The sequence below is a fragment of a genome, unplaced genomic scaffold, assembly GCF_019419815.1.
Source record: "Pyrus x bretschneideri cultivar Hongxiangsu unplaced genomic scaffold, Pyrus_bretschneideri_v1 Contig5, whole genome shotgun sequence".
Lineage (NCBI taxonomy): Eukaryota > Viridiplantae > Streptophyta > Magnoliopsida > Rosales > Rosaceae > Pyrus > Pyrus x bretschneideri.
In genome coordinates this window covers 6,654,524-6,707,870 of record NW_025999787.1, presented here as the reverse complement: position 1 = coordinate 6,707,870, position 53,347 = coordinate 6,654,524, and the positions used below count along the sequence as shown (strand labels likewise).

Sequence of the window (53,347 nt, the reverse complement as noted above, 5' to 3'; positions counted from 1 at the left end):
CATGTCCTTGATTCTTCTTAAAAGGGGAAATATTTTGTTTGTACTATAGTTCAAAAATTAATTTGTGCTAGTTGAATTCTATATAACACACGAATCGAATCCAAGATCTAACCAATTGTATTCTTTCTTTACATAACTATAACAGTTATATGTGGGTTAACATACGTTTATAATGTAAGTAGACGTTTATGGAGAACAATCAACATTGATAAGTGTAATTAAACAGTAAATTTTGATGATTATAATGTAATTTTATTAAAACAAATATTATAATACCTTTCTAATAGGGTACCGTAGAATTTTCCTTCATACATAATCTTGTCAAATTCTTAATTATAGAATTTTAATAAACAGTAATTAATTTCGTACGAATTAAGAGTATGTTTTACTGTATATGCTAATTAATGATAAAGTATAAACTTCTTGTCACTTTCTTCGGAAAGCTCTTCCCTTTCTATTGTTTTTTGTTTCCTCATATTACATTAAAATAGATCTTTTTTTCTTCAAAGGTGTACAACTAGTAGCAATCTACGATTATTCACTTATTCAGGACCCTGGAGACGCTATGGCTAATTTCATCCTCTCCAGAACCACAGTTAACTAGACTCACCAACTGGAAGCATTGAACCCGGGAGCTCCTACATTTTTCTTTTCTTTTTGGGAAGCCTGCAGTCCAGCGCCCCTAACGCTGGATCACTGTGGTTCATTAAAATATAACTTTCGTGCATGCATGTATAGTGGGTAGGTTAAGGAAGATAGGACGTACTTACGTATATGGATGTTATAATTGTTTTCTTGGAGGTTGGAATATATAGGAACTTTCCCACGGAGACGAAGCTAGGTAACTGATATTCACACACACACACATGACATAAATATGCAAATCTGTCTTCTTCTATAAGACCAAAATCGACGATAAGCTATTGGAGGTATCTGAGTAATGCATGTACTGGTAGAAATGAAAGGTGTTTAGTTAGCTAGCTACTATTACATGTCAAATTTCATGGCTCGGCTGCATTTTTTTCCTGCACAGGCACAACGATAACTTGCAGTGGCCCAAATTGCAGTATAATGCCATAAACGTCTGATAAAATGTCAGTCAGGTTGGCTAAGAAAGGCCAAACGGTACATGCAGTGAAAATCACACAGTGATTGCAGAGCTCTGAAAGAAAATTGAAAGGTGATGGACACAATTTTTTTCCCTTTAAACGTCACTGTTTATAATTGTGGTTATTTTTATTTATTTATTCAATCTGATGACAAAAAAAAAAAAAAAAGTGTGTGTAAGGAGAAATAGGAAGTGTATCATTTGTCATGAAATTATACATGATAATAATTAATGGATGATACTTGCATCCATCTTATAAGGTGCACCACCGTATCCAGCTCTTGCTATTAATGTATTTTTATACTGTATAAATTCCATAATCGAAATCGATCTTTTTCTTATCATTCCTAAAAGACGACCTCCACAAAAATTCATTTAAATCGGAGATCTTTTAGTCATCTATATATATTTTAAATGAATGTATGCGCAGTTCATCCTGAATATGTATTTTCCTTGTTTATAAGGACGGTAGGAAGGAAATACTAGAACTGAATTGTTATTTATCAACTCGGTGAATCAATGTTTAGCGCTTTGAGATAGTTTGTAGTATAGCATAGAAATAATTACAAGAAGATTCTGATTGCAGAGTGAAGACGACTCCAATATTGTTAATGATGGTTTAAATATATGTGTTGAGACTGAACTAAAATGATTCGAAGACATCAGTTACTACTCTCTCTCTCTCTCTCTCTCTCAAGAAGAAAGCTTCTCCCGCATCGCAATTGGATGGCGGGTGTGTTTCCGCTGGATCTGTGGCCGTTTTTGGGCCAAGCTTCATTATTCTCTGTCTCATAAAGGTAGTACTGGCAATTCTAATGTCTGTGTGAGGTAGATTGGCTTAATGGTTGTCACAGGTTCCAACAAGATATTGTCCGTCTTGGATCAAACTTACATAAAGTTTGTTTTGAATATACGGGATTTCCACCCCAAAATGTGTCTTACTAGCTAAGAAAGATGGAATCTGCATATGTTAAGCGTTCACCTTTGCTCACACAAACGATTTGGGAGAATCACCAAATAATGGTCTCCACAATCATTGATAGGATTTTTAACGTTTATGCAAATAGGGTCAAAATCACATGAAATACTTGCAAGAATACAAAGATGTTGTAGTGTAGATGTTCATGCAAGGTCATTCTCCTCAATGACTATTTGAATAATTTATGTAAAAACAATTCCTAATTAAACACTTAAAATTAAAAGTTGAGGAAAGAGATCTTAGACTTGAGTAATATTATAAACGAATTTTAATTAAAAACAAATATGATAAAAGAAAAAACTTTTAAATACCAATTTATAAAAGCACTAGGGTTCTACCATCGCCTAACAATCCTATGTATTCTTACCAATTACTTATGATCTACACATTCCACTTTGAAGGTTAAGGTTTCCTAATTTATATTCTACTTGAAACCTCCAACATAGAACGTATATCTAAGATGCAACTCATCCGGACGTTCGGATCAAATCTGAACATGAAAACTCATTATGCTTTATGAAAACCCTTTGAAAAACCATGCAACCCTTAAAACGTGGTGTTCACCTTAATGAAATTACAATTATTAATCACAAGAAGCCAGCGTCAATTTTAGGGAACCTTCCGACCAAAACTGCATCAAATTACTTTTCTAATGATCCTATTGGTGATCAGGCATTAAGACAATTAGATAGTTTTAATCACGGTGATCAATAATTCAAAGTATGCATACAATCAATCATAAGCAATTAAATAAAAATAACATATTCATGCTAAGGCTTAAGGCTTCGCCCTAGCAAATGGAATTAGTTACGCATATTCATAATTGAAATCATAAAAAATATTATTAAGAATAAAAGGAATGAAAACACCTTAAAGTAGAAAATCTTCAAGAACCTTAGTAATCACTCTTTGTCTCCAAAGTAGCATAAAAGAAAGCGTAGCCCCCAAACTAGGGCTGATTAAAAACTTAAATATTTCCCTCAAAGCCAGCCGCACAAACCCTAGGAACCAAGTCTCTTATTTCCACGAGGAAGCTAACTAATAATAAAATATAATAAAACATAAGGTCCTAATTAAGTTAGGATAAACTGCACAAAAACTGTCCAGCCACGTTTTAGCCTCAAATCTCCTCCAAATCCGACCTATAGCTTATTTTGTAGATCAGAACGTTCTGAACACATCTCGAGAAGGCCACGAACCCATCCGAGGTAATCTTGGGCTCCAAAAACGCAATTCAAGCCCCAAACGTCATTATTTCAGCACTGCGCATTGCTCCTTTATTTTATTGCCAGAAAATCATCACTTGGTAGAAAAATCTGATATTTTGATACGATCAAGTCAAGTGACTCACGAATATCCTCCAACTGGAATTCCTCCAAAATTCGTCCATTTGACTATGTTTTGCTCTAGAAGAAGACGAAAGTCCTATATTAGAAATACAATTCAAAGTATCAAAATTCTTCCAAAATATTAACCAAAGTATACTAAGAATAGGGTAAAATATATAATATGAAATTGACTCATCAGTTACCCTAGGGGTATAATGTCTTCGAGTGTACACTTCCGACTAGGTTCAAATCTAATACAAAATAGTTGCAGGTCATGCCCAAACATAATTGTCCGCCTTCAACCAAGGCCACACGGTTTCATTGGCTTTCACAAAAAAAAAGAAAAAAGATTCTTGAGAGGCTTATAAATTCGCCTAAATACTAGAATTTTTTCTACTGCACAACTACTAAGTTAATATTAGAACAAATAGATCCGACAGAAAAAAGAGATTAGTAGATTTGACATTGTAAAACTTGTGAAATGGCCCCATTGTGTTGCTAATTCGCTACTAGCCAAGCAAGGTTGACGTTTATTCCAATATATGAATTTCTCGAATGCTTGGAAGTTTAAGTTTTTGGCAGGAAGTGGGTCGTTTCAACGACAATTTCTAACGTGATGTGTCTGCAACTTCTTGTCTTTATTTGGAACCTGTAAAACTATATATATATATATATATATATATATAGTAGGTTTTGGATATGGCTTCATCAACTTGTTCTCCTCCTCCTCGCCCTCAAGAAAAGTGTGATGTGTTTCTTAGTTTTATGGTTGAGGACAACGATCCTTATACCAGCATTCTTCATGCAGCTTTACTTGCCAAAAATATTGACCTACGCAGACGACAGACTTGAGAGAGGAAACACAGTTCCACCTGGCCTAATGCAAGCAATCAAGAATTCGAAGATTTCGGTGGTTATTTTCTCGGATAATTATGCTTAAGAGAAATTAGGTTCTCATCCCTCTTTCTTTCATTGCATTGATTAAATCCTTTTTTTTTTTTTTTTTGATCAAGATCCCTAGCTTTTAATAACATCATTATTTCAATTATAAATTATTTAAATACCAACATAATTAAATTTATTTTTAAATATATTCATTTAGTATTAGAAACGTTACATTTGGTAATATTTGATTAAATGCACACCCCAAATATTACTGTTAAGTTTAACCATGTACATGCAGCTAAAAATAATTATGGTAATAAAACCAGCTAGATAACATACACGTGCAAGCGTAAGTGTGATAAATAACAATGTTCAGAGCACGGAAGACCTAGTACAATCCGGGAGAAATAACACTAAATAAACACACCCAAAGGTGGTCCTACACTGATGATATTCTGTCAGATAACCCGAGAAATCCTCTGGGGAGCCACCAAAAGTGCTAGCTAAACTAGAACCTAGAGGGGCACAAAACAGAAAACGTGAGTGGGCAAAAACCAAGCTTTTCAAAAATCATTTCATAAACAAAGTTCTAACACCTTGCCGTAAAACTTGTATACTTCCCAGAAAATAGAATATACACATATATATAAAACATGCTGAGAAATATGTCATGTCGAATGCCTCTAAATAAAATGCAAGTACTCAGGTAATGTCAATCAATGCCATATAATCTGTCAGCCGGAGTCACCTAACGTGACCTGTACGGTTGAATCTAGAGCTCAAATCTCTAACTCACTAACTACACTTGCACACGAGTCGAAACCACCTAAAGTGGTCTGTACGACAGGACTGGGTGTAAATAGATACGCTCAAGTGCTACGATCATGTGAAGAATGGGCGAATAATTGCGGGTCACCTACAAGTCGAAACCACCTAAAATGGTATGTACGACAGGACTGTGCACCTAACTTGAATCCAAGATGAGCGTGTGGTGCGGGAGGTGAACATCACGTGAAGGACTGTGCCCAACTCTGGGCGGGAGCACTAACACTGAGGGTGCAGGTTATGAGCTCACTATGCATCTCATATCACCACTAAGCATAAACATAAACCATAACTTACCTGACACTTACCTGTGCGTCCGCAACACCAAACATATGTATATATGCAACTAATAATGCATAATTAACCGAGTAAACATAATGCATGGCATATAAAACAAATAAACGTTTAATTTCATTTTCTGGGAAAATCACAAGTATATAGGTATATACGGAAAACCAAAAGCCCACTCACTAGTATGTAGAAGGGTCGTAACCCCCTTGCCTCGAGTGACTGCGCTCATTCTCGGGATAGGTCTCACCTATATGCGAAACAACTATAAAAACGTTAATTTTAAAGCACATAACCAACATTACGAAATAACTTCTCATACAATGCTCAAATGGGGTGTATGAATACACCAACGTGATCTACTCAACCTCACGAACATCCCCATATTTTTAAAATAATTTTCTGACACAGCACGCCCCCCCACGTGCCTGGCACACTGACGGCGTCAGTTAACGCCGTCAGGAATATTCCGTTAAGTCTTACTGATTCCGTTAACACCATTAGGAATATTCCATCCAAACTGATGGAATATTCCGTCATCTTCTCCGGCCAAACTCTAGCGCCGTCGTTGTCGCCGGAAAATCGGGAAAACTTCCAAACTTCGTATCTCACTCGTTTTTCACCCAAATTTCACGAAATTGGTACCAAAATGAAGCTTACAACTAGAGGAACAAATCCTTACCACTTTCAAGCACTAAAACCAACGGAATCTCATCGGGAAAACACCGCCAACTCCGGCCAAACCTGCAACTCACGATCCCGACGTCCAAAACCTTTAAACGAACCATCCCGAGCCTCCTAAGGACCTCACCAAGCTTCCTACAAGCTTGAAATTCCCAAAAACACAAGAATTAATGTGTGCATGAACAGTATCCCGATTTACACCTCTTGGGTTCGACGTGAAAACAAGGGTTTCCTTACCTGAAATGGGTATAGTTGAATTCCTAAGGACCTCACGAGCACAAATATTTAGTTTGTTTCCTCGATCTACCACGTTTTCGAGTGATTGAGTCCTTGTCCGTGCATATGGTGAAGAAAAGAAAGAGAGAGAGAGAGAGAGAGAGAGAGAGAGAGAGAGAGGGACAGAGACGGGACAGGGCAGAAAGAGAGGAATGAGTGTGCTCCAAAATCAACCAACCAAATTCCAAAAACGACCACACAATGAAACAAACATACTAGGGGCAAAACCGTCATTTCAACCTTACGGTACGAAAAGTCCGGGACGGGCTGTCACATAAACTTTGTATTATATATTTCTATTTTTAATTTGTACCATTTTTAATTTGCAACCCTTTTTTAATTTGTACCAATTTTCTTTTTAGTTTTAATTTGTACCCATATATTAATTTCATTTTGTGCTCATATTTTTAAATTTTTTATTTATACTCATAATTTATTTATAATGTACCCATTTTTCTTTATAAATGTACTTTTGTTTTTGTGAAAGTACCATTTTTTAATGTAAAATCTATTTAATTTTTTATTAATAATGTATACATATTTTATAATAAAATGTACCTATTTTTCTTTATAAATGTACCACTTTGTTATATGTAAAATGTTCTCTTTTTTAATGTAAAATGTACCCATTTTTAATGTAAAATCTATTTATATTTTTATTTATAATGTATACATATTTTATAGTAAAATGCACCCCCTTTTCAATTTTTTTTCAAACACTATGGGTACATTTGTTTGACATTTATTATTTCAAAGTTATATTGTTACCTGTTTTTATCTATTTATTCAATCAAAATTTTTGAGTAGTTTCTTTTTTATTGTATCGTTTTTAATTTATATGCCATATAATATGGGATTTTAAATCCCATAACATGTCAAGTAAGTAATATCAAACATATAAAAATACATATTAATAGTAATAATGAGGTGTACAAAGTCAAGGGACTTTGATAAAAAATTGAATACCATTAAGGTTTTAGTAAAAAAATATTAGTAGCTAGAGATTGAATACAAAGTCTCTCTTGTGCTTCTGGCATTGAATGTTGTGTGAAGTACGTATATAACATATAAATATTTAAAAGAAGATTTTTATTGCAGAGCGAAGACGACTCCAATATCGTGAATGAATCCAACTATTCAAGACATGTATTCTTATTTCTTACACTGTCAAAATAATATGTTGGTTGGAGTACAATGCCTTCGTAGGTATGCTTCCGATTAAGTCCAAATCATACACAATATGGTTGTAGCTCACGCCCTAACAAACTATTTTCGTCTTTCAACCACGCCCACACAGTTTTGTTCATTGGATTTTAGAAAAATGACTCTTGAGGTGCTGCTCTGCATCTCTTCCACCATGCATCCACGTTCCATTAAAAACTAGACAACAAGGGCAAAGCAAACAAACATGGCAAAACAGCTCCCCGGCCCAAACAAACTTCGGCAACAAGAGAAGAAACAAAACAAACATAACACTAAGACACTCACCTCCTGATCGTCAACATTCACCACCTTAAGATTGCCACCATACTGATCACATCCATATATTAGCACTCCAAAAATCTCATTCAGCACTCCTCACAAGTGTATTTTTCTTTTTAAATATAAAAAATTTGGAGTGTAAAATGAGAATTTTGGAGAGCCAATAACAATTCCCTATGTGTGTGTGTATATATATATATATATATTCAAAATTCAATTAAAAAAAAAACCTAGATATTTCAAAAATTAGACCTCATATGTATCATGAACATTTGCATCAACATTCAACATGCATCAGCTGAAGATTAAGGGACACAACTTCAATAAATTTAAGCAAGAACCATACGATCACTCAAAATCAAAGATGTTTCAAAAGTTGACTATAAGGTATGAGAAGTCTTTAAATATATACTAGTAGGAATTAGTAGGCTAATATTATATTAAAACCAAATATACGTGTTATAATTTCAGGAAAAAAAAAAAAAAAAACGTCACACTAACATTTTGAATACATAAAAGATTGCTCTACAAAAAGAGGAGCCATGGGGCAAACAAGTTGCTTCCTCCAGGTCATATTGTTGTGGGCCCGCTTAGAAAACTTTTGGGCTTAGTCTCACAACAAAAGATGTTTGTGGGCCGAAAGAAGATGAACACTCAATGGCATTGGTAGTGTGACTAGTTCGTACACTTATTTATTTTATTGCCATCCATTGATCCAACAAAATAAATGTGTCTTCTTTTCTCCAAATTAATACGCTTCATTGATCTCTCTACAATTCTTACAATAAAGAGATATTGTAAGCATTCATAGTTGTTTTCACGATAGTCGCCTATTTGCGAGTGGGAAACTCCCGGTCGTTGATGTATTCTTGTGAAGGGGTGAAGGACAAAGTCCTCACATATGTGAGGAGCCAAACCTTGCACAAACTAATAAGGAGTTGATTAACCCCTCATACTTTCTATTAGTTTTGTGATTAAACTATTTTTGAAATTATGCTCTTGTTTTTCATTTTACTTGGTACAAAATTATTCTATTTTCTCTTTCTAGTGAAACACCCGTGAAAACCCAAGAAAAGCAAACAAATAGTAGTTGAAAAGAATAGTCACAATAGGTTTTTCAAATCAAAAGATATTTTTTTTCTTAATATTTCTAACGTTTAATTTTCTTGTTCTTAATTCCCATTCAGATAATAAGTTCCATAAACAAGTCTTTTTTTTTTCCACCGTGTTTCTTTAGAATGGAATTGGTCATTTGCTTTTTCTTTCCTTTGACACTCTCTCTCTCTCTCTCTCTCTCTCTCTCTCTCTTCGTTTTGTTCTTAGTCCCATGTACAGACAAAATGACCGCTATATAGGTATACAACCACACCAAGAATTCACCTCAGAAAAAAGGCAAAGCTGCAATGCAAATCTAAGGAAATGACACTTCTTCCATTTACCTGAGGAAGTGACAGTTTCTGTGGCCCTTAAAGGCAAATGGCTCAGCAACAACTGCAGGTGCAGGTATTCCTTTCTCTCTCCTTTCTCTTCCTCCTTGGATTTTCCCCTCTGGGCTCAAAACCCACCTCCTATTTTATGAATCTGGATCCTCTTTGTGAGGATCTCGAAGATCTATAAATTATGTCCATTTATCGTATATTGTACGGACAGTTTTCATAAGATACTGTTTGTGTTCAATTTTAAATAATAAATCTCCAAGATCATGTCTATTCATCGTATATTATGCAATTAGTTTTCATCAGATACTGTTTGTATTCAATTTTAAATAATAAAATTTGAAATGATTTCCGACTGCACGATATATGATGAACGGACTAAATAGACGGATCCCCATAATACTTATTCCTATTCCTTGATATAAGTTCAAATTTTCCGTCAACATGAGGAATTTTAGTCAATAATAGGAATAGTCTAATTTATTAAATAAGTTCATGACTTTAGGATTATTTTATTCAATATTATCTCATGAATCTTACGATTAACTATGAAAATTAAATTTCCTCCTAATTTTCTCTTTGATTATTTCTTTTTATTTCCTTTTTTTTTTATAGTTATTTCTTGCTCTTGTTCTTCTTCCTGTTCCAAACTGTAACATCCCACATCGCCCAGGGGAGTGATCCTTATATGTATATTTTCATCCTTACCTAGCATAAGGCCTTTTGAGAGCTTACTGGCTTCGGGTTCCATTGGAACTCCGAAGTTAAGCGAGTAGCGCGTGAGAGCATTCCCAGGATGGGTGACCTATCGGGAAGTTCTCATGTGAGTTCCCAAAAACAAAACTGTGAGGGAATGGTAAGCCCAAAGTGAACAATATCGTGCTACAGTGGTAGAGCGGGTCGGGGAAGTGGTCCTGCCCGGGCCGAGATGTGACAATTGGTATTAGAGCCTAACCTTGATTGCATGTGTGCCGACGAGGACGTCGGGCCCCTAAGGGGGGTGAATTGTAACATCCTACATCGCCCAGGGGAGTGATCCTTATATTTATATTCCTATCCTTACCTAGCACAAGGTCTTTTAGGAGCTCACTGGCTTCGAGTTCCATTGGAACTCCGAAGTTAAGCGAGTAGCACGCGAGAGCATTCCCATGATGGGTGACCCATCGGGAAGTTCTCGTGTGAGTTCCCAAAAACAAAACCGTGAGGGCGTGGTTGGGGCCCAAAGCGGACAATATCGTGCTACGGTGGAGTCGGGCCCAGCACATCGCCCAAGGGAATGATCCTTATATGTATATTCCCATCCTTACCTAGCATAAGGCATTTTGGGAGCTCACTGGCTTCTGGTTCCATTGGAATTTCGAAGTTAAGCGAGTAATGTGCGAGAGCATTCCCAGGATGGGTGACCCATTGGGAAGTTCTCGTGTGAGTTCCCAAAAACAAAACTGTGAGGGCGTGGTTAGGGCTCAAAGCGAACAATATCGTGTTACGGTGGAGTCAGGCCCGAGAAGTGGTCCCGCCCGGGTCGGGATGTGACACAAACCCCATTCATAGATTTTATTTTTAATTTTTATAATCAACCTATATAACACATTACTTGCACTTATATCAACCTATATGACATATTCGTTTTTACAACTACCATGTATTGCATATTAATATGTCTTGTTTGTAAGTATATTATGTTTTTCTACCTTAATTAGATTTCATATCCCACTTATAGGTATAATATACATTCATGTATTACTTGATTTAGGGTAAAATGTCTGCAGATGGATTTATAATAGTATATTAGTTTTTCATTTAGACGATATTAATTAGACTTTTTAGAGTTAGAAAATGCATATATTAGAAGTTTTTAATATTTTTAGAAAATATAAAATGAGTATAGAACAAATAAAAATATGTAATTAGATAACTTAACTCATTCCCACAAAACAACTTATTTTTGGACCTGGATCTAAAACCCCCATTTTTTTTTTCTACAATTGCTCAGCATTTCAAAAGCAAATCACTAGAAATGTTTTTAGTGCATAATGATAAAACACCGCCATTTGGATTGAACTCGTGTTTGGTGACCTATACATATCCAGACTTGGAGGAATCTTTAGATTCTCCAGAGTCTTTAAATTTCAAACCAACACAAGCATGCCAAGCTTGAGAAAACAAACTAACCATATTTTTTATATGAGAGAGGCTGGGGTCGGTCAACAACACAGCCGCTGCCCCTGCTTCGGTTTGGGGTCGGCGGCGCCAACCCCACTGCCCAAATGGTGGTTCGGGAACTTGATTTTCACTTTTGGTTATCCTCTAATTTATTGCAAATGTGTACCAGATTTTCATTAGCCCAAAAGAACCACAATTCTCTAACCCATACCATTGATCCAACCCCCAAGATTCTCCTTTGTGGTCAATTTGCTTGCTTTTGATTGAGAAGTCTGACCAAGCCTCTGTGTTCGCTACCCAACCCAAAAGTGAATCATCACTCATTCAATTGAAGGTGTGTGAAATCAAGTGGTACAGCCTATAAGAATGCAAGTATTTTCCTTAATTAAAAAAATGTATAGAAAATAAGGCAATTAGTTGGAATAGAAATTTTTTTGCACAAATGACCAGTTTTTAGTAACAACAATGTATTGATCATATATCGATGACCCAATGACGACACAACGATGATATGACAACATCACATAAATATTGATCCCTTTATGCAACAAAATGTCAAAATACATTTATTGTTATTAATTGCCTTGGAAAATATTAAAAGATGATTGCCATTTGTCTAACAAACTGTTTTGTCTTTCGACCACGCCCACACATGTATATGTGGTTGTTTACGGGGAACAATCAACGTTGATAGTGTAATTAAACAGTAATTTTGATGATTATAATGTAAGTTTATTAAAACAAATGATATAATACCTTTCTTAGAGGGTACCGTAGAATTTTCCTTGATACATAATCTTGTCAAATTCTCAATTATATAATTCTAATAAATAGTAATTAATTTCGTACAATTAGTAGTATGTTACTATATAGGCTTAGATGTTAAAATAATCTCCGTGTTTTAGTCATTCAGACAATTTAGTCACTGTGTTTTCATTTTGGCCAATTTGGCCCTAGTGTTTATTTCCGTTAGCCAGTCAGGATATTTCCATGTAATATCTATAAAAAAAAATTCTAAATTATTATATATTTATTTATAAAATTATAATTTATTTGATTTAAAATATTTAAAATGAAATAAAATTAAAAATTAGAAGAAAAATTATTCTCTTCCCTACTCTCCAACCTTCCTAACGTTACCCCTCTCTTTTCTAGGTCACAATCTTAATCATTTTTTTAAATTGGAAGTTTTATTTCTTATATTTGTTATTTCTTATTAATTTGCATTTTTCTGTGAAGAGAAAGGATAATTATTCCTCGTATGATTTTTCTTATGATTTTTTAAAGGAGATTGAATGAAATGTCCTTAATTGGCTAACAGAGACAAACACATGGACTAAATTAATCAAATCGAAAACAAGGGAACTAAATTGGCCATATGGCTATAACACAGGGACCATTTTGACATTATAGCCTACTAGATATGCTAATGCTAAAGTATAAATTTCTTGTCACTTCCTTCAGAGAGCTCTCTCTCTCTATTGTTTTTGTGTTTCCTCATACTACATTAACCTTTTTTTTTGAAAGGGGGACAACTAGTGTGGTAAGCCACACTTATTCATCCATTCTGGGCCCGTAGAGGTTATGACAAAATTTCACTATGTCCGTGACTACAGTCAACAGACTCACCAACTCGTAGTATCGAACGGGGGACCTCCCACATTTTCTTTATCTTTTTGGAGAGTCGCAATCCGCGCACTTAATGCTGGGCCACTTGCTATGGTTCATTAAAATGTAACTTTCGTGCATGCATGTATAGTGGGTAGGGTTAAGGAAGTTAGTACGTACGTATATGGATGTTATATTTGTTTTCTTGGAAGTTGGAATATATGGGAACTTTCCCACGAAGACGAAGCTAGGTAACTGATATTCACACACACACGGATAAAAAAATGGAACTCTGTCTTCTTCTATAAGACCAAAATTGACGATAAGCTATTGGAGGTATCTGAATAATGTATGTACAAGTAGAAATGAAAGGCGTTTAGTTAGCTAGCTACTATTACATGTCAAATTTCAAGGCTCGACTGCATTTTTTCCTGCACAGGCACAACGATAACTTGCAGTGGCCCCAATTGCATTATAATGCCATAAACGTGTGATAAAATGTCAGTCAGGTTGGCTAAGTAAGGCCAAACGGTACATGCAGGTGAAAATCACACAATGATTGCAGAGCTCTGAGAGAAAATTAGAAGATGACAGACACAATTTTTTTTTTCTTTACACGTCACTGTTTAATTATGGTCATTATGTTTATTTATTTATTATTCAATCTGATGACAAAAAAAAGTGTATGAAGGAGAAATAGAAAGTGTATTATTTATCATGAAATTATGCATGATATTAATAATGGATGATACTTGCATCCATCTTATGAGGTGCACCACCATATCCAGCTCTTGCTATGAATGTATTTTTACTATACAAATTTCATAATCGAAATCATTTTTTTTCTTGATCATTCCTAAAAGACCACCTCCACAAAAATTTATTTAAATCCGAAATTGTTTAGTCATCTATATATATTTCAAATGAATGTATGCGCAGTTCATCTTGAATATGTATTTTCCTTGATTACAAGGACAATATGAAGGAAAAAACTGAAACAGAATTGTTATTTGTCAACTAGTTGAGTTAATGTTGAGCGCTTTGAGATAGTTTGTAGTATAGCATAGAAATAATTACAAGAAGATTCTGATAGCAGAGTGAAGACGACTCCAATATTGTTGATGATGGTTTAAATATATATCTGTTTAGACTGAAATAAAATAATTCAAAGACAACAATTATTACTCTCTCACATAAGAAGAAAGCTTCTCCCGCAGCAGCAGCACCATTGGATGGCGGGTGTTTCCGTTGGATCTGTGGCCGTTTTGGGGCCAAGCTTCATTATTCTCCGTCTCATAAAGGTTGGCAATTCTAATATCAGTGTAAGGTTGATTGACTTAATGGTTGTCACAGGTCCCAGCAAGATATCGTCTGTCTTGGACCACACTCGCATTAAAGCTTGCCTTGATTGTGGGATTTCCAACCCTAAATATGTGTCTTACTAGCGGAGAAAGATGGACCCTGCATATATTAAGCATTCACCTTTGCTCGCACTGATGTGGGAGAATCACCAACTAATGGTCTCCAGAGTCACCCTAGGGGGACAATGTCTTCGACTGTACACTTCCGGCCAGCTAGGTACAAATCTGGTTTTTCGGTATATGTCAATAATTCTGATTTCAATGGCTTTGGTTTTTTCCGATTTTCTTCATAGTTTCAGTTCTTTGAAGTGAGAAATAATACTATATAGTTACAATTTATGTAAATAGGATGTAAAACGTACATAATTTAATCGCGTATCTTTTCTACAACTTTATACACATTTTAAAACTCCAAAACATTACTAGAATTTTTTTCTACTGCGCACAACAACTAAGTTAATATTAGAACAAAAAGATCCGACAGAAAAAAATTAGAATAAAAAAGAGATTAGTAAATTTGACATTGTAAAACTCGGGAAAGGGCCCCATTGTGTTGCTCGTTCGCTACTAACCAAGCAGAGTTGACGTTTATTCCAATCTATGAATTTCTCGAATGCTTGGAAGTTTAAGTTTTTGGCAGGAAATGGGTAGTTTCAACGGCAATTTCTAACGTGATGTATCTGCAACTTCTTTTCTTTATTTGGAACCTGCAAAACCACACATATATATGTAGTAGGTTTTGCAGGTTTTGGATATGGCTTCATCATCTTCTTCTCCTCCTCCTCCCCCTAAAGGAAAGTATGATGTGTTTCTTAGTTTTAGGGTTGATGACAAAGATCCTTATACCAGCATTCTTCATGCAGCTTTACTTGCCAAAAATATTAAGACCTACGCAGACGACAGACTTGAGAGAGGAAAAACAGTTCCACCTGGCCTAATGCAAGCAATCAAGAATTCGAAGATTTCGGTCATTATTTTCTCGGATAATTATGCTTCTGCCACATGGATTTTGGTACTTAGGCGTATACTAGGAGGCATGAAATATAAGGGACAAATTATTAAACCCATTTCTTACTACAAAGATCGCTCGCATGTACAAGAACGACCGGGTACATTTGGCCAATTTATAGAACGTTTCAAACAAAGTTCGAAAGGAGTCTCATACAATACGGGGTAAGTAATTAACTCTACTGTTACAACATATACGTTTCTTTCGTGCGATCATTTGCCAACAAAATTAATTTGATTAATTTGTTTTAAACTATCAGAAATGAATCTGAAATTATCCACGACATTTCGGAAGAGATTTCAGGACAATTAGACATTATCAATTTGAGGGCAAACCCACACCTTATCCATTTGAAGGAAAACCAAGTAAGTATAACAAATATACCAACTATAACAAATGTACATTGTCATCAAGTTCAAAAATGTAATTTTCTTAGGAAATAACTTCTCTTAAAAGCACTTTTAATGGTAGGTGCTTCTTTAGAAAACACCAAATAATGTTTTTAGAATTCAGTACCACTTACTAGTTATTGTTTTTATAGAACACTACAAGCTCTTGTGGTTATTCAGAAGTGCTTTTGTCCCTTAAATTGAAGATATCACGATAATTAACTATCCCTGAATTAGATACTAAAAGTATGCCCCACATCCCTTAATTACTTCGTTTTGGGCCTAAGTTTAATTAGTAGCGGTACAAGTGCTTTGAGCTCTCTTCAAAATCATTGACATATATAACTTCATGCCATACCGTCGTTTTGGAAACAGGCAACTCATAACTAAAAAAGAGTAAACAACTTTAATGCACATTCTTGCTATGTCTTTAAATTTTAATTGAAAGTATGACTAACTTGTTTTGTAGGCTACTTTAGTAGAGTGGACCTTTTTACTCGTTTCCCTTTGCCTAGAGGTACTATCTCTTGCCTTTGATAAAACTTCCTCCCCAAGTAAACCCCAATATGCACTATTTGGTATGCTGTTGGCAATTGCAGCTCTACTCACCTGCATCTGTGAGCTAGTTTATTAAGGTAAAAAGGAAAGAGTTGAATTGAGAAAATGTGGAAATTACCATCCACGTCCTCGGCGCAGGCATTTTGGTAAGCTCGTTGACTTTTATGGATTATTTGGTAGCATCTCTCAGTGCATTTTCTCGACTGTTCAGTATGCTTGCTTCATTCGACATGCTCAAAATCCTGTCGAAGTGTCCCTTTGGCCTGCCATATTTCTTATATGCCTGGGTGCTTCAAGATTAAGTAGGAATCGGAATAAGACTGTTGATCACGAACGCCGAGATTAGACAGACTATTTACGAATATGAAATATTCATATCACGTAATGAATTTTTAGGAACACATGAAGATATATCTCAAATTACGTCCATGTAAGCTATAAACCAATTTATTTTTGCGAGTTCAATGTCCCCGTTTGTGTCGTAAAGTATTCCAATTTTATTCGCAGTGAAATCAGTGTTGCACAAACTGATAATGTGGTAAAACTTACTGATGATGTTATACCGGCATGAGAGTGTGCTATGACTACTCTCAAGCAATGCTCCTTAACTATTGGCATCATGCCTTAATCCCATATTAAACTCTTTTCCAAAATTAATCAAGAAAATGAACACTTGCCTAAGAGATGAATAACCAGAAAACAATAGTATATGCCACAACTCCTAATCACAAGAATTACAATGTGTCTTGACTGTAATCTTTCTCAATGCCTAACAATTTTCATAGAACAAAACACATACCCATTTCACCAAACTTGTACTCTGGTGCTTTATCATTGAAATTTAAACCAACCATCTCATTGCTCGTTGACTTCTGTTGAAAACTCTCGAGGTTGGTGGGATAAACCATTTGACATACCTTAACAGCCTCACTTTGATGACTCGTTATAAACCAGTTCATATCCAGCCAATTGGAAAATGAACTACTAGTAACAGAAATAATTAAATCAGAAACAGTCTTCATTAATGAAAGAATGACTAAGAAATGATAGTAAAACCTTGAACACTGGGCATCCAAGATCTGCAGTTATATTGTTTTGACATTAAATTTCATTGGCACATAAGATCGAACAGGTGATATTCAAGAACCCATTACCCAACAATGTGCATACCACATGGCAGCCTCACTAACTACGAAGAAATATGCGAAGACGATGGTGAAAGATAGAGATAAGTATCAGTGAGATTAATGCTTTTGTCATTGCGTAATCAACCCTTTTAGTCGATCGAGTTTTAAGACGATTCCGATGAACAAAAAAACACGAATTTCTTGCGCAATTGTCAGACTCCAGTGAACAAAAAGCATAAGATTTTGGGGAAGCAGCACCACATTTTGAGGAAAACCCAAATTCTGACAAAACACCAAATCTTGAGGAAAACACCAATTTCGACGAAGCATCAATTTCTGAGGAAAAACCGGATTCCAACGAATCAGCATAAGATTCAGAGGAAAACCAACAAATTGATGATGAATAGTGAATGGGATGAAGATATTCCACTGGATCCAAGAAGATGCTTGAAAATCCCCAAGCCTTTCCAAGATGACGTCCTGGAAGATTACGACGATTGACCTGACCCAGACCGGTTTTAGACCCCGTCTATGAGGATTCATCGTGGAAAATTAACCCACCAATCTTACAACCCAAAAGGAAAATTAACCCATAAGTTACAGAATGATTGCAAAAGCACTGAAGAAGAACTTAACGGAAGAGAAATAAAACTAGAAAAAGATGAAAAACTAATGATACGGAACCACCAGAATCCATGACAAGAGCCTGGTGGCTCTGTAACTACATTGAAATATTTGATAATCGAATAGAAAATGGAGAAGAAAGAGTAACCGAGAAAGATAAGTAGAGAGAATTTAGGGAGAGAAATATGAGACTTTGTATATGGACTTAAAAGAACAAAGATTACATACTCTATTTTTACACTAGAAAGTCTAACAACTATAACCAAATACTAACAAACTTGCTAACTGTATTTCTAACTGTATTGCTGACTTGTACCCTTAAGAGAACCTAATTCTAAACTAATCAAACTTGCTTGCTAATAAGGTTGAGACATGTCATCCATGATTCTTCTTTAAAGGGAAGATTTATTAGGGTACGTTTGTAAGTGTGTTTTTTTATTTATTTTTTAACAATCGATATTATCTATACTAAGATCATCTCCATCCTGGCCTAAAACCTAAAAATATTTAGCCCAGAAATAGCTTTTTTGCTCCAACCCTTATGGCCTAAAATTTTAGCCTGAGATTATTAAAGAATGAACTTAGGCTAATTTTTTTCTTAAATTAACTTAAAAAAAAAAATTATGTACACTATCGTAATTTAATTTTATGAACATTTTAATCTAAAAATATTTAAATTCCGATAAATATTGAAAAATCACTACATCAACACATGAAACTCACCAAACTTTTCAACTTTCACCAAACTTTCAACTTTCACCAATTTTTCAACTTTCATCAATCATCATCTATACAAACATAGGTTGAATATTAGTTGATCACACAATCTTTTAACCTTCAATCATCCTTTATGTTCGACACCTTCATTCGCATCTTCATTGAAATCATTTGGGGGTAGGGCTTCACTATGAAATAATCTTCCCCATTGTTGGTCAGTATCGGTTCCCCACCTCGGACAATCCTTGAGGACATTCCAAGCATGATGCAACTTAAAAGCTTGATTTTTTGGTGTAGTTCTTGTCTTATAAATTGTCATTACTTTGTCACCCTATGCATCAAATACGTAAAAATAATTAGTTGAAAAATACTATTATGTACATCACAAATAAAATATCAACAAAGAAATTCACAATTTCTGAGAAGCTCCTTCCACTAGGCATGTTAACCGTGGCTCTCTCCAAGCTTCCCTTCCACAAAGTGCACACTTTGTTGATAATCTTCCACCAATCATAAACACCACTAGCTTCCCTTCGACCGACATTGGAGTTTTCATGGAACTTATCAACGATTTTACCCCATAAAACCTTTCTATTTTGATTTGTGCCGACGGCACCATCTTCGCTAATAGAAATCCATGCTAAACATAAAGCAATATCTTCATCAAAGGTCCAATTACAATCTCTAACATGCTCTTTTGCCATCTTGAAAAATTTGGAAATGAGAAGAAATGGTAGAAAGAAAATTTGGAAGAATTGTAGGAGAAAAGCGACTTTTGTGTGGATGTTTGAACAAATACATAGGTATTTATAAAGTTTTTTGGTGAATTTTGAGTTAAATTATTTTAGCCGTTGGATTTAAATTTGGACCGTCAAATCTTTTTTTTACCGTTAGATTTGATTATATTCGATCTAAACCGTTGAATTCAATAAATATATAAATATAAAACTAAAAAAAAAATTTGAACGTGGACCGTTGTATTAACCAACGGTCCAATTAAATCTAGCCGTTCGATTGAAAAAAGTAACCGTTAGGCTACCGACACCCACTAACAGCCGGGGGACATGCCCATATGGGTGGGGTCCGCCTTGGCTTCCGTCTAGTGCATCTGGCACATTGGGTGCTTGGTTGTGGCGTCTGGGCTTCACAACCCGTGTTTTACTCACACCCGATGGGGCCTACTCCAATTTGTGGCCTAAACTAAGGCCTGTATTTGGCCCCGGGATGGGTTTTAGGTTTTGTTTAGGCTATGGGTTGGGTTTTTTTTTTTTTTGAGGGGGGGAATTATAGGTTTTAGTCCAGGGTTGGAGTGGGTCTAAAGGAAAGGGGTGGGCTTAGCCTCACAGTGAGCTAGCAATAATGTAGTTCAAATTCACCTTTGACGAAAATCGAACCTAAGACCTCTCACTTACAAAGCAAAGAGGAATATCATTAGACCTAAGCGGCTAAACAATAATTAAGCACAATTGGTCCCAGTGGGGAACAAACCCGATTAGGGCACGTTTGTTAGGCCATTTTCAACCGAAAGAGGGCCAAAAAGCCATGTTTAGCTCTATAGCCCTGCAAGAAATTATATTTTAATGAACAATGTCAGACTATATTTTATACCATCTCCAACCGAGGGGCCAAAGGGTCATGGGCCAAACATAATTTATTATTTTAATTGAATTAATATGGTTAATTAAATTGAACTACCATATTAAAATAAGATTTTCAGACATATTTTGAGTGTCACTTGTCGCTAAATTAATAAGTCTTCAGATTTCTTATCTTTATAGAATGAAAAGGATGCGAAAATTGGTGAAAAATTGAAACAAAATGAGGTAAGATAATATGGAATGGTGAAAAGGATGTGAGAAATAGGGTAGAAATGGCTTAGGTATTTATAAAAATAAAAAATAAAAAATAAAAATATATATATATATATATATATATTAGAAATTTTTTTTTTGTTTAATTTTGTCCCCAAAAAAAAAAGTCAAACAGTAACCTGATGTTAGCAATGACGTCAAGTAGCATGTGCTTAGGCTGGGCTATAGAGCTGGCGGGTTGGCTGCCTTTGGCCGGCTCTTTGGCAGATTCTCCCATTTTTAGGTTTGAAGGTTTACAGATTTTGAAGGGTTAGATTAATTCTTCTGAAACTAAAATGACCCATGAGCATGGGCACTTGGAAAAGACGAAAGCCATGGCAGAGAGTCGCTGTCGGCGGGAGGGATGTGGTTCCTGGGTTTTTTTAAGGTCAATTAAAATTTGACAAAACAAATTTGGGTCTCAAAATTTTTTTAGTCCGACACACACTACAAAACGCTTTATAAAGTTAGTTTAGCTTAGTTTAATTTAAGTTAGTTCAATTTAGTTCTTGAAGCTAATTCAGTTTGAAATAGTCCGGTGCAACAATTTAGTTTATATATAATCCTACCAAATTTTCAGTTTTTTCAATTTCAATTTAGTTTTTTTTTTAATTTATTTGATAAACGATTCGATTTTTATTTATTTATTTATTTTTATTTGACTTTTCAGTTTTCAGGGCCCTTCCTTACCGATTACGGACTCTTACTATTATTCCATTGATTGAAAAGGGTACATCGTACCAAACGTATATCAACTAGTTACAAATAAGGAAGCAATTGTAATTTGTAAATAATAGGATAATAAACATAATTCTTATCCTACTAGAAAACCATAATGTGTAAAATAACATAAATACCCTAACATAAATAATCAAATTTCTAACAAAAATACTTCAGTCACAAGGGATAGATAAAGTGGTACAGCCTATAAGAATGCATGTATTTTCCTTAACTATAAGGAAAATGTATAGAAAATAAAGCAATTAACTGGAGTAGACATATTCTATTTTTTTTTTGTTGGTTGCATATATTATCAGTTTTCAATAACAACAACAAATTGATCATAATATCGATGACGACCCAACGACAATAATAACACGATGATGGTATAATGACAACATAATAAACAATTATCACTTCTGCAACAAAATATCAAAATATGTTATTGTAACTAATTACCCTAAAAGTATTATTAAAACATAACTGTCATTTGCCTAACTAGTTTAATGTTGTGTGGAGTGGAGTATATACAGGGATAGAGTCAGAAATTTCTTCTAGTGGGGGCAACCGAAAACAACTAAGAAAACCTTATTATAGTATGGTTATACGCAATATGATATTAAGGATGGTTTCAAATGATGATGTATCACAATTCCAATGTTACGAAATTTTCAATATAGTAGTGGAAAGTGACAAGGTGATAAGAAAAATATAAGTACATGATAGGCAGGAGAGGGTTTTTTTGGTTTGAATGACAGAACAAGAGCACTATTGCTCATATAATATTTGATATGAAGTATAAGTAGAATGAATGTATGTTGGATATTCATATATTTTCTTAAAAGATAACCCGTGTATATTATATAATTGTAGTCTGCAACTAAATAAATGAATTACTTAAGTGGGGGCATCTGCCCCCAGTGAGTCTTCATTAACTCCGTCCATGAGTATATAACATAAATATTTAAAAGAAGATTTTTATTGCAAAGCGAAGGCGACTCTAATATCATTGATGATGGTTCAAATATGTGTTAACTCACGCCCTAACAAACTATTTTCGTCTCAAAAAGTTAAAAAAATATATATATATTTTTTCGTCTTTCAACCACGCCACACTGTTTTGTTCATTGGATTTTAGTAAAATGACTCTTGAGGTGCTGCTCTTCTCTCTTCCACTATGCATCCACGTTCCATTAAAACCCAGACAACAAGGGGCAAAGCAAACAAACGTGGCAAAACAGCTCCCCGGCCCAAATGAACTCCGGCAACAAGAGAATAAACAAAACAAAACAAACATGACATTAAGACACTCACCTCCTGATCGTCAACATTCACCCCCTTAACATTGCCGCGCGAATTTGCATGCATACCTTGATTTTTCAAACTACGAAACCTCAATTAATTAAAAAACCACCAGACTGATCACACATATAAATACACACACACACACACACACATACATATGTATATATGTATATATATTCAGCATTCTATTTAAACAAAAACAAGATATTTCACATGCTGAACATATGTATCCTGAACATTTGCATCAACATTCAACATTCATCAGATGAAGATTAAGGGACACAACTTCAGTAAATTTAAGCAAGAATCACATGATCACATGAAGATATATTCAAATTGATATCAAAATCAAAGATATTCCAAAAGTTGACTATTTGGTATGTGAGGTCTCTAAATATATACTAGTAGGAATTAGTAGGCTAATATATTATTAAAATCAAGCATACGTATTCTAATTTGAGTAAAAAAACAAATGTCACACGACTGCATTTCGAATACATAAAAACCATGGGGAACAAAGTCACTTGCTTCCTCCAGGTCATATTGTTGTGGGCCCGCTAAGAAAACTTTTGGGCTTAGTCTCACAACAAAAGACGTTTGTGGGCTGAAAGAAGTTGAACACTCAATGGCACTGGCAGTGTCACTAGTTCATACACTTACTTATTTTATTGCCATCCATTGATCCAACAAAAGAAACATGTCTTCTTTTTTCCAAATTAATACGCTCCATTGATCTCTACAATTCTTATAATAAAGAAGATATTGTATGCATTCATAGTTGTTTTCACTTTAGTCGCCTATTTGCAAGTGGAAAACTCCTAGTCGTTGATGTATTATTGTGAAAATGTGAAGGATAACAAAGTCCTCACATATGTGAGGGACCAAATCTTGCACAGACTAATAAGGAGTTGATTAACCTCTCATAATGTCTATTAGTTTTGTGATTAAACTATTTTTGAAATTATGCTCATTGTTTTTCATTTTACTTGGTACAAAATTATTTTGTTTTCTCTTTCTAGTGAAACATCCACGAAAACCCAAGAAAAGCAAACAAATAGTAGTTGAAAAGTGTAGTCACAATAGGTTTTTCAAATCAAAAGATATTTTTTTTTTTAATATTTGTAACTTTGAATTTTCTTGTTCTTAATTCCCATTCAAATAATAAGTTTCATAAACTAATCTTTTTTTCCTACCGTGTTTCTTTAGAATGGAATTGGTCGTTTGCTTTTTCTTTCCTTTGACTCACTCTCTCTCTCTCTCCCTCTCTTCGTGCTGTTCTTAGTCCCACGTACAGACAAATGACCGCTATATAGATATATAACCACACCAAATTCACCTCAGAAAAAAAAGCCTCGCAAAAAAATGATAATCTTCCAACCTAGGAGTGACAGTTTCTGGGCTGCGGCAAATGGCTCAGCAACACAGAAGTGCAACTGTTCTCTTTCTCTTCCTTGGATTTTCCCATCTGGGCGCAAAACCCACCTCTTATTTCTTGAATCCGGATCATCTTCTGATCCTCTTTGTGTGGATCTTAGAGATTTGTAAATTGTGTCCGTTAATCATATATTGTACGGTCAGTTTCGTTAGATACTGTTTGTATTCAATTTTAAATAATAAATCTCCGAGATTATATCCGTTCATTGTATATTGTATGATTAGTTTTTGTCAGATACTGTTTGTGTTCAATTTTAAATAGTAAAATTTAAAATGATTTTTTACTGCACAATGTATGATGAACGGACACAATATACGAATCCCTGACATCCCTATTCCTATTTCTTGATATAGGTTCAATTTTTCAATCAACGTTAGGAATTTCAGTCAACATTAGGAATAGTCAAATTTATTAAATAAGTTCATGACTTTAAGATTATTTTATTCAATATTATCTGAATCTTACAATTAACTATGAAAATTAAATTCCCTCCTAATTTTCTCTTTGATTATTTCTTTTTATTTCCTTCTTTTTAGTATTTCTTGTTTTTCTTCTTCTTCTTGTTTCAAACCCCATTCATAGATTTTATTTTTAATTTTTATAATCAACCTATATAACAGATTACTTGCACTTGTATCAACCCATATGACAGATTCGTTTTTACAACTAACCTGTATTGCATATTAATATGTCTTACTTGTAAGTATATTATGTTTTTGTACCTTTTAATTAGATTTCATATCTCACTTATAGGTATAATATATATTCATGTATTACTTGATTTAGGTAAAATGTCTACATATGGATTTATGTTAGTATCTTAGTTTTTCTGTTAGAAGATATTAATTAGACTTTTTAGAGTTAGAAAATGCATATATTAGAAGATTTTAATTGATTTTAATATTTTTAGAAAATATAAAATGAGTATAACAAATAAAAATATGCAATTAGATAACTTAACTCACTCCCACAAAACAACTTATTTTTGGATCTGGATCTAAAACCCCTTTTTTTTTTTTTTTTTTTTTTTGGCTTTTTCTCTGGTTTTGTGAGTCTACTTTTTTCTTACCATAATGTTCAGACATGTTTTTTTTTTTGGTCACTATTTGTTGGAGGCTTATGAATAATTGATACTTTTGGGATGTATATTATTTGATTTAGGGCTGGTTTGGTATTGTTGTGCTTTAAAAAAAACTGCTTCTGCTGTGCTGTGAGAATAAGCAGCTGTGAAATAAAACTGCAGAGTGTTTGACAAACTTTTTTGCAAAAGTGCTTTTGAAAAAAAAAAAAAAAAAGCAGTATTATAGTGTTTGGTAAACTTTTATGTGAAACAGATGTGAAAAAAAGCCGGTTTTTCAAAGCTGGGTTTTGCAGCTTCTTGTTTTTGGCTTCTTTTCACCCAAAACTGTGAAAAAAAAAAGCTGAAGCTAAATGTTTACCAAACACAAAAACAGCTCTTAGCTATTTTTTATACCAGCTTTTTTCAGAATCACCTCAGTAGCAAACCAGGCCTTAGACACGATTGGTTTATACTGTTTAGTATGTGATTAGTACCTTCTGTTCTGTTTTTTATTATTTCAGGTTGTTTTGTTCATGCACAAATATGCTTGAATGAAGGCTGTTTTTCCTTTCCTTCATGTTTTATGTAAACATTGATATGATTTGATAATTAGGTATCACAGAAATTGGTTAGGATTAGGCTAGGTCAAGTATTCATATGTTAAGATGGAATAAATATACATGTATGTGTAATGAGTCTTCATAACTGTTTAGATCGAAATTCTCCTCCGCAAGCTCACGTCAGTAAACCCCGAAGACCAATGGTCTGCTGCGGCTGAAATCCGCCTTCTTGCCAAAGGTAATGCAGGTAATCGTGTGGCTATTGCTGAAGCTGGTGCAATACCCCTTCTTGTAGGCCTACTTTCAACCCCAGACTCCCGCACCCAAGAGCATGTCGTGACAGCACTCCTCAACCTTTCCTTATGCGAAGATAACAAAGGAAGTATCATATCCTCTGGAGCAGTTCCTGGTATTGTTCATGTTCTCAAGAATGGAGGGATGGAAGCACGGGAAAATGCAGCTACGACCCTTTTCATCCTTTCTATTGTGGATGAAAATAAAGTTATGATTGGCGCTTCAGGAGCCATTCCCCCACTTGTTACGTTGCTGAGTGAAGGTACCCAAGGGAGGAAGAAAGATGCTGCAATTGCACTTTTTAACTTGTGCATTTATCATGGTAACAAGGGGAAGGCAGTAAGGGCCGGTGTTGTTTCGACCCTAATGAAGATTCTGACAGAACCTGGAGGTGGAATGGTGGATGAAAGACTGGCCATTCTAGCAATACTGTCTAGCCACCCTGAAGGGAAAGCAGCCATTGGAGCCGCTGAGGCAGTGCCCGTTTTGGTTGAAGTTATTGGTACTGGATCTCTCCGAAACAGAGAAAATGCGGCTGCAGTTTTGGTGAATCTTTGTTCTGAAGACCAACAACATATAGTAGAGGCTCAGGAACTCGGGGTGATGAGTTCGTTATTGGAGTTGGCACAAAATGGCACAGATAGAGGAAAGAGAAAGGCTGCACAGTTACTTGAGTTAAATGAATCCATTTGCTGAGCAGCAGACGGGGGACGCAGACGCAGGCACAAGCTGAGGCTCAGTCTGAGACCCAGTCACAAACCCCACAACCTATCTATTCGAGGGAAACCTCACAACTTATTTATTCGAGGGAAATCTCACACCTTATCCATTTTAGGGAAAACCAAGTATAACAAGTATGTATTGTTATCAAGTTCGAAAACCTAATTTTCTTAAGAAGCACTTCTTTTAGAAGCGCTTTTAGTGGTAGGTGCTTCTTCAGAAAACACCAAATAATGTTTTTAGAATTTAGTACCACGTACTAGTTATCGTTTTCATTGAACACTACAATCTTTTTTGGTTATTCGGAAGTGTTTTGTCCCTTTAAAATTAAAGATACCATGACAATTAACTATCCCTGAATCATAAGCTAAAAGTATGCTCTAAAGAAGCTAAAGATTAGTCGTCAAAATTGTTCCTAGGAGTTAGTTATAGTTTGTTAGAGAGTTTTGTATACTGTTAGTTTGGTTAAGGACATTAGTGTAATATGATAGAAAGCCCACATGTGTATACATAACAAACACTGTGTAATTATTGAGGCATCCAATGAATCAGTAAATTTTCAGAATTCTATATGGTATCAGAGCTTTTGCGTTGTGACCTTTGGGGACCAGCTCCTGTTATGTCAGTGAGTGGTTATAGGTACTATCTGTTGCTTGTTGATGACTATAGTAAATACAGTTGGTTTTTTCCTTTATGATCAAAATCTGAATTGTATTCTATCTTTGTTGAGTTCAAGAATTATGTAGAAAACCTTCTTGGCAATAAAATCAAAATTGTTTGTTCAGATTCAGGGGGTGAATTCACTAGCACTGCTGTACAATCTTTTCTCAAAACATATGGCATTGTTCATCAATTTAGTTGTCCGTACACACCTGAACAGAATGGTTGTGCAAAAAGGAAACATCGTCATCTTCTAGAAACTGCTTGAACACTCTTGGTTGCATTTAATGTTCCTCATATTTTCTGGGTAGAAGCATTTTATACTGCAATATACCTGATTAATCGACTTCCTATTTCTGGAAAATTACAGTCTCCATGGGAATTATTGTTTCATACTCCCCCTAATTATAATAGATTGAAAGTATTTGGTTGTAGCTGTTTCCCCTGGCTTAAGCCTTATGCAACTTCGAAATTCGACAACAAGAGTAAATATTGTGTATTCTTGGGGTATAGTATTCAACACAAAGGGTATAGGTGTCTGGATCCATTGACTTAGAGGGTATACATATCTCTCCATGTGGTCTTTGATGAACCTACATTTCCGTTTCATCATTCTCAGTTATCTTCAACAAGTGGTACCTCTTTCTCTAATGCAGCAGGTTCAATTGCTTTTCCAGTGGATTTGCAGTTCACTGTTCTTAATGATGCTTCTGCAACTAGTCCAGCTGCTCATTCTTCAAGCATTATACTAGTGATGCATTACCTATTATTTCAGATGTTGCTCCTACTAACAGTGTTCCAAATTCTAGTTCACATGCTGCTTCTATTGATCCAAATGTTTCTTCACCTGATGATCCTAATATCTCTTCTACTGCACCAAATACTCACCTTATGATCACACAATCTAAAGCAGGGATATTCAAACCAAAGGCTTTTTCAGCAACCAAGCATCCTATTCTCTCTTCTATAGATTATGTTTCATCCACTTATTTGCAAGATTCTAAGCATGCTCACTGGAGAACTGCCATGCAAGAAGAGTTTAATGCTCTAAAATCTACAGGAACTTGGATGTTTGTCCCCTCTTCTCCCAATCAAAATGTTGTTGGCTGTAAGTTGGTGTTTAGAATCAAGAAACATCATGATGGTTCAATTGATTGGTACAAGGCTCGGCTTGTCGCCAAAGGGTTTCACCAACAAGAAGGCATTGATTATAAGGAAACATTCAGCCCTGTAGCTACGCCTGTTACCACTCGTATCCTATTGTCTTTTGCAGCTCAATTTCACTGGTTTTTAAACCAATTGGACATAAATAATGCTTTCTTGCATGTGGATTTACAAGAAAATGTCCTTATGCAGCAGCCTCCAGGGTTTAGTGATCCCTCATTTCCAAACCATGTTTGCAAACTCAAGAAGTCACTTTATGGTCTTAAACAGGCTCCACGAGCTTGGTTTGACAAATTATTCCAAGTGTTGCATTCCTTTGGTTTTCAGCAATCCTCTTTTGATGTTTCTCTCTTTGTCTTAAAAGCTCCAACCTTGGTTATAATCCTTGTATATGTTGATGACATTCTAGTCACGGGTCCTAATGCTACTCTCTGTAAACATTACATTTAGAAATTGAGTACTGTCTTTCCAGTCAAAGATTTCGGTCCTTTGCACTATTTTTTTGGGACTTGAGGTGCACAAGTCCTCTAAAGACACTTCCCTACATCAAGGCAAGTATACGCTTAATCTTCTTCAAAAAACCAAGATAGATGGAGCTAAACCATGTTCAATTGCCAAAAGAATTCTCCGCTTCTTAAAAGGTACCCTCACACATGGTCTTTGGTTTAACCCAGGCACTTTGAATCTTACTACATATTCAGATGCCGATTGGGCAGGGTGTACCTTTGACAGAAAGTCCACCAGTGGCTATTGTATATTTCTCGGCTCTAATTTGATTAGTTAGAGTGCTAAGAAATAGTCCACGGTTGCTCGATCTTTTACTGAGGTCGAGTATCAGTCCTTAGCTCATACATCGACAGAAATAACATGGATCTATAAAGTGTTCAAAGATATTAGTTTTCCCCTACCTTAGATTCCTCATCTTTGGTGTGATAACATTTCTACCATCTCTTTAGCTTCTAACCCTGTTTTTCATGCTCAGACTAAACATGTTGAAATTGACTATCATTACATCCGTGAGCTTGTTCTTGCTTGGCTTATCAAAATTCAATATGTTTGTAGTCAAGATCAGTTAGCAAACATCCATACCAAGTCTTTGTCCCGGCAATGATTCTTATATCTTCAATCCAAGCTTTCTCTTGGTCTTTTTGATGCTTCCAAGTTCAGCTTGAGTGGGTGTAAATAAGCTAAAGATTAGTCATCAAAATTGTTGCTAGGAGTTAGTTATAGTTTGTTAGAGAGTTTTGTATACTGTTAGTTTGGTTAAGGGCATTAGTGTAATCTGGTAGAAAGCCCACATGTGTATATATAACAAACATTGTGTAATTATTGAGGCATTCAATGAATCAATAAATTTTCAGAATTCTATATGCTCCACATCCCTTACTTAATTAGTCTTTTTTGTGCCTAAGTTTTGTGGTGGTTTTACTATCCACATCCTCAGCTCAGGCATTTTGGTACGCTCGCTGACTTTTATGGACTAATCGGTGGCATCTCCCAGTGCATTCTCTACCGTTCAATATGTGTGCTTCATTCGACATGCTCAAAATCCTATCGAAGTGTCCCTTTGGCCTGCCATATTTCTTGTGTGCGTGGGTGCTTCAAGATTAAATAAGAATCGGAATGTGATTGTTGATGAACGCAGAGACTAGACAGACAATTTGCAAGTATGAGAGATTTTACTGTGTAACCGCCAATCAGGAACAAATCACGAAAAGAATATTCAGGAACACATAAAGACATATTTGCGATTACGTCCATGTATTCTATAAACCAATTTCTTTTTGTGAGTTCAATGCCCCCGTTTATGTTAAAATTTTGTTGGAGATCCAGTTGGCTAAGACTATTGTACCTTTGAAAAGAAAAGGGCAAGCAATTGCTCAGCATTTCAAAAGCAAATCACTAGAAATGTTTCTGGTGCACAATGATAAAACACCGCCTTTTGGATTGAACTCGTGTTTGGTGACCTATATATATCCAGACTTGGAGGAATCTTTGGAGTCTCCAGAGTCTTTAAATTTGAAACCAACACAAGCATGCTAAGCTTGAGAAAACAACTAATAAAACGAACTAACCATTTGTTTTTGGGAGTTTTAACGAAAAGCCCACGGTACTGTTCACTTTAACGAAAAACCACATTTTTACACTAAAAAATCAATCCTGGTACTATTCACTTTACCCTTTATTTTGTCCTTATCGTTAAAACTCAAAGTTTTCAAGTCATTTTCATTAATTTCTTTTTTTCTATATATGAGAGAGGTTGGGGTCGGTCAACAACACAACCACCGCCCTTGCTTCGGCTTGGGGTCGGCGACGCCAGCCCCACTGCCCAAATGGTGGTTCGGGAACTTGATTTTCCCACTTTTGGTTATCCTCCAATTTATTGCAAATGTGTACCATATTTTCATTAGCCCAAATGAACCACAACTCTCTAACCCATACTACAGATCCAACCCCCAAGATTGTCCTTGTGGTTAATTTGCCCGCTTTTGATTGAGAAGTCCGACCAAGCCTCTATGTTCGCTACCAAGCTTGAGAGCGAATCGTTGCTCATTCAATTGAAGATGTGGCGAAATCAAGTGGTATAGCCTATAAAAATGAAAGCATTTTCCTTAATTATATATAAAAAAAAATGTATAGAAAATAGGGCAATTACTTGGAATAGACTCTTTTTTTTTTGCACAAATGACCAGTTTTTAGTAACAACAACGTATTGATCATATGTCGACGACCTGACGATGACACAACGATGATATGGCAATAGCATATAACTATTGATCCTTTTCTGCAACAAAATGTCAAAATATATTTATTGTTATTAATTGCCTTGGAAATTATTAAAAGATGATTGTCACTTGTCTAACAAACTGTTCCGTCTTTCAACCACACCCACACAGTTTTGTCCATTGGATTTTAGGAAAATGACTCTTGATATGCTGCTCTGCTTCTCTTCCACCATGCATCCACGTTCCATTAAAACCCAGACAACAAGGGCAAAGCAAACAAACATGGCGAAACAGCTCCCCGACCCAAACGAACTCCGGCAACAAGAGAATAAACAAAACAAACATAACACTAAGACACCCACCTCCTGATCGTCAACATTCGCCACCTTAAGATTGCCGGTCGAATTTGCATGCGTACCTTACCTTGATTTTTCAAACAACGAACCCTCAATACATTAAAAGCCAACCACACTGATCACATCCACACACACACACACACATATATATGAATACTCAACGTCTGCATCGATATTCAACATTCATCACCTAAAGATTAAAACGTTACTTCAATAAATTTAAGCAAGAACTATACGATCACACAAAGATATATCCAAATTTGTTGTCAAAATCAAATATATTTCAAAAGTTGAATATACGGTATGAGAGGTCTCTAAATAGATACTAGTAGGAATTATTAGGCTAATATGTTATTGAAATCAAACATACGAACGTCATACGACTGCATTTCGAATACATAAAAGCATTGCCCTACAAAAGAAGGAGCCATGGGACACAAACAAGAAGTCATTTGCTTCCTCCAGGTCATACTGTTGTGGGCCCGCTTAGAAAACTTTTGGGCTTAGTCTCCCAACAAGACGTTTGTGGGCCAAAAGAAAAGGAACACTCATTGGCACTGGCAGTCCACTTGTTATTATTATTGCCATCCAATGATCCAACAAAAGAAAAATGTCTTCTTATTCCAAATTAATACGCTCCATTTGATCTCTACAATCTTTATGATGATAAATTATTGCATGCGACAATAATATTACGTGACATATCAACGTTGTGTTATAAGTCATGCTGGTAATGGTTTGCGCTCGGGTTTACAATTTTCATCCATATCATGTTTTTGCGTTCATCGTGTAAAGATTCTAAAGAAGATATTGTACACATTCATAATTGTTTTCAAATTAGTCGCGCATTTGCAAGTGGGCTACTTCTGACAATTTATGTATTAGTGTGAGAATGCGAAGAACAAAGTTCCCATATCGGTGATGAACCAAACTTTGCAAATCCTGATAAGAAGTTAAACAATATTTTAAATTATCAATTAGTTCTATGATTTAAGTTCGACAACAAAAAAGTATTATGATTCAACCATTTCTGGAATTATGTTCTTTGTTTTTCATTTTCTTGGCACAAAATGATTCTTTTTTTCTCTTTCTAGTCAAACACTCAATAAAACCCAAGTAAAGCAAACAAACAGTGCTCACAAATGATTACTCCTCTGACTCACTTTCTCCGTTTCTCACTCCTTTTGACTCTCGCTCTCTCTAGACTCCAAGTGCTGTTCTTAATCCCCTGTACAGACAAACTCCCCCTACATAGATACAGAGTTACCCAATATTACCACACCAAGAATTCACCTCAGTTAAAAAAGCAAAGCTGCAATACAAATTTAAGGAAATGACACTTCTTCCATTTACCTGAGGAAGTGGCACACTTAGGCCCTTGCAGGCAAATGGCTCAGCAAATACAGCAGGTACTCCTTTGTCTCCTCTCTCTTCCTCCTTGGATTTTCCCCTCTGGGCTCATAACTCACCTCCCATTTCTTTCTGTTTCTAGATTTCTCTGGTGGGTCTGATTTATTTTTCTTTCTTTCCCATAATTTCTCTGGTTTTGTGGGTCACTGGGTCTACTTTTTTCTTACCACATTGTTCATTCATGTTTAATTTTTTGTCATTACTTGTTGGAGGCTTATGAATAATTGATAAGATGATATGATTGTTGGGTAGGAGGAAGGATGGCCTCTGGGATTGCAGCCAATGCATGTGAGAGTTGGGCTGACTGCTTCAAACCATGAATTTTCTGGGTCAGTTTCTTTCAACACTTTACTCACTGGTTCTCCAACTTCCTCCACTGATTCCTCATCAGATCTGGACACAGAGGTCAGTGTAATTACTGACACTTAAGGTTTAAATTTCTCTCAGACTAGTCTTGTCTTTGATGGGTTTTGTTGGAATTTTGTAGCCATACATATGACATGTGTATATCTATATATATAATGTATATTATTTGGTTTGGACGTGATTGGTATGTACTGTTTAGTATGTGGTTAGTACATTCTCTTCTGTTTTTGTTTTTTTCAGGTTGTTTTGTTTATGCACAAATATGCTTGAATAAAGGGTGTTTTTACTTTCCTATGTTTTATGTAAATCTTCATATGATTTAATAATTAGGTATAACGGAAATGCGTTAGGATTAGGCGAGGTCAGGGATTCGATACCCTCTATTGTAACCGAGAAATAAAATGGATTATTAAGCTAAAAATGAATCTTCATATGCTGAGATGGGAGTATATTTATACAGTAAGCTGGACAAGACAACACTACTGCTGTTGTGTGCTAGGTAACTATAGTGTCACAAGTCGGAGAAAATCTGTTTTGTCACCAGGAATATGTTCCTTCATGTCTGCAACACTCATCGTATTTGGGTTGTGATGGATTTTGGACTTAAAATTTAGAGGTTCCTACTCTTTTATTCTAGTATCGATTAACATCAGTTTGAACAGACTTTGAAGGAATGGTAGTGTAGATGATACTGACACTGTGGACCTAAACAATGTCCTCAAATGGTCTGCAAACTTAGCATCCTTGAGCATCAATTCACAATTCTAAATTTATGAAGCCATTTTAATCTTGACAAATTAATCTATGTTAATACTATGTGGTATGCATCCTTCGAGTTGAAGTAGATGAACCACATCTATATTGAGCAGGTATTGCCCCCCACCGTCGAGGATACATAGGCCACATTACCGTTCTTAACAAAATTAATGATAATCTGACAGTGAGGGGCAATGTAGGATGCAAAACATCAGTTGGGGGGCAAGGTCGGTCACTTTAACTTCGAAGGACATTGTGAGATTTCACCATACTTTTAGGGGGCACTAGAACAATTAAGCCTAATTTTATAACATAATCACATTTACCGTATTATCTGGAGGAAAAATATTTACAGAAAACATATGTTACTGTTTCTAATTAACGTTATGTGTTGTTAACTTGCTGTTGCCTGATCTTGAAATGATATATGAAAAAATAGTTGAAGTCGCCGATCTGTTTGCCTGTTAACTTCCGTAATCTTTGATAGTGTTTAAGTGTTGTACATGTTCTATGATTGTTAGCTCAATATGTGCTTGGTTGGTTGCAGTCCACAGGGTCCTTTTTCCATGATAGAAGCATCACACTTGGGAGCCTTATAGGAATCAACAGCATTCTGGAGCTCTCAAGAAGATCACTGAGAGGAAGAAAACCCGATCACCAGGCCTGGTAAGGACAGGAAGACGAACAACAACAATAACAACAACAATACCAAGTTCAGAATGTGTTTTTTCTCTTTATGCTCTAAAGACAGTACAGATGGTGAGAATGTGTGCCATCATCAGCCATCTCTCGGCCACTTTCTTGCGGCAGAGAGACAAGCGGCCAATGAAAGTTACAGAACAAACCCTCCAATTTACGGACCAGATGACGAGCTTGCCCTAGCCGAGCATCATCAGCCTGCTAGAGAATCAAGTAACTCACTCTTTGTTGATGGTCAAGTTGCTCCTCCTCAATCTAGTCCATGGTTTGGTTCAGATCATGTTGACCAAAGAAAATCAATGCTCTTTTCATGCATGTGTTGACAACTCTCTCTTTTGGCCTAGCATTAGGTGAATGTCTCAGTCTGTTATTGGAAGAAATAAAGAGGTCAGTTGACAATTCCATTGCGTCCGAGCTCGATTTATTGAAGAAGGAGAAGAAGGAACCGAGAAGAAAGTATCAGCAACAACCTGGTTTTTATTCTTCGGCGTCCATATCAATCTATTATGTGCCAATGCCTTGAGCATTGGGTATACCTCGTACGATAGCTGTCCTAGATGTACCGTATCTTTTACTTCGTTTCTTCGGAAGCAATCACAAACATTTTTTTAGTATGGAGAAGAAAATGCATGAAATATGTAACTGTCTCACCTTTATGGAGCAAATTAGCTAGTAATTTGGATTGATTAATCTCATTTGATGATAAGTATGTTACAAAAGCAAATGTTCATCATTTCAAATTTTCTACAAAAACTTGCTCAGCTGGGGCCAAACTGTGATGGCATCCTAGGTCCTATGTCCTACCAATTGACTAAAATGGCTAGGAAATATCTAAGTGGAACAAGACAACTTGTGCATACTACTATTCAACCTTTCCTAAATTTACAACCAAATAGGATTTGTCCTAGAACACATGCAGAGAGCATCTTCAGTAGTTTTAATGTCTTTAATATTTAACGGGAGTTGTTATTAGTTGTTTAAAAAATTTATCATGCACTCCGTTTTTATAAAAACGTACAGTTGCACCTTATGATCTTTCCGAGTTCAATCACACAACTCAATCGATCTAATCTATAACTAAATTTGTGGCAACGCAATGACAAGCATACATGAAGAGTCCAAAATGACAAGAAATTTTGAGCCTACCACGTTTACACACATTAAAGTCTAAATATAAGCAAGTGATTCTTTACTATGCTGATGAAAAGATGTTGTGTCATTGAATAACGGCGTGGATTCGAATCCTGTTGGTACTTAATCTAACATCTACCTTACCAACACTATCGCTCAACTCAAAAAAATAATGTAAATATAAAAGTTCAACACAGTTTACACATGATAACGTAATGGCACATATACACAAAATATTGTAATATATAACAAAATAATTAATACGTTATGAACTTAAAATATAATATTAATAAATAAATTCACATGTTATAACAAAATGAATTTCTTCGCACTTACCAACTTCTTTGCAAGGAAGAAGTGGAAGGATGCAGATTGTCTGTCCTTCTATTTGGGTGTCATTGTCATCCCTTCCTATTTTGTGCGGTCACGGTTAAGTCACGTTAACATTTTATATTGATTTTTTTTATAGAGATAATAAGACAAAAAATAATAAGAATATAAAATATTAACATGCTTAACCGTGACCGCACAAATAAAAAGAGATAGAAAGTACATCCAAACAGGAGGACAGACAATCTCCCCTCCGAAGTGGAACCCAAGGAGCAGCAAGCAAGTCAATCAATGTCTCCATCAGATGAGACTTTTACACCGTCCATGCATGCATTATCTTAGTGACCATCATTTACTGACAAAAAATGGAGGAAAAAAACAGCCAAACGGGCCATAGCCATCAGATATTTGGTACAAGTCCAGATTAATCATATCAAGCAAAAGGCTGGGCCAACTGAAATCCAGGGCCCACATAGTTTAAGTGGGCCTGCTTATTTCTTGGCTTTTCACACACGTAGAAGCCGAGCTGCTGTTCTTTGAGTCAACATCTTGTCAGGTACTGTTTCACTGTTGACCCACCCAAATTGTAAACTATCCTTGTTCCGGATGTAGCTGACTTTTCCAATTTCCATTACATTTTGGAGTCATATGATCAATAAAGGCACAAATCACATGAAATCCAATCTCCCAATCGCTTTTTATTTATTAGCATACGCACGCGAATTAGGTCAGTTGGTTAACCGACGTCTTGTTATATTTATTCAAGTTTGTTCCTTCTTTACATGACTTGATCCAGATGCATGCAAACTAAGTTAGTTAAACGACGTCTTGTTATATTTATTCAAGTTTGTTCCTTCTTCACCAAATAATGCGTCCGCTCTTTTATACTTGAGGTTAAATCTCGGTAAATTAAAGTAATTGACAATATGATGTTGTAAAAATAGAAATAACTCTTATTTATTTGTATTTTGTCACTACAAACCCGTTTCTCCAAGAGATTTTTTAATTTGCTGAGAACATGATCCGGTACACAAATGTAATAATTCAATTGATTGAAAATTTGATAAAAACAATTCCAACTAACTGTATTATGACACTTATTGTACTGAGCCGCGTTCCCGCTACACAAAAAAAAAATTCTCCATTTCTACACACAAACTACATATAAATAATTCAATCTTGCCACAAGAAAAATCAAAATAAAATAATATTACATTTCTCACTAGGAAAGAGGAGAGCTTGGTGGGGGTCAAAAGCACACAACGTATCCTTCACTCTTTCCAATGGTTCTTTTTTGTGTCGCTGTCCAGGTAGAGCAGCAGCCATTCAAGAATTTTGAATTTTCAACTAAGAAAAATAATTTCTTCCTTTTTTTTTCCCCCTTTTTTTTGTTTTTCTTCCCAGTTCAGATACCTAACAGACTCTCAAATCACCAACTAATAAGTTCCTTGAACCTCAAGTAAACAAATTTAACCTGACCAACAACACATGTAACCCTAACCCAATTGCCTGCAACTCACTTTGCTTATTTTCCAAAACTACACAACACATGGGACTTTTTATCTGTACACAGCAGCTCCTCGGATTCTTCTCGCTTCACTTACATGAAAGCGACGAATCCTCGAATGACAATACGGAATCTTTTCGATTGCCAAATGCCGAAACACGTCAAGGTTTGTCAACCCATTCATTTTCAGCAATAATGCCTGAGCCACGGCCGCCCATCTTCCCAAAGAACCGAGTGCCGATAAGCCCTTGAAGCTGCTGCTGCCCTCACTGAAGTTTCGGGACCTCCTTGCCTTTCTTAGCTTGGAGGAATTGTTATCTGCGGTGTCATGATCACCATCATCGCAACTTTTGATCTTTGCAACTAGCAGATGGGCAATGGGGCTTCGGCAGAATGGGCAAACTGGTGGCGTTAGGCACAATGTAGTTGGGTTAGGCTTGTTGTGGCAGCAGAGGGCTAGAGTGCATTGTGCACACATTTGGTGACCGCAGTTCTGGACTTCAATTGTACACACCTGCTCAAAGCATATGCAGCATAGATCTAAATCGCTTTCCTGCAATAAAACGTTCAAATGAATACTTTGGTCCCATGCATTAATCAATATGGTAGATGTCTCTACAGTTCACATGACTGCTGAATATATGTCTCCTTCTGACCTACTAAGTCCGAAAACTAGTAAAGATGCAAGTAAGTCGCATGATCAAATGGGGGACCGGAGCCAAGGAAAACACATGAAGCAAAGACCAAACAGTAGAGTTTCTAATGTTAGGATTCAGAAAACTATCATGAGACTCATGGTCCAGCTCACTGGTATGGAAAACAAAGCTCATGACATCTGATTTTGATCAGAAACACAGCTTCCGATTTTAAAGAACAGGATAATTCTTCTGCCGAAAAAGAAAAGAGCAAGTGAATTCAAAAACATTTCGAAACTCTGTCGTAACAACCAAGTTCATTGACTCCCTCTTTCAGAAACAATAAAAATAAAAAAAAATAAAAAAGGGGGAAATTTGGCAATGTGCCAATAACGATTAGAAAATATCCCCCACTCATGTATGACTCTGTGAGAGGGACCCCATATTATGATTAATAACAAATAGATGATGATTTTGTAATGTCTTAGACTATTAAGAAGATTTCGTTGGGCGGTTAGATTTCAATCGAACTCTTTTTGGTTATTGAGTAGTACTGAGAAAGTGGGTGAAACCCATCATAAGCTCCTACTTTTTATAATAACATAGACATATACTTGAATATGAAGAAAGAGAGGAGGGTGGGAAATTACCACAGATATATTGTCATCCATGCCTGTATCAGAATGTGACGGAGATGGAAGTGAGTAAACGGTTCCTTTCAAGATGTTCTTCTCCCTCTCCCGGTTTGCCTCCATTAAGGCCTGTTCTAGCAGAGCTTTTGTTTCATGATTAAGCTCACTAATAAACTTTAAAGGTGCTGGCCACACAAGAGGCTCAGCTGATGAAGGATTTAGCATGGCCGCACAAGCTCCGTGTTTGTGCTTCAAAGCAACCATGTATGGTATTCTCCTGCATATACAAAAGTATAGCATTAAGGGATATGAGCATCAATCAGTTCAGGGGTTCCGATCATGAAAAGAGATTATACCCGGATGAATCTCTTTGAACACGATCTGCACCCCATGCCAACAATCCGCGTATGCAATCCAGAGATCCCCCTCTAGCCGCCAAATGAAGTGGAGTGCTCCCAGGACAGCTGTAAACAGAAACTCATCAATCGACGCAGCAAAACTAACACCATAGATTAAAAAGGATTAAGAACTTCAGCGCAATTCTTACCCATAACCACCCGTTGAAGCAGAAACAAGAGCCCCGTTGTCTAACAGAATACGTACACATTCAGGCCTACTTCGACGTGCTGCCAAATGCAACGGTGTTGCTCCTCTACCATCCCTAATATTTATAAATCGTGCAAATCCCCTGATATCCAATCCAACAAATTTCGATAAGTAAAAAGCCAGATTAATCACAGAGGGGATCAAAACACTATGGACTAAAAGGAAACCAACCAGGAAACAGAAACAGGACTCGAATGAGCAGCAGAAACAATAGCTTGAAGGCAATCGGAATGGCCATAGTAAGCGGCGTAATGCAAGCAGGTTCTTCCATTAAGGGAATCAAACATCAATACCTGATAAATATCCCACATCAAATTGATAGTTAATATTTGGAAATAAAAACCAAATTTCCAAATCTAAAGAAAAAAAAGGTTTGGATTTTCACATACGTTTGCTCCTGCGTCAAGAAGCTTTTGCACGCAGGAGATCTTGCCATGCATTGCAGCCAACATCAATGGAGTCTGAACAATTTCCAACTAGATAATTAGAACAAGCAAGAAACAGAACATAAAAGAATCAAAACTTTCACATTCGCAGCCAAAAGTAATAAAATTTTACCTGCTTGTGACGATTTAACGCATCTGGATTCACAGATCGTTCTAACAGCATAGAAAGAATCTGCCAATCAAAGCAAAAAACGAGAAACAAAATCATTAATCAAAAATTCAAACCGCGTAAAGATTTCCAAAAACAAAACAGTTATTTCCCACCAAGAATCAAAAACCCAGAAAAACCCATTTGCCCAAAATCCAGAAAAACTCGGAACAATCACTGATTTGATGAAATCCCAATGAAGCAAACGAAGAACCCACCTCGATCTGGCCGTTCGCGGCGGCGATATGAAGAGCAGAGTGGCGGTCGTAGACGGTGGAGTGGCGGAGGAGAGTTGGGTCTCTCTCTAACACAGATTCCACGGTGTCCAGCTCCCCAAACTGTACGGCTCGGAACAGCCCATGTTCGTCACTCTCTCTGCAACTCAACCCTTGACCCATCTCTCTCTCTCTCTCTCCCCCCTATCTGTTTCTCTCTTATCAATGGAGTCAATGGGAGCACTTCATTCAGCAATATCTTTGAGCCACCTTCACCTGAAGGCAGAAGGTGGTGGCCTCCATCGCTCTCCGAATGAAAGGTTTCACATTTATGTATTTCCAAGTGTAGAGAGAGAAATAGAAGAGGGAGGAGAGAGAGAGAGCTTTGGAGTTTGGAGCTGCCCGGAACGAGACTGGGTGCTGACGAGTCGGTGTTCGGGCAGTCATTAGGACTGACTACGGGCAGCAGTCAGATATTGCTGGGGAAGTTGGATTAGATTCCGAAACAGTACGATGGGCCAACCAGCCACACCCCAGTTGACTAACTCAATCCCAGCCGTTGGGATTTTGACTCGATTCTTTTGGTCGTTGGATTGGAAATAATTAGGCTGCTAATGTTTAAATTAGGGATGTTAATTTGATATTAATTGTGTTTTACTAGGACAATGGTTTACCGCTGTATTTATTTTTGGGTAAAGTCATTTTTCTTTTTTTGATAAAAAGGGTACCGTCATTTTTCATTTTCGCGTAAAGGAAGGGATACCAGATTTTTAAAATTAAATTTATAAATTAAATAATGTATTTGTAGATTATTAGATTATTAGTTAAGTGTCAATTAATGCGTTTATTTTTTATTGATGACATATTATTTGTTTGTAAATTTGATTTAAAATTTTATTCTTCGTAGCATTATCCTAAGAATATTGACAAAATGGAGTAATGATTTTTTGTATCTCTTTGAATTGGATTAGACTATGCCTAGATTGTATGTCAATTAATGTTCTTGGTACAATAGTTTACAATATTTAACACAAAAATTAACCTTAAACTGTAAAACAGCAGAAAGTTCACAAAAAAACTCACTTTAAAAAAATATTCTTAACATTTTTTACTTCTTAATAAAGTCAAATTAAATATGGAGTTCTGCCCAAAGAATAATTTAAATATGGAGCAATGTTGCATGAAAAAAAATAAAAAAAACAGAGAAAAGTTCATGCGTCATCCTATATAAAATATAATATTGTTGCACGGATCTTACTTGCATTACATTCATGCCATACGTTTGTTCGGGAAATATATTTTGAAAATATTGGAACTCATCTGTGCAACCTTTGATACCAAAAGAAATTATTAGACTATGAGCTAGTTTGTATATATAATATATTCATTTAAAACGTGTTCACTTTTTAATTTGAACAATCTATATTACCCATCTCTCTCATGTATTTTAATTATTTTTTAAAACACTAATTAAAAGTTAAAAACTTAAAATAAAATGGTTAACAAATATGTCCTGAATTTATAAAAATATAAACTCATCATGTTTATAAGAACTCGGGCGCTTAGTAAGGCTTTGTAGTTTGGTATATACAACGACATTTTACATTATGAGATTTGCAATCTAGGCTCCACCACATAATGGGGGGCCACTATAATATTGTAGAACTCACATTTTGTGGAAATGAAACATAATATCACTCAGTTACAAGTTAAGAAAGATATCATTAAATAGCAATACCAGCCGCTTAATACATATAGTTTTAAAATTTAGCTTGTCACTCACAAAGTTGATTTTCCCCACCATATTTAAGATGCTTTTATTTTACTCTATAGAAAATTACCAAGCAGGAAACTGTTTTATCATTATACACATAAAAGAGAAATTTGAAAGCAGGGGTTGGGTTATGATGGTTGTCACGGGAAGGTTGGTGTAGGATGAGACGCATATATATGCATGTGGTAGGTTTTTACTTTCCTTGTTAGTAGGTTGACGGTTAAGTAATATTAGAAAAGGAGAAGAGGATGCGTGTGGTTAGTTTGAGGGGCAATATAAATACATTGATAGGTGGAACAACAATGTCTTATGGGACAAAATTTTCATTTTGTCGGAATACAGCTCGGTATACTAAGTGTTATAATACAAGTATTTCAAAAAATATTTAAATATTCAACTACTTATAATATAACACTTGACGTACCTGACTGTATTTTTATGATCTTACAAATGTGACAATAACACACAATTAATTTTTTCGATGAAAATATTTCATCCTTTACTCTTTTTTGGTGAAATTTCACCATCTAATCTTTCATACAATCATCACAATATGACAAGAGGGTCCATTAGATTAATTTGTGAACAGAAGTATAGAATCAAGTCTTGGGATCAAGTCCTTTTTTTTCTTTTCTTTTTTATCTTTGTGTGGGCAAAATTACAATATGAGAAATGTTAAGAAAATTTAAAAGTGAAACTCTTTATAGACTCTTTGTCATCTTATTTTAAAATATTGTGCAAAAAATATGAGATGACGGAAAGTGCATGAAAAGTCTCACTTTGAGAGAGAGTCTCCTTAGCATTTCTATTACTTGTTAAGAAATACTAAGGAGACTCTTTCAAAGTGGGACTCTCTATGGATTCTCTATGAATTCTCTTTCACCTCATATTTTTAATACAAGGTTTTATAATGTTGGCACAGAAATAGTGTCAAAAACATGAAGTGGCGGAAAGTCCACAAAGAATGGGAAAGAGCCTCCTTAGCATTTCCCTTACTTGTATTCATTCATATTTCTTGATTCTGCTAGATTCGTAAGGAATCTCGATTCCATCCCATGAGATGAACACAAGTATTTTCTATATTTATTTGGTTTATTCTAAACAAGGACAAAAGGGGGTATTCGGGATCAGCCTTTTGTTATAAGATTTATAAAAGAGGTTCTTTTTCCATTTTGTTAAAATGTAAAGGAAGTTTATGCAATGCCAAGCATGCTTGTTCGGTCGTTCCTTCAAAATTCTCGGCATTCAAATCTTGATGGGCTGCAAATCGTTAATCGGATCTAGAAAAAGTAATCTCCTCCCTTAACAAGCATTTGGTACCTGCTTTTGTCGAAGAATCACATGATTTATGATTTCCAAGCCAAAGCAAAGAATTAGGCTCAACCACTCTTTATTATAATGGGGTTCTTCTCCTTCTTTTCATCACTTCTCTTTTAACTCTTAATGTATTTGTATATGGCCAAAAGAACTTTAGTACGAACCTAGCAATGAGTTTGTAACTAAACAAAGTATTAAAATGATCGATTGTATAAAGAGATTGAGTTTGGCCTTATTAGAATAACAAGAAAAACCCTACTAGTATATGTAATTAACAAATAAAACGAAGCTAACTCTCCAAGTTCTAATACTATTCAGAACCACTCAATGCTAACTAGACTTGGTAAACATGTTGTATTTGTCGTGTTCGTGTCATACCTGTTATCTTTATGGATGGTCATGTCAAATTTGTTATTTTAATGGGTTCTTAATAAGTAACCTGATAACGACCTTACTCATTAACAAGTTGACTTAGAAACTATTGTTTTTGTGTCATTTCGTATTGAGTAAGCGAGTCAACAAAAAATTGTCATGCCTAATGTCTAGACCTAACATACCCAAACGTTTTTGTGTCATATCTATGGATTCTTAACAAGTGATTCTATACTGATCTGACTCATTAACAGATTAATCCGAAACCTGTTATTTTTGTATCATACCAAATTACTGGATTATCAAGTCTAATACTAACCACAATCTGAGCGACAAAATGTTGATTAACAGTCAGTAAACATTTTGTTTAACAAAAAAAGTAATTTAAAGTAATGAGGTCTTCTCTCTTTCAAGTAGGAACCAGATTAATTCTTGAACTTGTTTTTTCAATTTTCTCCCAAAAAAACTTGTTTTTTCAAATACTTTGAGTTCGCATGTACACTTCCTCCTTTCACATTTGCCATCATGCAAAAGGCAGACTGGTTGGTTTTTTTAATTTTTATATATACTGGGGAACCATACTTTACTTTTGTTTTACTTTACTAAGTTCTTGTCGGTGCGGGTATATTTTAAGGTTTTACTTTCCCAAGTTCTTGTCGGTGCCTATATTTTGAACTAAGATTATATCTCCTCTTTTTTTTCTTTACTTTCTTCCTCTCTTATTTGAATTGTTATTATAGTTACGTCAACATTTTATAGGGAGAAAGACAAAGTGGAGAGTGTGAGAGAAGGAAAGGGGAGATAGTTACGTCAACATTTTATAGGGAGAAAGACAAAGTGGAGAGTGTGAGAGAAGGAAAGGGGAGGGAAGGAAAAGGAATGAAAATATGAAAAAAAGAATCTTAATCTGTATATTTTATGGACTATGCTATTCACTCACTTTTCTTTAATTTCTGTCATTTAATCTTCTTCAAATCATTCGACACGACAGTCAAAGAAGAATGTCTATTAAAGAGTCGAAAAAGAGTGTTTAAAAAATTATAAAAAAAAGTGTGTAGATAACATCACTTCAATGAAAATTATTCCCTCACGTTAATTCCCCATTTCTTTTACTCTTTCGGATATTTTGAAACTTGTATGCTTATTTGCAATGAAGTAAGGGATATTTGTCAAATTAAAGCCACTTAATTATGTAATCAATAATTGGTCCAAATCGTAGTGGATAAGTTGTTGGGTTTTTCACTTATATGTTTCGAATTTGAAACTCTGATTTCCCTAAATAATTCTAATAGTTCAAAACTCTCCCATTCCCTTAAATAATAATAAATTTAAAAAAAAATTGGTTTTTTTTTTCTTTTTCTATTGTTCTTTCATTTTGTTTGGCTTTTTAGCTAAAATAGTATATGAGATTATCATAACTCCTCATTTTGGTCCCTAAGATTTTAACTTGATAGAAGTGGTCCCTGAAATTGTCCACATTCAATCATTTTGGTCATTCTGTGAAAAATTTCTATTAAATTGAAAAAACAACCAGTTCAACGGGGTTAATTTGACTAAATATTCTTAATTTAATGGAGATTTCTCACAGAAGAACCAAAATGATTGATTGTGGACATTTCAAGGACCACATGTACTGATTTTAAACCTTAGGTGTGGATGCAAATTTCTGCCTTATTCTCTTTTGAAGAAAATGCACCTGCAAAACAATAACACTTAAGATCAAGGCCAAGAACCTCACGCGCTCAAGATGAATGAGGGGCTTTGGCCGAAGAATCTCTTATGCCAAAGTTAGAATTTGAGAGAGAAAATGTTTAGAGAATTTTAGGAAGAGAATGAACTTAGGTTTTTGGAGAAATGTAGGGCTATAGATAGGGGTGTGGCTGGCCCCATTTGAAGAAATAGGAACCGGCCACTTATGGTGGAATTCTAGCTCTAATTGGAAGATATTATGTCAAATAATAGTTTGCAATTAATTTGGTAATTAATCGCAATTTGAAAAGAATAATTGGGAGTTACCTTGTGAGTGAGGATTTGATGAGGAGTGATGAGAGGGTTTTGAATAAATACCATTTGATCACCTTTGACCTCGATTGAGCCACTATTGTCTGATGCATGCATGTGGGAATCCCAGTGTGCCTCAAGGGTAATTTTGCCTTTTTATTCAAAAGTCCACGTGTCGCCCTTATAATTTTCTTGATTATTTTTTTGCTCCACATTAGGGACCAAACTAAGGAGTTATGTTGATCTCAGAGACCATTTTGTATTAAAAAAAATAAATTAAAATAAAAATAAAAAAAACCTTTTCATTTTTAAGTTGATGGCATTTTAGTGGATCAGAATCTTAGGTTAAGATGGACTGTACAAGTTTAGTCTTGCTTGCAGGTGGCAAGATGCTGGTACTTCTATTTTTTTTAAGCTTATAAATTAGATTGTAGTTGATGTCTTCTAGAAGGTTGGGGCATCCTTCTGTTAAGAAAATTCAAAAACAAGAAGAAGACGACGACGACGATGGGGTCTCAATGTGCAGTGGAATCATAAGAGCACTGTTAACCAACAATGCCACATGGTTAGAGGGAGGTTTCGTTCAGTAATGTTCTTTTTTAGCGGGACAAACTCATTGTATATGACAATAAATTTTTGACTTAGTATTAGTAATTCACGTGTTATCATATACATAGATGAATTAATACAAAAATTCATATCACATAGTGATGTTAGAGTCGAACCAAAATCTTTCGTAACTGAAAAAGTTGATCGATTAATGTTAGAAAGATCACACATATTTATATCATATTATTGTACCAGATGTGACAAATAATGTATACAGCCAACAACTAATGAGATAAACTCGTTAATTAAGAATCACGCAAGAACTTATTCTACTTTTTGTATTGTCCATTGCTTCAAAATGGATGCGGCCTTATCTTTGCTACCTTTGAGATTGCTTATTCTCTCCAATAATTACTAAAATAATAATGCATAACCAAAGTAAATTCCCCAATAAACCAATCGAGGAAAGCAATTCCCTCTTGTGGGCCTCTTCCCGTTTTAGTATGCTAAGTGCTTTAACACATTCCTCCATAAAAAGTCTAAGGATCGAATCATGCCCTAGTCAAAGGCTCTCGCGCTCTCGATCATTATTGGATAGAGGCATTTGTCGATTCTCTCAATTCCTACCCCCGCCGCCCCCTGGGGCGCCTACCTAGCACACACGAATTTGTAAAGAGCAATCGATCTTAACTCAAGTAACAAATGTATAAATGTATATTATACATGTAAGCGAGATATAAAACCTAATTAAAAGGTAAGAAAAAACATAATATACCTACAAGCAAGACACATTAATATGTGACACGTTGATTATAAAAAAAAATCTGTCATATAGATACATAAAAATAATTAACCTGTGATATAAGTTAATTATAAAAATTAAAATAAAATCTATAAATGAGGTTTAAACCAGGAGGAAGAACAAGAAATAACAAAAAATAAAAATAAAAAGAAATAATCAAAGAGATAATTAGGAAGAAATTTGATTTTTATAATAAATATTATCATTGAATAGAGAATTATTGATAAGAAAATAATTAAATTTAAGGAATTAGACTTATTTTAATAAATTGGACTATTTCTACTATTGGCTAAAAAAATTGGACTTATATCAAGTTTTCCCTAATTTTTTTAATCAATTACCTCTCTAAATTTTATAATTGACCAATTCTCCCTAAACTTTAATTATAAATAATTACCTCCGAACTTTTACAATTAGTCAATTTTTTCCATGAATTTTAATTTTATAATTGCACAAAGGTACTTTTATCCCTAATATGAGCAACATATTGTCTTTTCTCCTTCTTCTTTTTCGCTCATTCACTTAGTACACTTTATAGTGATTAGGAGGGAAATTAGACTTCAAGGAAAAAATTAGCTAATCATAAAAGTTCAAAAGAAATAATCGGTTAAAATTAAAGTTCAGAAGGAAAATTGTCAGAAAACAATTATGCTTTTGTCCACCATGCAATTCACTCATGTAAACATCATAACTACTAAAGGACAATACTTGCATCATATGACGTTGCACATATTTCATGTGTCTTGCGAATAGTGTACATTAATTGTATAAAATTTAAATAGACATCGTTTAATTTTTTTTATTAACATTTGAACCATTTCTAAAGAAAAATCATTCGAATCAAATTGATAGTGAACAATTTTTATACAATGTCCTCACGGACCCCACCTACATTTGGCAACAGAATGATAAAAAATTGAAAAAAAATGAAGATCCACCATCTATCCCATTATCGGTGATCACAAAGATGGGTCTCTTATATTGATAGGGACTTGCATGGAGGATTAGAAGGTTACATACAATTGCCACATACGCAATGGTACGTGTACCTAGTTGTTATTTGGCAGCCAACTTGTAGTAGTACAATGTATTTAGCTGCAAATCACAATTTTAATTAATTAACAATTAAAGAATAAAGGATTTTTTTAGTAATATTAGACATGTCATTTTTTTCATACCATATTTGTAATAAAAGTAGTACGTATCAACACATGAGTCCCATTTTTATTAGATGCAGGTAGAAATTTAGCAATGTTTTGTGCATGGCCAACCTAATATAGCAAGATGGTGTCCCTCAATATCATAACGTTTTTTTGTTTTTGCTTCTTGGATTTATTAGTGTTAAATTGTTAATTTAGAGCACAAACGTGTTGTGACATCCCACATCGTCCAGGGGAGTGATCCTTAAATGTATATTCTCATTCCTACTTAGTACGAGGCCTTTTGGAAGCTAACTGGCTTCGGGTTCCGTAGGAACTCCGAAGTTAAGCGAGAAGCGCTCGAGAGCAATCCCATGATGGGTGGCCCACTGGGAAGTTGCTCGTGAGTTCCCAAAAACAAAACCGTGAGGGAATGGTAAGCCCAAAGCGGACAATATCGTGCTACGGTGGTGGAGCGGGCCCGGGAAGTGATCTGCCCCGGGTTTGGATGTGACACGTGTTGATGACTAACTAATTAATCATTTATTAATGTAAGTCTTACAATGGATTCTTCTTGAATTAGCAACTAGGAACCGTTCTTGTGCGTGTGAATGACTAACGTTAATAAAGATCTTCGCAACATTAACGTTGTAATTAAAAAATTAAATATCTAAGTCAACATGTTTGTAAATAATAACTAAGGACTCGTTTGGATGTGCTTTTAAAATGAATAAAAGCGCTTTTAGAAAAAATATTTTTGGGTTCCAAAAGCACTTGAAGTGCTTTCTTCAAGAAGCACTACTAGTAAAAAAAACACTTTGCGCGACGTACGTACATTCGTCGCGCAAAGTCAAAAATCGTTGCCTAAGGGTTTGCGTGACGCAACCTTCGTCGCGCGCTAACCGTCGCGCCAAGGCAGTGACGGTAGGGTTTGCGCGACGAAGAAATAACATGCGTCGCGCAAAGTGGCTTTGCGCGACGCACGGACTACGTCGTGCAAAGCCACTTTGCACGACGCGCGTCCTACGTCGTGCAAAGCCACTTTGCGCGACGCGCGTCCTACGTCGTGCAAAGCTAGTTTGCGCGACGCGCGTCCTACATCGTGCAAAGCTCGTTTGCGCGACGCGCATCCTATGTCGTGCAAAGCCTCTTTGCGCGACGTGTGTGCGTCGCACAAAGTGGCATAGTGGCTTTGCTCCGCTTTGCGCGACGTAGGGACATGCGTCGCACAAAGCCACTTTGCGCAACGTAGCTTACTTCTTCGTCGTGCAAACCCTTTTTTTTTTTTGGCAAAAATATTTTTTATTTACTTTTTAATAAATATTGTAATTAAATTCTAAACAATAATTAATAAACCAAGAAAAAGTATTTAATTATAAAATATATGAAAATGTACATACAAGATGTCCGAACAAAAATAGAAAAAACTACAATAACTATCTTCTAGGTTTGATACATCAAGCTACTGGGTATCGGCCGGGCAAAAAGTGGCTAGGAGGTCAAAGATGGAGCAAGATCAAGTGATGGCATCAGGATTTGAAGACTGGACATCGAGATTTTGCTTCATAGTTAGCCTGCATAGGATAAAATTTTTGTTTCCCATCAAAGAAAGAAGTAATTAAGAACTCCTTACCTTCTCTTTCGGAATACCAACAACAAACGCGACGTACTCCGCGTTATTGCTTTTGTCCCCAGATAGCATGTATACATCGATCCCTTGCTTCGATAAAGATTTGACAACTTGTCCAGCATCTACCCTTATCTGATCCTCAAAATAAATGAGACCGGCAAGAGTACTATCAATGCCAACATATACAATAGATTGACTCGTATGGGCTTCTACTTCTTCAAATGGTAACTCCATGCCTGCATATATTTAGTTTTTCAATGGGACCTCAATACATGATCCAAGATTAAATTATTTGTCATATTAAGAAGGAAAAAAAAAAAAAAAAACAAAAGATATCTTATTTGGAAGATGAAAACAACTAAGCCTTTGGTTCCCAAAATTAATTTCCATGGTAAGCTAAATAGTCAATCCATCTTCTGGGGTCATTTAAGAGTTCGGCAAACAATCAAGAGTAAAATTTAGAATTGGTCCATGAATCAAAAATCTGTTTATTGAGATCCCTAAATTTAACAAAACATGTGCCCTTGGTTGCCTTCAATTCCCTAACACCAAATGAGCCCTAAAAGTTTTCTAAGATTCTACATATCTTTAATGAATCTCTAGGATTTTCTTTTAAAGTCGTTTTGCAAAAACCTTTAGAAAATAAGGCTCACTTTTGTAAGCCAAACTCAAATTGGAGAAAGAAATAAGCATCTGTTGAAGTACCCCTATATCTTCTTAGTCTCTCTAAGCTGCTTCTGTTTTCTACAAATTGTGCTACTTATAGAACTTCATTTTAGTGCTCCTGTAAGTCGAATCTGTCAAGCATTACTTCTCCATGTACATTGTTATTTATATCGTAAAGAGTTCATCATGATCATAGACAGCACTCTATGTTGTCCTATATGAATCTAAATTTTCAATAATAGGATTCTAAATTCTCTTAAAAATGGTCCAGGGCTAATGCCTATCAGCATTACACCTTTACAAGAAGCAAATTCACATTCAAATGTGCAATGATACAAACTATTATATTCCATTATACCATGTAATTACCTTTGAACCCATTCCAAAGTCCCAACAGAAACCTTTTTGTTCTCAATAGTTGGTACAGCACTAGAACCAGGTTCTTCCAAGAATGTTCCATCCGCAACCTGGAATAAGGTGCACAGTTTAGGATCTGAGCATCATGATTTTTTCGGAAACTTATCCAGCTAATGCATGCACTTAATGATATAATCCTCTTCTAGAACACCAAGGATTTGTTCACAGAACTGCAGTCTTTCTTTTTGTTTGTAAGAGATGAAGCTCACATAGGGGAGAAATTAAAAGTAGAACTCCAGCACCACTCTATACAAAAATCCAGCCAGTTAAGACGAAGGCACACTAAGGGGACATCCTTAAAGTGCTTAGACCAAAGATTCCCAAACCGATACAATATCTAGTTGTCCCAAATAAAATCCATTAGCTAGAGAAAATATAACCTGTGAATAGAGACAACCACAAGCAACACCTCACTCGGCATAACTTGCATACCAATCCATCCAAAGATTCATTGATCAAGCCATCGATAATTCCCTCTCTTTGAGATTTCAAGTGATGCATATGAATTAAATTGATCAACGCAAACTAAAGATTCAATGAACAATCACATCTGCTATTACCTTAAATCTTTCATCTTTTCAAACTTGCACAATTGAAAGAAATTCCATATTTCTGTGCCCTGTGTGTGTAAGACAGAGAAAGAGAGAGAGAGAGAGAGAGAGAGAGAGTACCGTGAGATGAAGTCGAAGTTGGGAGAGTAGCGAAGGGTTTCTACACATCAGCCAGAGAAATGGCGAAAAAGAGTTGCAGATCCGCGAAAGAGATGGCGAATGTGTGATTTAGGTTTCGATTTTGTAGGAACAATGATTATAATTAAAGGGTAACACGCTACCAAAACCCATAGGTAAGAAACTCACAGATTGAGGTATCAAAAAACAAAACAAAACTGACCCACATGAAAAAAATCAAATCTAATGGTAATTATCTCATTCAACCCACATCAATCTGAGTCCCAAAAAACCCAAATTTCATAACCATAACAGTGAAACCAGCACGAAACGACTGATATCAAATCAAAAAGACAGCAACCATATCCAGAAACAAAAAAATCTAATCAGCAATTACCATCAATCTAATTAGACCGTATACTTACATAAACAAAATCGAGCGGCGGTTGGAGAAACAAATGGGCAATTGGGAGGGAAAGCCTTGTGCGAGCTGAGCTGAGGAGGAGAGTCGGCTGGAGTGGAATGGGATTAGGGTTTGGGTTGGGAAGAGAGAAAGGATGAGGATGGAAAGAAGATGAGGAGGAAGGCTACGGGAAGAGAGAGACCGAGTGAGAGAGGGGGCGAGATGAGCGAGAGACAGTTCGGGTCTCGGAAATATTTGTCCGGGAAAATTTAAAAAAAAAGCGCTTAATTTTTACATTTTCACCGCCAGAATTATCACTGGCGCGACGCAGGTATATCTCGACGTCACGCAAAGTGGTTTTTTTTTTTTTTTTTTTTTAAATATTACAAAATTTATTGAAAATGTGACTCTACTCTTTTCAAATTCAATTTTTTTTAACATAAAACTCATAATAATATATTTTTTTAACAAAAACCCGATCTGAAATACAATAATAATTAAATTTAAAGCTACTTAGTAAATATACATACCATTCAATTTCTTAAGTGTTATACGTACAAAATAAATAAATTTAAATCTACTTAATAAATATATATACCATTGAACTTGACGGGAAACGCATTGTACGAAATTAGTTTCAACGATTAAACCGTCAAACTTGTTTGTATATATTTTAAGATCGCATATACCAAAAATTGCAAAAAACAAACATTCAGAGATCAAGTAACGGGACAAAAAATTTCGACGGTTATAAACGAAAAATCACGATTTAACGGTTATTTTAACTTCGATTTTGATGATTTTTTTACAGCTACACTCCTTGACCCTATATGAATACAACAAACTAATTCGATCGTCAATTGAAAATATTTACACAAGTGGATACCATAAAATCTTATGTTATACTTGATGAAAATATAAATAAACTCTAAGTGTTAGGGAATCTATCGTTTTGATGGGATGCGCATTGTACGAAACTAATTTCAATGATCCAACCGTCAAACTTATTTGTATATACTTCGAGATTGCAT

At 35.5% G+C, this 53,347-nt stretch overlaps 3 protein-coding genes and 1 pseudogene across 4 annotated transcripts; 2 read left to right on the top strand and 2 right to left on the bottom strand.

The window, feature by feature from the left end:
- The first annotated feature begins 25,572 nt into the window (after positions 1-25,572).
- On the top strand, positions 25,573-27,066 carry LOC103933453 (U-box domain-containing protein 13-like). Its single transcript, XM_048568831.1, has one exon. The coding sequence runs from the start codon at positions 26,216-26,218 to the stop codon at positions 26,765-26,767; it is 552 nt and encodes a 183-aa protein (XP_048424788.1). The 5' UTR covers positions 25,573-26,215; the 3' UTR covers positions 26,768-27,066.
- A 5,777-nt stretch (positions 27,067-32,843) lies between these two features.
- LOC103935755 lies at positions 32,844-35,634 on the top strand (annotated as a pseudogene).
- A 1,877-nt stretch (positions 35,635-37,511) lies between these two features.
- Positions 37,512-40,945, bottom strand: LOC103935753 (putative E3 ubiquitin-protein ligase XBAT31). Its single transcript, XM_009345563.3, is given in 9 exon segments — positions 37,512-38,125; positions 38,128-38,449; positions 39,182-39,440; positions 39,520-39,627; positions 39,711-39,851; positions 39,941-40,062; positions 40,159-40,230; positions 40,328-40,387; positions 40,582-40,945. Coding segments are annotated over 9 exon segments (1,332 nt in total). The 5' UTR covers positions 40,762-40,945; the 3' UTR covers positions 37,512-38,057.
- An 8,938-nt stretch (positions 40,946-49,883) lies between these two features.
- LOC103951960 (copper-transporting ATPase PAA1, chloroplastic) lies at positions 49,884-52,744 on the bottom strand. Of its 2 annotated transcripts, none has more exons than XR_007252538.1 (3): positions 51,917-52,332; positions 51,198-51,295; positions 49,884-50,398 (listed from the first exon to the last, which is right to left on the bottom strand). XR_007252538.1 is itself a non-coding variant. In XM_048569082.1 (3 exons), coding segments are annotated over exons 1-3 (348 nt in total). In that variant the 5' UTR covers positions 52,341-52,744; the 3' UTR covers positions 49,884-50,150. The 2 variants fall into 2 exon arrangements, 1 of the variants encoding a protein (XP_048425039.1); XM_048569082.1 differs by lacking the exon at positions 51,917-52,332 and adding an exon at positions 52,339-52,744.
- Between the last annotated feature and the right edge of the window lie 603 nt (positions 52,745-53,347).

Excerpts from the sequence above, each read along its gene's own strand:
- LOC103933453 (XM_048568831.1), top strand. The coding sequence starts at position 26,216 with ATGGAAGCACGGGAAAATGCAGCTACGACCCTTTTCATCCTTTCTATT.
- LOC103951960 (XM_048569082.1), bottom strand. Across the intron at positions 50,399-51,197 it reads ACTTTGGAATGGGTTCAAAG|GCATGGAGTTACCATTTGAA; the intron begins GTAATTACATGG and ends AAATATATGCAG.